Source organism: Lolium rigidum, chromosome 7 (genome assembly GCF_022539505.1).
Source record: "Lolium rigidum isolate FL_2022 chromosome 7, APGP_CSIRO_Lrig_0.1, whole genome shotgun sequence".
Taxonomy (NCBI): domain Eukaryota; kingdom Viridiplantae; phylum Streptophyta; class Magnoliopsida; order Poales; family Poaceae; genus Lolium; species Lolium rigidum.
The window spans coordinates 58977722-59049554 of NC_061514.1; the positions used below are offsets into that span (position 1 = coordinate 58977722).

The 71833-nt window shown below is 40.9% G+C and overlaps 5 protein-coding genes across 6 annotated transcripts in view; 2 read left to right on the forward strand and 3 right to left on the reverse strand.

Moving 5' to 3' along the window:
• The window catches only part of LOC124678068 (E3 ubiquitin-protein ligase RNF14-like), a 5131-nt gene extending 4929 nt beyond the window's left edge, over positions 1-202 (forward strand). The window contains exon 7 of the mRNA XM_047214004.1: positions 1-202. This exon is cut by the window's left edge and continues 53 nt beyond it. Coding sequence (XP_047069960.1) covers positions 1-133 — 133 coding nt within the window. The 3' untranslated portion in view covers positions 134-202.
• Positions 203-19453: 19251 nt separating this feature from the next.
• On the forward strand, positions 19454-23759 carry LOC124679386 (E3 ubiquitin-protein ligase RNF14-like). Its single transcript, XM_047215154.1, has 7 exons — positions 19454-19609; positions 20230-20304; positions 20449-20950; positions 21651-22033; positions 22709-22929; positions 23039-23177; positions 23280-23759. Exons 1-7 carry the CDS (start codon positions 19454-19456, stop codon positions 23418-23420), a joined length of 1617 nt encoding a protein of 538 aa, XP_047071110.1. The 3' UTR covers positions 23421-23759.
• A 1454-nt stretch (positions 23760-25213) lies between these two features.
• LOC124679250 (E3 ubiquitin-protein ligase RNF14-like) lies at positions 25214-27183 on the reverse strand. Its single transcript, XM_047215047.1, has 5 exons — positions 26706-27183; positions 26239-26624; positions 25732-25934; positions 25475-25628; positions 25214-25393 (listed from the first exon to the last, which is right to left on the reverse strand). The coding sequence occupies exons 1-5, from the start codon at positions 27013-27015 to the stop codon at positions 25262-25264; spliced, it is 1185 nt and encodes a 394-aa protein (XP_047071003.1). The 5' UTR covers positions 27016-27183; the 3' UTR covers positions 25214-25261.
• Positions 27184-33633: 6450 nt separating this feature from the next.
• On the reverse strand, positions 33634-36941 carry LOC124677619 (E3 ubiquitin-protein ligase RNF14-like). The gene is made up of 7 exons (XM_047213590.1): positions 36633-36941; positions 36232-36306; positions 35594-36146; positions 34824-35209; positions 34328-34530; positions 34072-34225; positions 33634-33971 (listed from the first exon to the last, which is right to left on the reverse strand). Exons 1-7 carry the CDS (start codon positions 36939-36941, stop codon positions 33840-33842), a joined length of 1812 nt encoding a protein of 603 aa, XP_047069546.1. The 3' UTR covers positions 33634-33839.
• Positions 36942-41818: 4877 nt separating this feature from the next.
• Positions 41819-45302, reverse strand: LOC124677620 (E3 ubiquitin-protein ligase RNF14-like). 2 transcript variants are annotated; one of them, XM_047213591.1, is made up of 7 exons: positions 44914-45302; positions 44358-44432; positions 43723-44275; positions 43015-43400; positions 42478-42677; positions 42239-42377; positions 41819-42121 (listed from the first exon to the last, which is right to left on the reverse strand). In XM_047213591.1, the coding sequence occupies exons 1-7, from the start codon at positions 45226-45228 to the stop codon at positions 41990-41992; spliced, it is 1800 nt and encodes a 599-aa protein (XP_047069547.1). In that variant the 5' UTR covers positions 45229-45302; the 3' UTR covers positions 41819-41989. The 2 variants fall into 2 exon arrangements, with proteins under 2 accessions (XP_047069547.1, XP_047069549.1); XM_047213593.1 differs by lacking the exon at positions 44358-44432 and having other exon boundaries at positions 44914-45027.
• Positions 45303-71833: the final 26531 nt, after the last annotated feature.

Sequence of the window (71833 nt, forward strand, 5' to 3'; positions counted from 1 at the left end):
TCAGTGCCGGAAGGTGGTGCGGAAGAGCTCAGAGCACTATGGCCCTCGAGGGTGCAAGCAGCACACTGTCAACCCCGACATTGCCAAGACTAGACCAAAGAAGAAGGATGACTCTCAATTAGCATCCTTGTGAGGATATCTAAGGGTGAGCAATTCGTTTCAGCTACGGTGAAGCTGTTCCTCGTTGAGAAGATCAGTTATATTCCCGTGCCTGTACACAGTTTCAATTTTCAAATAGCAATAGTTGCACTTGCACCTACAATTTCATTTTTACCGTGAATGTTAGTATCGATGATTAGTGAAATCTGTCAACCCAGAAAATCATTTTGTTTTTATGTTGAGGAACATCAGTTATGCACAAGACCTTTATAACTGCAAAGTTTTCTGGATTCAGGGTAACATAACGTTGGCAATAAGCCCGTACAATTTTTTCTTCGAAACAAAAAAGGCATGCGTTGCTTCCTTTGCTGCTCTCACATACCTTTTAAGTACTTGATCGCTGGACATTAAAGTTCTTCTTGGTGTCGTGCTATCACAGTATCACTGCCCATCTGTAGCGAAATGTTTTCGTCCCTTTGCCTGACCCCTAGCACCCCTGGAACTCCTTCTGAATGAGAACGTATTTACACACCTAAACTGGAAAGTGCTGTCCCGTTTTAGGATGACACTGGGGTCTAGGTCCACATGTCCAAGAAACATCGTATGATATTTTCCAAATCGGTGACATTTGCAACGGTTCCAAGCAATATGCCATCAGTATACGAAGAATGTATTGCTACTGTGTTTCACCATGTTTCATTGCAGGTCAATCCGTGTAGTTCTCGTGCTTGCATCTAAAACGTGACGAACTTGATGAAACATTTCAACACGTATCGCAAAGCACCAAATAGACGGATAAAACATGCATGGTAGAAAAGCCGTTTTCATCACTAGCACTAGTAGAAAACAGGCATATAGTCGTGGTGTGTTTGGGTCTTTAGTCCCGGTTTTGCAACCGGGACTGGACCTTCGGGACTAAAGGCCCTCTCCTTTAGTCCCGGTTGTAATACAAATTGAGACTAAAGACCCTGCCACGTGGGCGGCTAGTGTGCGTCGGGACGACGGACATTTAGTCCCGATATGTAACACGAATCGGGACTAAAGGCTATTTCATTAAAAAAAATATCCATTTCGTTTTCTAATTATTTTTCACTCTCTATTTTTTTCTATTTTTTCAGAATTTCTAGTATTCCAGTTATTGGCCAAGTTTAATCTCTAACTACACTTAATCTCTAGTTAAATTACTTACCCGTGGTCAAACTTCCTGCTCGATCATTCATCCTCCCACTACTCCAACACTAGCACGTTTAACTTCTGAGTTCCTTCCGATCCAGCTTCCAAGTGCTTCGCACACATGTTGTTGATACTAGTATCATATCAGTCATATTAACATGTTGGTCGATGTCACACTTCTATATTGTTTGAATTCCAAATAATTGGTTTAATAAACAAAATAATGATGTAATAATAATCTTGAATAAATAAATAAATATTAACTTTTAAATTTGTATTATAATTATTTTTTTATTTTTATTTTTTCAATAATTTTTTTTGCCAAACCTAAAACCTGAAAATTTGAAAATCTAAAAATTGGCTAACTTTATGGTTAAGTAATAGTAATCTTTATGGAGGATGCAATTATAAATTAAAATTTTAGAAAATATAAAATATTGAATTTCTAGCAAAAACTAAAATCTTCCTACTTTCATATTTTCATTTGGAATTTTGAGAATCTAAAAATTGGCTAATCGGGTAATTCCCGGTGAATTCGGATTTAACTTTTTCCCACGATCATTTTGATATATTATACATTTTTTTTCCGACATCGTATGCAAAAGTTAATGCCGTTTCACCTTTGGCTAAACTTTTCTTGCAAAAAAAGTTGAAATTCAAATTTATTAATTCCCGTAACAGTAGGTTGCGTAATATACAGGAATCTCACAAGATTTTTTTTTGAATTTTCTATAATTTTCTTTTGTATTTTACAAAGCTAAAAAAGGCGATCTGCAGGGGGGTTTGGAGGTGCGTAGGGAGGCAAAAAAAAAACCTAGAAATGCATTAGTCCCGGTTTGTAATACCAATCGAGACTAAAGGCTTTTGCCCCGAAGGCAGCCCACCGCCATGTGGTGACCCAGCGTACCACTGCATGGTGTAGTACACAAGTCGTTGACATAACACAAGTGAAACACCGTTCCACTCATATTACATCCCTCAGAGTGGTACAACAGAAACATATGCGAGTCCAAGGTATGTCTATAGAAGTACACACGAACCGTTTACATAAGATCAACACTGCCTCCTACTTTACAGTGAGGTAAAATTTCAAATAAATCTCCAAAAGAACAACTCGTTGTCTATCTTATTGCTAACTCAAGTTTAAGAGCTACTGGGCTTGCTATAGAAATCTAGCTACTTAGGTGCTAGGATTAGGGAAAGGTTCCCTTTTATTACTAGTCTAGGTTTCCATTATAGCTGATGCAGAAGTTGACTCTATTGACTTCTTTGACTGGATTCTTCATCTTGTTGCAGTTGACTCCTTTGTCTTCGAGTTCCACGGTAGTTTCTCCTTCGGTGCCTTGATCTAAGAAGGGGGTTCAAATGGGAGGGAATGAGTACGAGCGTACTCAGCAAGTTCATATTAGGAAATAGGTGTATCATGCACTAGCTACAGCCATAGACCAGGAAAGTCATAGGCAAATGCAAGTTTTCATAAACATTTCTTCAAAAGGTTTATTTTATTCTGAAAACTATGCCTGTCAGTCTTCACAGGTTGACCAGAACTTTGTGGAGTTCCTTTCCTGCCGCGTTCGTAGTTCCCTTCCCGGAACAGGGAGTGACAGCCACAATTTGATACACTCTGCAGAGGTGCGTTACTTTTCCCATAAGAGAGCTTATCCTTGATACCAACTGGGTGTACTTTCCCGTCCACACTTCCTGGGTGTGGGGCCAGGTGTAAGATCCAAGCCAATCACTGCCTTCTCCGCGACCCTGCAAACACACCCTTTTGTCCAACCGCACACCCCCAGTAGACATCTTCCGATAATACGGCTTTACTCACGGTGTACCTTGGACAATCCATCATAGACCGTAGAGCCCGTCATCACACACGGATGGAGATTTAAAAGGCCATCTCAACCTACGGCAGTGCCTCCAACACCCCGCAGCTCTACCAGTCCGTTGGCGTGCAGGAGGGAAAAGATACAGCTGACTTCCCCAGAGCCATTATAGATCTTATGGTTAACGCGATATGTACGGCGCTAGAATCCCTGGACGGCATTGGTACTTAGTCCTAGATGAATAGTACACGTGCAATGGAACCTCCACCAATCAACACATACCATGGTTCCATTGCCCACCACATAGTCATATTCATAATTGTAAAATAATATTTGCTTTTCAATGCAAGAGTGATAAGTATAGTACTTTTCATATAATTTGATAAAAATAATCAAATGACATGAGCAAGCGATGAACTTGCCTTTCTTGACTGCAAGATTATGCAGACAAAAGCTTCGATACGTGAGAACTCCAAATGCTGAAATACCATCATCGTCCGGTAAGGACAATGTTTAAAGAACTGGCAAAGATGCTATAATGCATAGTATGAGATGCAATCATCCCGAGCGTAACCTAACCTCGATGATTTAGGATGGATGAGTTGTAAAGATTTCTTTAGGGTGTGTTGCACTTTTAGGATGGTTCTCAAACAAGTTTCTTATTAGGGTTTGGTTATATTAGCATTATAACCAAGTGATATAAGACATCATAACAATCATACACACAAGGGATTAGTGGTTGCATAACAATACAAGAATAGTTGTCAGTTTTAAGTTCTACAGGACATGGTTGATGATTACTTATCCTATACTTCAAAAGAATAACTTTTGAAGAACATGTTGATTAAGAAATAATAAGTATTTCAAATATGAACTATGGGTTTTGATGGTTTCATTGACATCTGTACTTCAAAAGAATAACTTTTGAAGAACAGGTTCTATTAGAACAAGAACAACTATACATAGGAGCTATGGGCTTCTAGAGTTTACTATTGGATTCATTTAGTTCTTAATAGGAACTAGTTGGGTTCTTAAATAGAATTGGTCTATATGTAGCAAGTATTAGCAGGTTTATTACTATGGTTGATTATGGGTATCATACTAAAGAATGATGGTCAGGGTGTTGCTATGAGTTAAGATTTACTATGACTTCACATCTGCTTAACTAAGTAATCTCTAATGGTTGCCAAGCTAAGTGGTTTATTACTTTCTAAGTAGGGTTTAGTGGGATAGGAGCATGTTATGTGCATTACTATACAAAATTGGTGTTAGGGTTCATCACTAGGATTCTACTAGGGTTTGATGGTTGAGGTTGAAGCTTATATGATCACATGGGCTAAACCCCTAGGGTTTTTAGAACTGAAACAGTTTATGATGAACACATAAAATAATGGGTTCAAGGTCTTACTTATATTAGAACTAGGGTTTCTAATTATGGTACGACTCTTGAAATGATAGTTGGTAATAGAGGTGTGGTTACTAATTACTTTGAAACAAAATTAGTAATGGTTTGCATTTTATTAATTTTCACAAGACTTAATAATTAGGGTAAATCCTATTTAGGTTTAATTAAAAACTAGGGTTTAACAATTGTTATTAGGTTTTAGAATAATTAACTTGTTAACTAAAGATGTTTACGTAAACAAGTTTTGAATTACCAAAATAATACTAGCCTTTAGTATTTTCTTGATTTATTATCATTTAAAGAAAAATAGAAAATAGCAATTTGCAAATTATGGTTTATGAATTATTACTCATATTTAAGTTAATGAAATATGATAAATAAAACTAATCTTAATAATTTATTTAGTTAATGAATAATTAATGTTTAATTTTGAACTTAACTAATTTATTGAATTCAAATTGTGTTTTAAATAAATAGAAAGGCATAATTAATCAAGGTAAAAATAACTCAATTTTTATTTTGACACACATTTTTATTTTATATTTTATTTGAATAGAGTTTATTTTTGTGAGCATTGTGATATATTATTTATATTTTTCTGAGTTAAAATGAATTTTATATGATTTTGCAAAGTTTTAGCTATTTACTGGTTTTTGAAATAAATGGAAAACACTAAATGTACCGGTTTGTTTCTACCCACAGAGACAGACATGTGGGGTCGTTGACTGGGTCAGCTGCCACGATGGCAACGACCAGTCAACAGCGACCAGTGGCCCCCACACGCCACGTCGACTTCACCGGAGACGCGCCGGTGAGCGACGACGACGGCGTTCTGGCCACCCCGCGAGTACGCGGAGTATACCAAACGAATCGCCTCGCCATACTGAGCATGATAGTGGTGACGCCGCTGATGACGCGTAAAGCACACGCCCGTTGGGAACCCCAAGTGGAAGGTGTGATGCGTACAGCAGCAAGTTTCCCTCAGTAAGAAACCAAGGTTTATCGAACTAGTAGGAGTCAAGAAGCACGTTGAAGGTTGATGGCGGAGGAGTGTAGTGCGGCGCAACACCAGAGATTCCGGCGCCAACGTGGAACCTGCACAACACAATCACGAGAACTTTGCCCCAACGTAACGGCGAGGTTGTCAATCTCACCGGCTTGCTGTAAACAAAGGATTAGATGTATAGTGTGGATGATGATGGTTGTTTGCGAAGAACGAGTAAAGAACAATTGCGGCAGTTTGTATTTCGGATGTAAAGAATAGGACCGGGGTCCACAGTTCACTAGCGGTGTCTCTCCCATAAGATAGCGGATGTTGGGTGAACAAATTACGGTTGGGCAATTGACAAATAAAGAAGGCATAACAATGCACATACATACATCATGATGAGTACTATGAGATTTAATCGGGGCATTACGACAAAGTACATAGACCGCTATCCAAGCATGCATCTATGCCTAAAAAGTCCACCTTCGAGGTTATCATCCGAAGCCCCTCCGGTATTAAGTTGTAAACAACGGACAATTGCATTAAGTATGGTGCGTAATGTAATCAACACAAATATACTTAGACAAAGCATCGATGTTTTATCCCTAGTGGCAACGAGCACATCCACAACCTTAGAACTTTCACGTCATCGTCCTGCATTTAATGGAGGCATGAATCCACTATCGAGCATAAATACTCCCTCTTGGAGTCACAAGTATCAACTTGGCCAGAGCCTCTACTAGCAACGGAGAGCATGCAAAAACATAAATAACATATATGATAGATTGATAATCAACTTGACATAGTATTCAATATTCATCGGATCCCAACAAACACAACATGTAGGATTACAGATAGATGATCTTGATCATGATAGGCAGCTCACAAGATCTAACATGATAGCACAATGGGGAGAAGACAACCATCTAGCTACTGCTATGGACCCATAGTCCAGGGGTGAACTACTCACACATCGATCCGGAGGCGATCATGGCGATGAAGAGACCTCCGGGAGATGATTCCCCTCTCCGGCAGGGTGCCGGAGGCGATCTCCTGAATCCCCGGAGATGGGATTGGCGGCGGTGGCGTCTCTGGAAGGTTTTCCGTATCGTGGCTCTCGGTACTGGGGGTTTCGCGACGGACTCTTTAAGTAGGCGGAAGGGCGGAGTCGGGAGAGTCACGGGGGCCCCACACGCTAGGGCCGCGCGGGCCCCCCTTAGGCCGCGCCGCCCTAGTGTGGCGGCGCCCCGTGGCCCCACTTCGTCTCCCCTCCGGTCTTCTGGAAGCTTCGTGGAAAAATAGGCCCCTGGGCGTTGATTTCGTCCAATTCCGAGAATATTTCCTTACTAGGATTTCTGAAACCAAAAACAGCGAGAAAACAACAAGCTGGCTCTTCGGCATCTCGTCAATAGGTTAGTGCTCGGAAAATGCATAATAATGACATATAATGTGTATAAAACATGTGAGTATCATCATAAAAGTAGCATGGAACATAAGAAATTATAGATACGTTTGGGACATATCAAGCATCCCCAAGCTTAGTTCCTACTCGCCCTCGAGTAGGTAAATGATAACAAAGATAATTTCTGAAGTGACATGCTATCATAATCTTGATCATACTATTGTAAAGCATATGAGATGAATGCAGCGATTCGAAGCAATGATGAAGATAATGAGTAAACTAATGAATCATATAACAAAGATTTTTCATGAATAATACTTTCAAGACAAGCATCAATAATACTTGCATAAGAGTTACTCATAAAGCAATAAATTCGAAGTAAAAGCATTGAAGCAACACAAAGGAAGATAAAGTTTCAGCGGTTGCTTTCAACTTCAACATGTATATCTCATGGATAATTGTCAACACAAAGCAATATAACAAGTGCAATAAGTAAACATGTAAGAATCAATGCACACGAGTTGATACAAGTGTTTGCTTCTGAGATAGAAAGAATAGGCAAACTGACTCAACAATAAAGTAAAAGATAGGCCCTTCGCAGAGGGAAGCATTGATTACTATATTTGTGCTAGAGCTTTTCATTTTGAAAACATATAAACAATTTTATCAACGGTAGTAATAAAGCATATGAGTTATGTATAAGACATCTTATAAGTTGCAAGCCTCATGCATAGTATACTAATAGTGCTCGCACCTTATCCTAATTAGCTTGGGTTAACACTGATTATCATTGCATAGCATATGTTTCAACCAAGTGTCACAAAGGGGTACCTCTATGCCGCCTCGTACAAAGGTCTAAGGAGAAAGCTCGCATTGGATTTCTCGCTTTTGATTATTCTCAACTTAGACATCCATATCGGGACAACATAGACAACGGATAATGGACTCCTCTTTAATGCATAAGCATTCAACGACGATTATTATTCTCATAAGAGATTGAGGATTAGTCTGTCCACACTGAAACTTCCACCATGAATCATGGCTTTAGTTAGCGGCCCAATGTTCTTCTCTAACGGTATGCATACTCAAACCATTTGATTGTGAAAACCGCCCTTACTTCGAGACAAGACGAACATGCATAGCAACTCACATGATATTCAACAAAGGTAAAAGAGTTGATGGCGTCCCCAGAAACATGGTTACCGCTCAACAAGCAACTTACTAAGAAATAAGACACATAAGTACATATTCTTCACCACGATAGTTTTTAAGCTATTTTATCCCATGAGCTATATATTGCAAAGGTAAAGAATAGAAATTTTAAAGGTAGCACTCAAGTAATTTACTTTGGAATGGCAGAGAAATACCATGTAGTAGGTAGGTATGGTGGACACAAATGGCATGGTTATTGGCTCAAGGATTTGGATGCACGAGAAGAATTCCTCTCAATACAAGGCTAGGCTAGCAAGGTTGTTTGAAGCAAACTCAAGTATAAAAGGTGCAGCAAAGCTCACATATGAACATATTGTAACTATTATAAGACTTTACATTGTCTCCTTGTTGTTCAAACACCTTAACCAGAAAACATCTAGACTCTAGAGATCAATCATGCAAACCAAATTTTAACAAGCTCTATGTAGTTATTCATTAATGAGTACAAGGTACATGATGCAAGAGCTTAAACAAGATCTATATGAGCACAACAATTGCCAAGTATCACATTATTCAAGACATTAAACCATTTACCACATGCGGCATTTTCCGTTTCCAACCATATAGCAATGAATGAAATAGTCCAACTTTCGCAATGAACATTAAGATAAAGCTAAGAACACATGTGTTCATACGAAACAGCGGAGCGTGTCTCTCTCCCAAACAAAGGATGCTAGGATCCGATTTATTCAAACAAAAACAAAAATAAAAACAAACAGACGCTCCAAGTAAAGCACATAAGATGTGACGGAATAAAAATATAGTTTCACTAGAGGAACTCGATAAGTTGTCGATGAAGAAGGGATGCCTTGGGCATCCCCAAGCTTAGACGCTTGAGTCTTCTTAAAATATGCAGGGATGAACCACGGGGGCATCCCCAAGCTTTGACTTTTCAATCTTCTTGATCATATTGTATCATCCTCCTCTCTTCACCCTTGAAAACTTCCTCCACACCAAAATCGAAACAAACTCATTAGAGGGTCAGTGCATAATTCATATATTTAGAGGTGACATAATCATTGTTAACACTTCTGGACATTGCACAAAGCTACTGAAAGTTAATGGAACAAAGAAATCCATCTAACATAGCAAAACAGGCAATGCGAAATAAAAGGCAGAATCTGTCAAAACAGAACAGTTCGTAAAGACGAATTTTAAAGTGGCACCATACTTGCTCAGATGAAAATGCCCAAATTGAAAGAAAGTTGCGTACATATCTGAGGATCACGCACGTAAATTGGCAGATTTTTTTTATTTTTCTACATGGACTACTGCCCAAATTCGTGACAGCAAGAAATCTGTTCCAGCGCAGTAATCCAAATCTAGTATTGGCTTTACTATCAAAGACTTTACTTGGCACAACAATGCAATAAAATAAAGATAAGGAGAGGTTTCTACAGTAGTAAACAACTTCCAAGACTCAAATATAAAATAAAGTGTAGAAGTAAAATAATGGGTTGTCTCCCATAAGCGCTTTTCTTTAACGCCTTTCAGCTAGGCGCAGAAAGTGTGAATCAAGTGTTGTCAAGAGATGAAGCATCAACATCATAAGCTCCCCCATCCGTAGTGGTACTAAGGGCTTTGTCAATTTTAGGCCTATAATAATATTTTTTTGGTTTAGGCACTTTAGAGACATACATAAACTTTTGCTCCTTACCCACATAAGCTTTCTCCTTAAACTTAAGAGAAGAAAAAGTTGAACCCAAGGTTCCCATAGCTTCTTCAAGTTCACTAATCCTATGGGTTCGATTATCATGAGTAACACAAGTTTCTAAAACAACAATTCTTTCATTAATTCCACCTAGAGATTTATCAAGTTTATCAGTGCTATTAAGTAATATTCCCAATTTAGTCTCAATACTTGGAAGTTCTTTTTCTATGGCTTCCAACTTTTTCATGACATCTTCAAGAGAGATTTCAATTTTAGCTTCATTAACAGGTGGTATTCCAACTAGACTCTCAATAATGCAACTAGCCTCTAAAGCCGGAGTGCCTAGGAAATTACCTCCCGCAAGAGTATCAAGAACATCTTTAAAACTTTCTCCACCTTGTTGCTTAAACGAACGAACTTCAACTTCCGGATTACTCATTTTTAGTAGTAGTAAATAAAGCAAACTAGATAAAGTAAATGCAAGTAACTAATTTTTTTGTGTTTTTGATATAGAGAACAAGACAGTAAATAAAGTAAAACTAGCAACTAATTTTTTTTGTGTTTTTGATATAATGCAGCAAACAAAGTAGTAAATAAAGTAAAGTAAAGCAAGACAAAAACAAAGTAAAGAGATTGGAAGTGGAGACTCCCCTTGCAGCGTGTCTTGATCTCCCCGGCAACGGCGCCAGAAATTTAGCTTGATGACGCGTAAAGCACACGCCCGTTGGGAACCCCAAGTGGAAGGTGTGATGCGTACGGCGAGCAAGTTTCCCTCGATAAGAAACCAAGGTTTATCGAACCGAGTAGGAGTCAAGAAGCACGTTGAAAGTTGATGGCGGAGGAGTGTAGTGCGGCGCAACACCGGGGATTCCGGCGCCAACGTGGAACCTGCACAACACAATCACGAGAACTTTGCCCTAACGTAACGAGCGAGGTTGTCAATCTCACCGGCTTGCCGTAAACAAAGGATTAGATGTATAGTGTGGATGATGATGGTTGTTTGCGAAGAACAGTAAAGAACAATTGCAGCAGTTTGTATTTCAGATGTAAAGAATAGGACCGGGGTCCACAGTTCACTAGCGGTGTCTCTCCCATAAGATAGAAGATGCTGGGTGAACAAATTACAGTTGGGCAATTGACAAATAAAGAAGGCATAACAATGCACATACATACATCATGATGAGTACTATGAGATTTAATCAGGGCATTACGACAAAGTACATAGACCGCTATCCGACATGCATCTATGCCTAAAAAGTCCACCTTCAAGGTTATCATCCGAACCCCTCCGGTATTAAGTTGTAAACAACGGACAATTGCATTAAGTATGGTGCGTAATGTAATCAACACAAATATCCTTAGACAAAGCATCGATGTTTTATCCCTAGTGGCAACGAGCACATCCATAACCTTAGAACTTTTCGTCATCTGTCCCGGATTTAATGGAGGCATGAACCCACTATCGAGCATAAATACTCCCTCTTGGAGTCACAAGTATCAACTTGGCCAGCAGCCTCTACTAGCAACGGAGAGCATGCAAGAACATAAATAACATATATGATAGATTGATAATCAACTTGACATAGTATTCAATATTCATCGGATCCCAACAAACACAACATGTAGGATTACAGATAGATGATCTTGATCATGATAGGCAGCTCACAAGATCTAACATGATAGCACAATGGGGAGAAGACAACCATCTAGCTACTGCTATGGACCCATAGTCCAGGGGTGAACTACTCACACATTGATCCGGAGGCGATCATGGCGATGAAGAGACCTCCGGGAGATGATTCCCCTCCCCGGCAGGGTGCCGGAGGCGATCTCCTGAATCCCCCGTGATGGGATTGGCGGCGGCGGCGTCTGCGGAAGGTTTTCCGTATCGTGGCTCTCGATGCGGGGGTTTCACGACGGAGGCTTTAAGTAGGCGGAAGGGCGGAGTCGGGAGAGTCACGGGGGCCCCACACGCTAGGGCCGCGCGGGCCCCCTCAGGCCGCGCCGCCCTAGTGTGGCGGCGCCCGTGGCCCCACTTCGTCTCCCCTCCGGTCTTCCGGAAGCTTCGTGGAAAAATAGGCCCCGGGCGTTGATTTCGTCCAATTCCGAGAATATTTCCTTACTAGGATTTCCGAAACCAAAAACAGCAGAAAACAACAGAATCGGCTCTTCGGCATCTCGTCAATAGGTTAGTGCCGGAAAATGCATAATAATGACATATAATGTGTATAAAACATGTGAGTATCATCATAAAAGTAGCATGGAACATAAGAAATTATAGATACGTTTGGGACGTATCAGCCGCCACGAAAAGGTCACCGGAGCTAGCTCCGGCGAGTGTCTCCGCGGCGGTGCACGCCGGTATGATCTCGAAATCAAGCTACAAGCGATGCCGAGAAGGATTGGAGGGTGCTAGAGGTGTGCAATCTCACCAGGAAGCGATTGGAGTGGTCGATGGTGTCGATGGTGGACTAGAGCTGTCCCTATTTCGCCATTCCCGGCGACGGCCGGAGAAAGGGAACACAGAAATTAGCGTCGCTCCGAGCTCCCTTCTCGATTCCTTCCGCCGGGAGGATCTACGGCGTCAGGCGCATCCAACGAGCTACTGCACGGAGCTTGGGGTGGTCTCCTTCGTCGAATTCGTTCTCGACTCCGGCGGCAGTGCTGAGATGATGCTGAGAGTTTGGGAGAACTAGAGATGGATTGGAAGGGCGGCGAAGAACAAGGACTACACGGCGATGCCACATGGGTATTTATAGAGCTAGGGAAGCTCTCTAGCGGCAGCATGGCGACGGAGACGGCCAGGATGTGGCGGTGTGTGTGGTGCACGATTTGGGCACGAATCGGAACGCACTGAAGATAAGACGGACGCGAGATCGACAGGGTGCGGTTCTGGAGGGTTTGGCGACGTCCGGGCCGAGGTTATCCGCGACGAGGACGTGGCCAGGGCTCTTCTCTGCGCTGTCGTCCCCGGAGAGGAAGACGACGACGCCTCCCTTCTTTCCTTAACGTGAAGCGTTACGGCGGGTTGGGATGGCTTCCTTCGTGGGCTGGGCTGGCAACGTGGGCTGCGGTGGCCTGCTTCGGCTGCTAAGCAAGGTAAGGCTTTCCCTCTCTTTTCTTTTTTAAATTTTTGTTTTGAATTTTCTATTTGAATTCCAATTGACTTCTGTTTTGTTTTTGCAGGTTCTAAATATTTGAGTATCAAAACAATTTGATAATGCTACATACTGTATTGTTTTGTTTATAAACAACCATTTTATAATTGATTAATTTTGGGTTCTTATGAGGCACAAGTTAAAATTCAAATTGATAAAATTTTAGGGTTCATCTCAACTCCTATTTAATTTAGGAATCAAATCTGTCTAAATAGTTTGAATTATATAACAAGTGCATAATGAACACATGATTAGGTTTTGATAGTACTTATCATTTGGATTATTCACACATATTTTCATTATGGCTAAAGTTTAAAATGGATGGTAATGAGAATGGGATTGGCTCATGATTTTATGTGGAGAATTGTTTCTAAGGGTTTAAGCAAAGTGGTTGGATATCAAAGTGGAATTGATTATTGGTTTCACTCTACTCACCAAATGGAATTTAATCTTTAGGTATATAGTGCTTGGTTTTATACTTGTGATCCATGATACACAAGTTAGGACATGTTATTTTATGTGGGATGGATCCCATGTGAAAAGGTTTAGGGTTTTGGTAATGCTCACTAGTTGAAGTATAAATAGACATGAGGCATGGCACGGTTCTACTTATAATCCAAAGGGATATTTGGATTGGTATTTAAATGTGGTCTAGGGTTTTAGTAGTTATCACCAATGTGATACACCACTAGGTTTAGGGTGTGAGCAATAGTTAGGTTATGTTTAATTGACTAGGATTATTCCTCTACACAAGGCATGAGGATTGGTCTGGGGTTAACTACTAGTGATATACTTAATATTTTATGTGATAGATGAGATCTAGTGATCATATGATTTAACTTATCATCTTTATCCACAAGTTATGATCATGCATTAGACAAGATCCACTCATTCCTCACTAATCCCTCTTTAATATTCCTCTCATCACACTCATCCTAGATTCTTAGGGTTTATAATTAATATCAAGTTGTGATGATTATGGAATTGGTTTCCTAAGGTATTGCTATAGGAATAGGGTTCTCACCTTCAAGATCAAATATTGACTTGAACAACTAGGATTGGTACTTCCCTAATATTCTTGTATGAACATGACTATGGTTAGTATTATAACTTCTCTCACTTCTCAATATCTTGGAATATCCTAAGATCCTACTCAAGAGATGATGATATGATCCTCTAAATATATGGTTTGCCTAGGAATACTACCTTGGTATCTTCTGTAGCTTGTTCTTCAGGAAATCTGATAAACCTGCATCTTGTGGTATGCCTCCACCTCCTAGCTTCTTCATCTTGATCCTAGCTAATGTATGGAGTGGCTCTATATGTTTATTCCCATGTATCATGGTACTTGATGAGCAAATGGATGAAGGGTGTGGCTCTATTTATAGGCTTGGGCAAGCTCTAGTATCATGACACATAGGTGGTGACTCTTGTGTTGGTTAGATAAGTAAGGTGCTTGGTTGTCATGCCCTCATCCATAGCAATCCTTTGAGCATGAGGTGGCAAAGCTTGGGATGCAAGTCATGTAGATATTTTCATCCCATGTGACAAGATCATTATCCTCTCATATGATTTATTTTTGGATAGCCAAGTGGCATTTGTTACTAAATATCGTGTGGATGGTTTTATTATTGTTGATGAGTCACTATATCACATTTGATTGGATTTATATTATAATATTGGTCAAAAGGTGAAAGTTTAAGGTTATTCCTCAAATTTGGATAGTTGTTGTTTGATTTCACCAAGGCATGATTATATGAGTTTCAAAATACTCATAGTTAGTTTTATTCAAATAGTTTGAACTATAATTCGTAATGTAAATGGATTTAGTTTTATGATATTCCATATACTTAATAAGTTATGATTTAAATAAGAATGTGTGGCTTTTATGCACTTTAGACCCTGTGTTTTACCTTATTTGGTAATAAGTTTAGAAGTGAATTAAATTACACACAAAGGTAGTTGCTAACTTGTAAGTGTTAATAAGTTAGGGTTTGATTCTTAAAGAATGTGTTGTTGTAAATATAATTCCATTTGATCTAATCCATAGATCAAATCATCTCTACCCAAAATAAAGTTTTAGCAAAGATCACGAGTGAAATTTATAGCGCTTGGCTTGATGATCTACTTCAATTCCAGCGAGGTCAAGTGAAACTTCGATTCATCGTGGTAAGTTTTATTTGAAAGCGCGAAAATTCCCCGGATTTTCTATGCATGAATGCAATGTACACTTTGGTGTTCCCTCATTTTGTTGCCTCTAAAACTGGGATATTACACGCCAGGCCTTTAGTCCCGGTTCGTAATACCAACCGGGACTAAAGGTTCCAAACAAACCGGGACTAAAGGCTTTCTAGGATGAACCGGGACCAATGCCTCCCATTAGTTCCGGATCATTTTTAAACCGGAACTAAAGCTCCCAGGGGTGCTGGACGAAAGCCTCGTTTTCTACTAGTGTAGACCGATTGCTAGATGTGGTAGGAATTTAACTAATGTGGTAAACTACGCGCCTGGTTTTTTGCCGACGAACGCACTGAACGTTCCAGGTTCAGTTTCAAACATGGTGATTTGTGCAATTTCTACTCCTTAGGTTCCAGAGGAGAACGAAGATACAAGTGTCAGAAAATGAAGCATAAATGATTGATCTCGAGCGGCAGAGATTCAGAATAATTGGAAACTAGGCTACCAACCTGTCAAGCACGTTGGCCTGCAACTCGTGGTTTTTGGCCACCAAATGTCTTGTGACGAGTGAGGGTGGTGACGGCGAGCATCACGATAGCGAGCGGTGTATTTTTTGTGTAGCATATTGTTTGTATTTTTCAATCCAAAGAATACATATGTAACATTGTAGCAAAAGCCCCAAACAAATACCAAAAATCTTCGAAGCAAAATAATTTTATATTTGTAGCATACTTTTTTATTTTATTAATAAGTCTGTATGTAACATTGTAGCAAATCTCAAAACAAAAAACAAAGTTGTTGAAGCAAAATATTTGTATGTTTGTAGCATAATTTGTGTACTTTCACAATAGAATAAAAACACTAATGTAGCACTATAGAAACTCAAAAGAAAATCGAAAATGATTAAATCAAAATTGATGTATGTCTGTAGCATAATCTGCGCACATTCACAACAAAAAAAGCATGTATGTACCATTGTAGCAAAAGATCACAACATACTCGAAAATGATTGAATCAAACTATGTGTATGTTTCTAGCATAATTTGTGTACTTTCACAATAAAAGAAAATCATGTATTATCATTGCATCAAAAGGTCTTAATGTTATATAGAAACTGATAAACCAAATTGTTGTTTGTATGTAGCATAATTTATGTACCTTTACAACGACCAAAAAGTACGCATGTACCATTACACCAAAAATATCACAACAAAATACTTAAATCAATCGAGCATCGGTTACAACCTTTCGAAACAAAGGGTGGCCTTTAGAGAACAAGCGTAAAATACAATTGAAATACCTAATAACAATAAAATCCAAATAACCTTGTGTGGACATAACAGATCAACGCCCACATGCATATTAGTACATTATGGTCTAGTGGTGCATGCCAAGGAGTAGGAAAAAGAGCTCAGTTCTATGGGTGGTACAGAGCATGTGAAGGCATAGTGTTGCACTGCTACATGCATACGAGTATAAAAAAATAAACTGCAAATAGCTATAGAAAAAATAAACCGTAAACAGCTATAGGGTCCACCATGTGTGAATGGGAGAAGCAATAGTCAACGGATCGAAAATCACCGCGTGGTAAAGAAAATTGTGCACGCGGCTCGGGGGATGCATGGTGGGCCCAACAACGAGACAGAACAACTACGCGCATTCGGTATGAACCTAGAATTTTCCAATATACAAAGCCTGCCAAGGCCCCTTGTCAAACTGGCCAATTTTTTTGTATTTGTTTAAATAAACGAGTTGTCGTCCATATCGGGAGTTTAAATTTTGTAGGTTGATCGTGTTCGATGCCTCTTACTGCAACACTAAAACATGAAAACAGTTTGATGTGTGCAGTAGTAACAACTTATTAGGAGTCAGTTGTAACATGCTTTGAGCGGACAGTACAGAGTAAGTAACAACTATTTTCGGCTTTGTTGAAGACGAGGCGATTGTAATTTCATCAAGGGTTGTTAATTTATCGGCCATACAATTTCTCCATGATTCGAGCACAATGATTCAGAGACAGGGGTGGCGTTAGAGGAACCTAGACCATGCTGGAGATGACGAAAACATGAAAGTGGTGTGGATGCGATGATTGGGACAAGAAGGAATTCGAGCTTACCAATTTGTGTGGGGTAACAGCAAATCCTGGATTTAGAGGTATAAGAGCAAGTGAGCAACAATGATATAAGGTGTGGTACAACACAACATTTTTCCAAGAAGGGGGCTTAGCCCCTGCCTCTACATCAGTTGATCACACTACCATGATATGAGTTGTCATGAAGTAGCTTGTAGTGGTGAAAGAGGGGACGGCGAGTAGTTAGGGATCCTGACCATGTGGGAAGAATAGCTATGTTCTTCCACAAGGGCAAGGAGATGGTTAACCCAAAGGTTGTTGAGCATAACGCTCAACAAGTTAGATTGGTCCATTATTGTATGGCTATTGTCAAATATAGAAGATGCACACAAAATATTAAAGCATAAGGTAATGTTTTTCATAGAATCTAACCTTCTAAGAAACTAGAGTGCCAAAATCCATCCATACAAAGTTTTGATGTCTCATTCATTTATTCTACATGCTACATAGAAAATAAACGCTGGAAAGTATGATCCAACCTATGAGATTTGAAATTTAGGGGCTTTCAAGATCGACTTATGCATTTTTTAAGAACTTTGAGGTTATTCGTGATTTTTTACATTCCTAGGATATATAATGCTAGTGTCGGTGTACTAATTTATACGACCAAATCATAATTTAGAGAATCTCCAACAGCCCTCGGCATCCCTATCTACTTTCCAAGTAGGAGGCTCCCTAATTTAGAGAGGTTCTTGTTTTGGCGGGTATACTCCAACTGTCTTGTAAAGTCTCACATATTCTTTATTTTCCTTCCTTTTTCATATCTAGCTTACACAAGCTATATGCATAAGAAATATATTGAGTTGTTGACAACCATAATCCAAACATGATTCTACTGCAAAAAAATTCGATAACATTTCAAATTCAAACTTTTGAAAACCAAAATTCAAACTGATTCAAAGTTTTGCACAAATAGTATGCACCAAAAAAAGTAAAAAATGTTCATCAACCAACATAGAAAGTTTCATGATTAAAACATAAACTCTGAAGCAAAGTTCACGACAAAAGTATAAAAACAGATAAATTAAACGCCCATAGTGGTATTGCAAGCCATGAGTCTAGCATTCATGCCATCAACATACTTCTTTGGTTCATCCATAGCACTTGTATCACATAATTTTTTACTTTTTAGCAAATCTATTCAAGCCATGTTTCTTCGACTCTATGTTCACCGTATGCTACTCAAGTGTCAGCTTCTCCGCCTCTATACTCACTTTATGTTTCTCAGTTAGTATTATTCTTCCTTCTTATGTTCCTTCGCTGCATTCTGAATATGATTCTTTCACCACATTTATCCAAAATCACTATTGAATATGGTAGTACGGCTCCTTATTCGCTTTCTCTTTATTTGTACCCACTAGTCCAGTGCTCACCGATGTTCCATCAGAGTGTATGCTTGGACACTTTTATGCTTACGTTCCACTAGAGTCAGTTCTAGGAATAGGATTGGCAGAATTAGAAGAGGTACTTTTTTTGTTGTTTGGCACATTTGTAGGAGCCCAATTTTTTCACATCTTGTGATTCTTAAGAAGTGTCGACAATGGATAAGCACACATAACATTTAATGCCTGCTTTCACTTTTCCTGTATAAGGCCATGAAATCTTTGATCCAGCATAGCCTCACGGGGAAAGGTAAACATGAATGTTAACTTGCATTCTCCTGGAATGTTTTTGCCACTTTCGGGATGCCTCTCAATATGTTCACACACAACACAAAAATTAGCTCACGCTCTCTTGGATGGTGGCCCACCTACGTGGAAGATGATCCTTTTTAGCTCTGTTAGGCCGAATTTGAAGCAACAGTTTTTGGTGTTGTATATATAACACAAATGTATGTTGTCAATTCTTTTGAGAAATTTAACCATATATTTTGTCTTTAAAAAATGATTTCATAGATCGTATGTAAAACACTTCACGGATTATATGGTAATATTTACGGTTCCCCCCAATGCCAATGTGTTGTGCTAGATGGGCGGGATTAGTATTTAGCACCAGCCGGAGTAGATCTAACCCGAGTAACAAATTATGTTGAACTAAATTCATTCATTTTGTAATTTAATAGACAAAAATAAACCCGCCAAACAAGTTCCAGAAAGTTCGTGCGGCACCTCGCTCGGGCAGCCCACCAGGATCAAACCCCTGTACAGTACACAGTACACACGCAGGCGCGCACACCACTTTCCTCACAGCAGCCAGCAAGGCCGACCCCGCCGCCACCCGCAGTCCGCCGCCTATGGACAGCCCTCGCGCCGGCGTCCACGGAGAGGGCGACCACTCGCCGTCGCCGGAGTCGGCGAGGATGCTGCACGAGATGGCGCTCCGGGAGGGAGGAGAGGTCGATCTGACGGACGAGCAGCTGCGCTCCAACGACCAGCTCCAGCGAGACGAGGTACCACACCACCACCACCGCTCCCTCGCTACGGATTCCAGCCCATGTGCCAGTTTCGCGGAACGGCATTGCGAATCCCTCTCGATCGTGACCTCGCCGGCGGTTCTAGTCTCCAAAGTCCCCACCTTTTCTTTTGGGATGAAATTCCTCGCATTTCGCAAACCGGAACGGGCGAGCACCACCCGTTGCGGATCATGTTCGATGTTTGTGGTGGTACTTTATCGTGTGTCCGTGAATCTGCAGGAGGGTTTTCTAGTCCGCCCGCGCTATGTGTAGATTGTGATTTGGGATAACTGCAACTCCATCGTAAGATCGATTTAGTTGGTACGCCGTGAATAGGCTAAATGGGCTTTGGAACACATGAACACATCTCTATTATCAATGGTCTAGCGGAGATATTTGCATAACTAAAGGGTCACTTCTAGGTTCCCTTTAGAATGACTGAACTCATAAAAACATTGATCCGTGAATTTAGATAAGTGTATACTACATATTTTATTCTTCGAGACTAAAGCTGAAGAATTTTTTAGTTTTCTCAAATTTAGATAAGTGGATATACTACAGTATGTTTACAAATTTTCTGCTAATGCAATTTTTTTCTCTGGTATATGATTGCATAGATGCTGGCACTGGAGGCAATTTATGGTGAGAATGTAGAAGTTTTTGGTGAAACGTCTGCACCTCGGTCTTTCCAGGTATATCTCTTTTCCTATATTTATTTATTTCCTTGTGGAAATTATTGTTGTTTTAGTTTATTCCAGACATCCAGGACTTGAAATTTATCCAAAAAATCAACAAAAGTGTGATGCTTTTTTCTTTCCATTTCGAATTCTTTGCAGATCCATGTGCATTGTGAAATTCCAGATGGTATCAGTGTGTCTGCAGAACTTCTCCAGGGTGTTGATGATTACCCAAACAACTGGCTCACATTCAGTGTCGAACACTTGGCTCCAATGTCACTGACATGCCTTATGCCTCCATCATACCCGAGCCATCAACCTCCATACTTTACTCTCGGTATACAATGGTTGGATCGTGCGAAGGTTTCCTCCCTTTGTCACATGCTCGACACCATTTGGGCGCAGCAACCTGGACAGGAAGTTGTTTTTGAGTGGGTGCAATGGTTGCAGAGCTCTATGCTTTCTCATCTTGGTTTTGATGGAAGAATAATCATACGACAGTCTGATAGGATGATGGATCCTGTGGATGTTCGGGCTGTTGGAGATATTCTGTCTGTAGAGGAGATTGTTGAACGTTTGATCAGCTACAATGAAGAGCAATGCCATGAAACATTTCTTCGTGGCATCCATGTCTGCACGGTTTGTTTGCAGGAATACACAGGTAATTTGGATGTTCCATTTGATGCAGGGGTACTCTCCCTGGTGCTCATTCTTGCACCGTGTTATGCATTAGATTATCTTTAACTATTTTGAGGTACTTACGGTACGTAATTCACAACTCCATCTCCATCGTAACTAAAATCAATTGTTTTCAAAGGGCGAGCGCTACTGATATAGTACTGTAGTATATATTGGACACGAAGTGGTATAGTTTTCTGAAATTTTAGTTCTGCGATGAGGAATACACAAACTCTATAGTCTGTTCATTGCCGGTATATAATCTATTTTCACACCATACTGCTTTTACAGAAAAGCAACACATATCTGCAGTCAAACAATCATTTGAAAATGTTCAAAGTTGTTTCAACTAGCTAGTATACACATGTAAACCAGACACAAGAAGCATCAAATTGTTTTGTGCCCCATACCTAGGTGAAATACACACAATTTACAGGTTTTGCAGAAACCAAGGTACAACCCAAACGGCTAAAGAACCTAATCGCTTATTCATTGATAAGCTTATTTCGGATAAATATAAGCTTCTTTACAAAGTTTTTCTAATTTCAACATCAGCACAGGTAATCATGTCCATGTGTTATTCTGCTGAGCTGTACTCATGAAAATTCCAAGTTACATCATGTCTGTAGTCTGGAATATTTATAAGTTAAGCATGAATCTGCTATTCTTTTGATTACCCTCAGGCATTGACTTCATAAAACTTCCATGCCGTCATTACTTCTGCCGGAGGTGCATGGAGACATACTCAAAGATGCATGTCAAGGAAGGATCAATCCTGAAATTGGTTTGTCCTGATGACAAATGCGGAGGCTTTGTTCCTCCTAATCTTTTGAAGAGGTTGCTAGGAGATGCATATTTTGAACGGTGGGAAAGATTGATACTTCAGAAGACTCTAGACTCTATGACTGATCTTTCTTACTGTCCAAGATGTGAAACACCTTGCCTGGAAGAAGACGACACTGCCCAGTGTTCGAACTGCTACTTCAGCTTCTGCACCCGCTGCAGAGATCGCCGTCACATAGGGACAAGGTGCTTTACTAAAGAAGAAAAACTTCTTTCCTTGCAGGTTGAAAATCCATCGAAACACTACACATTCTCTTTTTTCTTTGTATAATTGTTATTACCTACCTTCCCATGCTGTAATCAAAATCCATCTAACAGTACATATTCTCTTATGTTGTTAAGTATTAGCTGTTATATTCACTATGAGAGCTTACTTCGAACATATTAAGAACAGGATTATTGGGATGCCAAAATCAACTAAATTGTTTGTTTCTTACCTAAACTAGCTAAACCTGATCCAAAGTACAAAATTAGTGCGGCTCTACTTGTGCGTTATGTAGTATACAATAGCTGAATATACCTGCTCCAAGATGCAACTAGCAACACAATACCTGGTCAGAGTGCAATTTTCTCAAGGAGAATACATTACAATATAACTCTACCTGCCACATCGTGGCATTCTTAATACGAAGACGTACATCCCTTCTTTGTATTCTAGACAAAGATATAGCTCTACTTGCATATACTATGTATGTATTCTAGATACAGTAACTATTCATAACCTAACTCTGTTTTCTGAACACATTCTTTTACTTTAAGGTTATTGTAAAACATGGTTCCATTTCCAGTAAGAAGGGCATTCCAATTCCATCATTTGTCGTAAGACTCTTAGTGAAGTTCCATGCAATGAGAACATTATTGAGATCACAATGTTAAATGTGCTACTTGTTTTATATAGGGGCGTGGCAATGTACCCAACTTAAGCAAAGGCAATGCTGGACGCAAAATTAGCGCGGATGAGATATTTAGCATCAAGGAAATACTTCGTTCTTGTGTTGCATGTCCGCATTGTGGCTTTGCCATCTCACGCGCGTCAGGCTGCAACCACATTCTTTGCAGGAACTGCGACAAGTCGTTCTGTTATAGCTGTGGCAAGGCGCTAAATGAAGATCATACAAGGTATTCTTCTGATGTCCCCTGGTGAAGTGTGATCTGTCAATTGTGAAGTATTCTGTATCTTAGCTGTTCTTTGGATACAAATTCTGAACCAATGCTCCCTTTTTGAAAGTGAACAATGCAAGATTGATAGAGAGAAGCTGAGAGTGAATGTGGAGGTGAATGATGTCGTCAAAAAGATGCAGAAAGACCTGAGGTTGACACTATCCAGAGCACATCCATGCTCGAACTGCCACCAGCCAAATTTCAAGGTAATGTTTTGGTGGCATTCATGCACCTCATGAATCCGTACTCTGTAGTTTATTTATTTATATTCGGTTCTGGTAAATGAAGACAGTCTCTGATTTGAACAGGTTGGTAACAACAACCATATCTTCTGTGGAACATGCCAAGTTCACTACTGTGCTCTGTGCCAGAAGAGGGTGTATAAGAGCACGGAGCACTATGGCCCCCGAGGGTGCAAGCAGCACACCTCTGATCTTGATTTTGTTTAAACTGGACTAAGAAGAGTGATGCTTGTGAATCAGAATCCTTTTGAGACAGATGATCCAAGGGCAAGCACTGGTCTCGGCTGCGGTGAACAGGATTAGTCCTGCACAGTTACAGCTATATACGCAGTTTCAAATAGCATTAACAGTCACATCTAGCACTCCTTTTGTTTTGCCGAGCATGTTTTTTTCGGATATTGCTGAACAACTGACCCTGGAGATCATTCTAGTTTTAAGGGGTGGAGCATCAGTTACGTGGAAGACCTTTATAACTGCAAAGCTTGCTGGATTCAGTACAACATGGTGTTTCTAAGCATTATGCCTGCGACACATTTTTTTTTATCATGAACAATGAAGAACTAGGCGCTGTTTCCTTTGATGCTGTTAATCACTTGTTATTGGAATCGCTGAACTGTAAGCAAACTCTCTTGGTGTTGCTGATATCAATGGCCCTCCGTAGGCACGGGATCATCCCTTTCCCGAACTCCCAGCACCCCCGGGACTTCTGCTCAACAAAAACGTATTTACACATCATTATCTTCTGGGTATGCGCTATACGAACGTATATCTACGTCTCGTATTCCTATGATGAAATAAGCACAGTAGTATCGCAAAGAGGGGTAAAACATGCAGTGCAATGAGAGGATGACATGTGGGATCTGGGGGCAGACTTTGCTGACAAGTTGTATTTGATACCGATCAATGTGGTAGGATTTTTTTTACTCACTTGATAATTTACGGGCCTGGTTGTTTGTGAGGAACGCACTGAACGTCCCAGGTTCAGTCTCGAACGTGGCGCTCCGTGCAGCATCGACGCTGCAGGTTCGAGAGAAAGCAAGATAGAAGCATCAGAAAACGACTGGGCGGCAGAGATTCAGAAGGGTCAGCGAATGAACCAGGAGACCGACCTGCCGAGCACGGTTGCTAGCAGCTGGTAGTTGTAGTCATCGTCCATGTCATCCAGCATGCGAACTGTGACCTCGAAGAGATGGATCTCCTGGCCTCTCCGTTTCGCCGAGGTGTCGGCTCCCGCAACGGTGACCGTGATGGTGGCGACGGCGAGCACCGTCAGGATGACAAGCGGTGCCACCAGCTGCATTGTGGTTTTCGCCATGGTTTGCGTTACGGCAGCTGAAGAGGTTGGTGTCTGTGTCTGTGTTCGGGGAAAGAACGTGGACTAGCACGGTTTTATAGCATGCGCTTCCTCAGCTGAAGAGCTTTGAGCTGTTACTAAATGAAAATTTTCATTTAAGATGGTTTATTACAACTGACGTTTTCGCTGCCGGTTATGCAACATCAAAACGTGCAAAATTCAATGTGCGCAGTAGTAACTGCTTACAAGCAGTCAGTTATCTTAATCAATAAAACTAGCAGTCAGTTTTTTTTTTTTTTCAGATTCAGTTGGCGGACCAAGAAGTAGCAAGTAGTTTTGTGGTTCTGGACTCTTTTGAACAGAACACAATGCACTTTGTACAGTTGGAATTTGGCGTCTGGGGAGCTGGATCAACAATCTGATAAATCATGATACCAAATGAACATGCAAAATTTTAGACGCAGATGCATAAACTCTGATAATGAATACTTCTCCAATAGATGAAGGACAATACTATGAAGTTTTTTTACCATATTATCATAAATTAGTTGATACACCCATATGCTTATACGCATATCTCAAATGTACCAACATTGTCACTTCTAACTAGTTAACCTTGCTTATAATCAACTCACCAGAAACTCAAGATATAACAATTCTTTTGCCTCCGTTTCATTTTTTTAAAACAAAAATAGAAGTCCTAATCTACAAACTGTAATCTATTCTGCAAAATTGTAAGAACGGTCATTTTGCGCTAGAACTTTATCCCCACGCACTGCGGTGAACCCCAGTGCTCGCTCCGAAACCCACTAAACTGGACCTCCTTTCTGCACAACGTGCAATAGCTGGCTTGGCACGACCAGCAGAAAATATATTTTTCATTAGCCTGGATGCAAGTGGCCATTGGTTAGATGCATTAGAGACAAAAATAATAATAATTGCAGATTGAAAAGATAGGGTTCATTACCTTGTGAATCTTTAGACGGCATTTTGGACATTTTACAGTACTGCCTACCGGTTGACTTTGAGCTCGTCGCCGGTTTCTAGCTTCTAGCTGGTCCAATTTCTTTCGCCAATCTGTTGTGTCTTTTTCTTTCTCCTCATAGAGGTCACAGTTCCGTCTGTAGTTTGTCAAAACATCATGTATAAATGTAAGTAAGCCTATATTCCTGACCATTGTTTTCTTTTTATTTAAAAGACCCTAGATAGATAAGACCGCCATACTCGAAATGGGAATAGCCAGCGATGATAGCCTTGCCACAGATGAAGCAGAATGCCTGACCACAGCTGATACACACCACTTTGTTGCATCCTTCAGTTTTGCTGATGGTCATTCTGCATTTGGGACATGATCTAGCATCACTGTATAGCATTTGTAAGCTCAGCATTTCCTCCACCATCCCCCTTGCGGCCATCTTGCCTGATGCCTGCAGACATAAATTGAAAGGCAACAGACAGGAATTATTCTCCAGCAGTAAATATGGTACGTAAACGCAAAAAAAGAGGTGCCAAAAGCGTATGACACTCTCCAAAGATCTATGACAGGTTGCAGATCAAATGCATATTGTATGTTTGAAGGATTTACCAACATACGAAACACAAGACGTTTTGTGGAGGGTACTCCGGCCCCGACTACAAAAATGACTGTAAATACAAGTTTGCAAAATAAATAATCTACAGTCTCAGTCTCCACCAGTCCAAGAACATGAGGGATCTTAGATGCATTTCTACCTGATGTCGCTGGAACTTCTCTTCCAGAGTTAGACACGGCTTCCCTGGATGGCGTGGGTCCTTGCACAGCGAGCAGAATACCAAGAAACATTTTGGGCATTGCGCGTTGCTATATTCATCTGCCACACAACTGATTGCACACCTTGGACAGTGGACCACGTCTGACATCGAGTTCAATGCTTTCTCAAGAGTAAGCTTATCCCAGCGTTCAAATTCTTCCTCGCCGAGAAGCCTCTTCAACAAATACGGTGGAATCGAAGCACTGCACTTAGTGTCAGGGCATACCAACTGGAACAAAGTACCTTCCTTCACATGCATCCTGCATAAGGTCTCCATGCACTTGAAACAAAACATATGCTCACACGGAAGCTTGATGAAGTTTGAACCTAATTGTTTCAAACTTAAAGTTAGTCTACGGGAACAAGGATGAACTGCTATGAGACTAATTCAACTTCCTAAAGCCTTACCTTTACTCTGGTTGAGGCAAATCATGCACATGTGGAGATCCTCAAGAAAAATTTGATTGCACTTGTTACTACTGTAGCTGAGCATTGAAGGGATTACAGACTCCAATGAGAGGCTTCTCGAGATCGCACGTTTATCTCCCATGTGGGTACAAATATCTGGACCTAATGTTATTCTATTATCGAACCCGAGGTGCGGCAACGAAGAACCACGTATCCACTCAACCCATTGATACACCACTTCTTGCCCTGGCAGCTCTGTCCAGATGTTGTCAAGCATTTCACAGAGCTTCAAACAATTAGGCCCATCCATCCATTTAGCGGTGACCCTGAAATACGGGGGCTCTTTGCTAGGATAGGACTGCGGAAGCAAGCATGTCAATATCAAAGGGGGCAGGTGCTCAAGGTTGCATGAGTAGAAGTCATCTTGTTTATCCTCATGTTGCTCTGCACAATCATCGGGACATTCTCTGTCTCCATTGGCTGAAGAAAACTTAGCGCACACTTCAGCACCGTCGGCCAGATCATAACGTATGTAAATCTGCGATCCAGGAAACAGAAAATGGAGAAACCATTAAACCCGGATGATCACCGTCCAATAAGACATGAAGTAGAAATGATGGGCAGCGCAAGAAACCTGAAAATAGCGGAGCCCTGTTTTGCTCTGAAATTCAACAAGGTCGTCTCCATATATTGCTTCCAATGCCAATAGCTGCAGTGAACGACGAGATCATGTGAGCAAACAATTACATGTAATCGTTCTAGCCACTGTCTAAAAAATGAAACAGAAAATTACTTCTAAACTTACTGAATAAGAGCCCAATTTCTTTTTTACATAGCAAATACAACTGATGAACTGAATAGAAACATGTTCCCTGTATAGATACAGAATATAGTACTCCTCCCAAAACCCAAATCCAGCCACACTCGTACTACACAGTTATGGAGGCAATCAATAGTCACTAGGATTACCCACGCACACGCCGTGAAGAGACTACTACCATCTCGAGACTGGAGGGGAACACGGTCCCGTTCCAAGTTCATAGGCCTGGTCAGTGGACATCCGCTGGAACTAAGTTAGCTGCACTCCCGAGGACAGTGCGTTGGGGATTCGTACAGGAGGGAGAGGTCAGCGAGGGGGAGGAGTTGGGCTGCGGGCCTCCGCCCCCTCCGGCGCACACTGCGAAAGGCGGCCGGCGGCGCCCTCATCCGCCTCCAGTACCAGTTCCACCCGCCGTGACCTGGGTCTGTCTCGGTCCGAACAGAGTAGGCGAATTGGAGTGCGGCTGCCACTTCCACTCGTGGCAAATGCATAAAAAACAAGTTTTTTTTGTTGTTGAGAATACATAAAACGCAAGTTAGAAGAAGATACTTGTTTATCCCTAAGATTTAAGGAAAATTTTGCTACAAGACACCTTATTTTCTGGCGTTTGCCGAAACACACCGTTCATTATATTTTACCAGGTATCATACAATTTTGCTGACACATTTATCAAAACACATCGCATGGACAAGAAAAAGGAAAGTTTTACACATTGTTTTAAAAAACAGTCATAGCATGGTCAACCCATACAAAAGTGCCAAACTTTCCGTTTTGGATCATGCGGTGTGTTATAGCAAATATGCAAAAAAAAATTGTAATGATACTTGGCAAAATAAAATCAAACGATGTGTTTGAGCAAACGTAAAAAAAACAACAGTGTCACGTAATAAAAAATTTCAAGATTTGATTATTTTTCATGGTTTTCTACTAGCCCAATACATATAAGAACATTCAAACTTGTTTATAATCCTTTGTTGTATACTACCGTTCTACGTAATTCAATCTTTAATACCCTTTGAAAAAACCAAAAAAAAAAAATAATTACCTTTACTTCTGTTTTATATGCACGTGATTTTTTTGTTATATGCCTCATGTGTGAATGATAAGTGTTATGTTTTGTTGCTCTGAACTTTTCCCTGGTTGATTTGTAATAAGAAGAAGTATCCTGGTACTTCGTCCGTTCATAATTATTTTGGCGTTCTGTTTGGTCAAAGTCAGGCTTTGTAAACTTTAAATTAGTACTAATATCTACAATACAAAATCTATTGTATTAAAATCATCATGATGTATATTTTCATATTATATGTATTTAGTATTGTGTATACTAATATTTCTTTGTATATCCTTAGTTAAACTTTGCAAAGTTTGACCTTAACTAAACCCAGAACGCGAAGTAATAAAAACAAAGCTGAGTACTTGTTAGGATAGTTTTCTAGTGATATTAGATTTTGTTCCATAGTGGATGCTCGAGATAAGCATCGCACATTCGGTTTCCTCTTATTGCTCTAACCTCCCTTCTTATTCTCTTTCCCTTTTCTTTCTAGTATAAAGACAATTGTATTTCCATTTGCTTAAATGGAAAGGGGTGCGAAGCCCGGTTGAAAAAATGTCTTATGAAAAAAATATTTTGTCACAAATTTATAAGCTCCCTCTTATTTGTGGCAGATTTAATAAAAAGCGAAAAGTAATATGAGTTGGAGGGAATGACAATTCTTTTGAACAAAATATACATGTTAAATGCATTTTTTAGAACAAAAGGAGATTACTGAATTTCATAGTATTATAGTATACAAGAGTATATTGGACAAGACTTGCATGTACATGTATATTGGGCGGGCATTTTCATGAACCATAGCCTACTCAGCATCAATTTTCTAGGAGAAGGGTCTTCTATTTTTGAGAAATATTTTGGCAATCATCATGAGCCTAACACAAAATTACATCTAACTCGGCATCACAATCCTAAGAACAACAGACACACACCATTGCCACTAGGAGCGCAGCATGGATCAAGATCATAAAATCAGTATAATAATTTTCCAATTTAGTCAGTTAGATTAGCGTGCACCATACCTCGTCCTCCTGTCGCTTTAGGTTGTCTTGTATCTCATCCTCTCCTGCCTCATCCTCAGCGCGACGGCGAGCTTCCGCCGCCGAAGCGGCCTCCTCCAGCCTCGACTCCGCCTCGGCCACGGCCGCCCACGGGGAGTCCAGGTCGACGACGTCCTCCTCGCCATCCGGATCACGCCACACCGGCCTCGCCTCTGCTGTGAATCCTGTGCTGGGTTCACGGCTGGGTTCCAGTGTCCGCGCCGACGAGGTGCCGAGGGACGTCGACGCTGCTGCAGCCATGGCGGGTGCACACGCAATCGAGAACTCCTCTGTCGGCTAAACAGTTTGTATTTTATTGCCGCTCTATTTTACATCATATCATATGGTATGGGTACCCTAATTAACGTGTCCTGAATCTCAAAAACTGGTGACTAAAACAGTTTCTAGATGCCCTATTTTACACCCTTTGTTGGATATGCTCTAAGCCCTTACAATTGTGTTAACGAAGAACTTTGCTATCTTGTCTTTCTAAACTAGATACTTCATTACTCTTGGTTAACGCGCCAAGTAAGAATACATATATTTTTTGGAAATTCAATTCGGCTTCCAGCGCATATGCTCCATCCACCCAAAAAAAAAAATTCTAATTATCAAAAATATTCAACAAAAAAATTTGTGTACATCTTGACAATTTATGTGCGTTCGCACAGTTTTGTGAAAAAATGATACTTTTTGGTGGTCGATGTAAAAAGTACAAAACATGTCTCACAAAAAGCTTTATTTTTAGCACCAATTTTTTTTTACCTATCCTAAATGACAAGTCGACAATCAATTTTCCACGAAAAAACTTTGTGCCCACGTAGCATGTGAAGACGTAAACATGCAATTTTCGTTTGGCAATTTTTGATATCTTAAAATATATCGAAGATGCATTTTAAAATAAAGGAAGCATATATACCCAAGATGCAAAAAAATCACTCCCACTTTTGGAAATCCTTAAAAATAAGAACTATTACAAACCTAATAGTCCTCGGCGGAAGAAAAGAAATGCAAACTCGGCGACAGAAGAAAATACACATGGTGGCATGTTTCCAAACGCAATACATGCCGTGAAATGATTGTAGCCCGTGATTGGCTTACCACAACAGGAGAGAGAGAACTTTCTTTACGGATCTTTTTGAATGCTCTCAGTAGCTTTATTGGAATGCATGATTAAAAAGCACTCCCACCAGTGCTCCTAAAACAGGTAGTGATAGCGTTCCAAAACTATGTCTAGCGCTCCCATGCTAGACATGACTAATAGGAACCGGCCATGGGACGCCGGCATGCGCGGCCGCATTGGATTGGTCTCAGGGGCCCACCTTGGCAGTGACCCAAAGCATACGTGCTTCCATGCCGGTCAACTTACCTAATTGCACGACATCGATTTTGCCGGTCCTTGGGTGAGAACTGACGCTTTCCCACACGTCGATGATGGCTCTCCACACATGTGACGGCTCTCCTCCCCACGCTAGTGTAAATGATGCCATCGGCATGTTAACCAACATCGCGTCCGCCCTATTACCACACCATCTTCCTTGCGTCGTCTCCCTCCCCATTCCCAATTCCCAATTCCCAGCACTCACCGCGTAGGTTTTCGTGGCGTGCAACGATGGGAAGGACGGGTGTAGCGGCAACCCCACAAATGTAACCTTGCCATTGATGAGGCGTATGTCATCACAGAAAACAAACTTCTTGTGCCACTATACTAGCGCCTCCCATGTGGATGGAATATCAATGACATGTATGTTGTCCTACCGATCCTCTACGGGACCACGCTGGAGGAAAACATCCACCACCGGTTTGAAGCCCTCTGCCAGGAGCAACAGACGTACAAGGATTGGGCCATCAAGAGCGACCGATTGATGCCACTCTTTTAGGTGGAGAGGGTATCCAAGCTCACGGCGCTCTATAGCGGGCCGTTGGACCAACACAACGACCCTAATGGTGTGACGTCGGGATATGGACATCGTCCTCGCCCACTACGGCTACGTGTCAGCATGTCCTGCCCAACGATGCGCACCGGTTGCTGTCCCCATCCCCAAGCCTCCACACTCTGTGTCGAGGTCTTCATCGTTGCGTTCCTCCGCGTCGCGCACTTCATCCACCCCAATGCCTAGCACATCTGGTGTCACCTTTCTGAATGTCGCTAGTCGCCCCGAAGTAGGAGAACGTTCCCTTCTCGTCCCCAAGAAGGAGAAGGAGGCAACGCCTGCCATTGCCGCCAAAGAAGGTGAAGTCGTAGCTGGAGGATAAGTGGCTACAGCATTTCCGGCTGCAAGCAACACTACACGATCTAGACAATCCGACCAACTAGTCGGTGGTTAAGCATGCTCTTAGTGAATCGGTGGATGTTGTTATGTTGGCGACTAAAGAGTTCAACAAATGGTGGTTGACGCGCGGTCATCGACCTAGCCGACAACGACGATGGTAGCAACGAAAATAGTGGCCCGAATAGCCCTAGCAACCTCTCGTCGTCCTTTTGGGATGGCAATGACAACGACGACAATGGCGACAATGCAGACAATAGCGTCCTAGACCGGAGCGTGTCCGCAAGAAGCTCTAGGTTTTAGGCTGTTTCAAATTTTCCGTTTAGATTTTTATAAATTTCTAACTATTTGATTTTTTTGTTGGTTTGTTTGAATTTTGCTTTTAACTTTTTTTGGGTAGACTGTATTGGAGGCGCCGCTTTGGATATACTACCTCCGATTCAAGGAATAAGGCGTCCTTGTTTTACGTGCTTTTCGTTTGACTAAGAATTACTTCAAATATATAAAGATTGTTTGTATGAAATTAACATCATTAGAAAGTGTTTTTCAATACGAATCCAACGATACTAATTACATATAATATAACCAACATTCAGTTGCTCAATTTTTATGGTCAAAGTTCGCCTTGGAATACGTGTACGCCTTATTCCTTGTGACGGAGGTAGTATGTCTACAATAGAGTGACAGTGTGTTGGTGCCCCCAAAACGGCTTGTTACATGCTGTTTTGGGCTCCTATTTGGGGTTGTCGGTGGAGATGATGTAACCTTGCACTTCATGTTATTGTTGCTTGTAGTTTTCTGATGGGTACTTAGGGCTTCTCTGGTTGAGGGCATGCTTGGTTTGCAGAATTCTACAAACATAATAAATAAATAAAACAGAAGAATATGATAGAAATGCACTTCAAAACATACACACACGAATTCAAAATATAGCATCCAGGTGTTGCAATCGCATGCATCTCCGTTCTAACAAATAAAGGTAACATACCATGCATGACCATACTCCCGTCGGTCGGGTATATTAGTATTCCTATAAATTATCAATTTACTTATTACGAAAAGTCTCTTTGCCTCATGAGCACTAGTGAGCCCGTTGTTATAAAGAGTATAAAAAAATATTTACAAGTTTAATTTTTTTTGAAAAGAAATCCTACCATAGCCAATGAAGTGAACTACAAGTATGCAAAATCGCAATGCGAAATTGTTTGTATTGCGTGCTACACAAAAATGAAAATTTCTGATAAAATTTAAATATTTTTAAATATGCATACTCAAATCCACATGTTTGTCATTGTTGTGTAACTTTGAATACAAAGTATTTAAAATTAATATTTTGCACGTTTGTGGATACATGATTGGGTACATCCAGATTTTTTTCAAATTATTTTGAAATTTGTAAATATGATTTCAGGATTTATTAAAATAATAGGATCCTGGTGCCCTGGAGCCAAAAAAATTCCACTCATATATATTACAAAAAATATATCACTATAAACTTGAGATGTGATTTATAATATATAGGTGAAGTTGATTCTTAGGGATAATGCAGAACTAATAAACCCAACCGAGGGAGTAAGTAATCACCCTTTGTTGTTATACACGCATGTCATGTTTAATTGATTGCATGCGGCTAGTACTTGCTCGACCTAGAACTAGATAAATTCTATGACATCACTAAGTTTTGTGTGCAATTCATGTGCGGCTGAGAAAAATATGTGTAATTGCACACATATGTGCAATTCTCATGTGCATGAATCACGATACAAATTTAACGGTACTAGAGTCGACTTAGAACTAACTTAATTGTGATCGACTAGAACTAGCAAAAGGGATATGATTAGTCAGAATAGAAGAAAAGTGTCCCAATAAAACATACATCAAATGTGAAAGCCCTAACCTGCAATACTGCAACCTAATCTGAAAGAATGTAACAGTGGGAGTAGGGATATGACACTAGAACTTTATCTTCACACAATCTTGTGAGCCCCAGTGCTCGCTTTGTTCCCCGGCAAACTGGACCTGCTTCTTGCACAGTGTGCAATAGCTGGCTTGGCACGACCAGCAGAAAATATATTTATCATCATCCTGAATGCATATGGCCACTGGTTAGATGCAATAGAGGCAAACTGGTGATCTGTATAGTGGAACAGAATGTTCCAGTCTGAAAAATGATGTGGTTCATTACCTTATAAATTTTTTGACGGCATTTTGGACATTTTATGGTACTGCCTACAGGTTGTTTTTCAGTACGTACGCGATTTCTTGTTTCTAACTGTTCCAGCAGCTTGCCCCAGTCTGTTGTGTCTTTTTCTTTATGATGAAAGAGGTCACATCTCCCGCTGCAGTTTGTTAAAACATGCATGCATAAAGATAAGTAAGCCTAGATTATGAACCTTTGTCTTTATTTATATAAAAGACCCTGCATAGTTCAGACTGCCAACCTGAAATGGGCATAGCCAGCGATGATAGCCTTGCCACAGCGAAAGCAGAATGTCTGACCACAGCTGCTACACACAACTTTGTTGCATCCGTCAGTTTTGCTGATGGTCATTTGACATTTTGGACATGATCTAGCATTGCTGTAAAGCAGTTTTACACTAATCATGTCCTCCACCATCCCCCGTGTGGCCATCTTGCCTGATGCCTGCAAAGATAAAATTGAAGACGACAGATGTTCAGTAGTCAATATATTTCAGCAGTCAATATGACATGTAATGCCCCTAAGGAGGTGCCAAAAGCGTATGACATTCTACGAAGATCTATGAGAGATTTGCAGATCAAATGCATATTGGATATTTGAAAGATTTGGAAAGAAAACAACAGATATTTTATGAAGGTACACCGGCCCTGACTACGAAAGTGAGGACCAATTGCGCGGTATAACAACAGATGCAAGTTTCAAACATATAACATTAAAGATTTTAGATGTATTTCTACCTGCTGCCGCTGGAGCTTTTGTTCCAGAGTTAGACACAACTTTCCTGGATGGCGCGGGTCCTTGCACACCGAACAGAAAACAAAACAACATTTTGGGCATTGCGCGTTGCTATCCTCGTCCTCCAAGCAACTGATTGCACACCTTGGACACTGGACCACGTCTGACATTGAGTCCAATGCCTTCTCAAGAGTAAGCTTATCCCAACGCTCAAATTCTTCCTTGCCCAGAAGCCTCTTTAGCAAATACGGCGGAATAGAAACATTGCACTTAGTATCAGGGCATACCAACTGAAAGAAAGTACCATCCTTCACATGCATCCTGCATAAGGTCTCCATGCACTTGACACAGAACAAGTGCTCGCACGGAAGCTTGATGAAGTTTGAACCTGATTTTTCCAAATGAAAGTTAGTCTACAAGGAGGATAAAATTCCATGGGCCCAATTGAATTTCCTAATATGCTTAATTAGAAGCCAGACGGTTCTTATACTATCTACTGTGAGCTATGAAAATTTTAACCGCAGATTGGTACCACCGTGGGACAGTTCAAGAAGAGCTAGCACAGCGTGGAATAGATGCCATAGAACAAGTGGTATTCTTCCAAGGAAGACCCAATAAAAGAAAATAATAACTTTTTTAAACATAAGGCATTACGCCCAGCTTTAAATTAATAAAGCCACCAACGGCCAGAAAATAATAACTAGGCATGCTCATTATTTGGCACTACTGCAGAACAGAAAAGAAGTCAAAAAAGAAAAAAGAAAAAACTTACCTTTGCTCTGGTTAAGGCAAATCATGCACATGTGGAGATCCTCAAGAAAAACTTGATGACACTTCCTACTACTGTAACTGAGCATCAAAGGGATCACAGACTCCAATGAGAGACTTCTAGAGATTGCACGGCTATCTCCTGTGTGCTTAGGAATATCTGGACCTAATGTTATTTTGTGATCGAACCCGAGGTGTGGCAAAGAAGAGGTGTTTATCCACTCAACCCATCGGTATACAACTTCTTCCCCCGGCAGCTCTGCCCAAATGGTGTCAAGCATCTCACAGAGCTGAGAAACACTAGGCCCGTCCATCCATTTAGCGGTGACTGTAAAATATGGGGGTTCTTTGCTTGGATAGGACTGCGGGAGCAAGCATGTCAATATTAGAGGGGGTAGGTGCTCAAAGCTGCAAGAATAGGAGAAGTCATCCCCTTTATCCTCCTCATGTTGTTCTATACAATCGTCAGGACATCCTCTGTCTTCTCCAATTCTATTGACTGGAGAAAACCTAGCGCACACTTCAGCGGCATTTTGCAATTCGTACCGTATGTAAATCTGAAATTAAAGAAATTTTTTAAAAAAATCATCAAAACAAAGTTTTTATCACCCAAACAAAACACTGATGGACAGTATAAGTAACCTGAAAATGGCGGAGCGCTCCTTTGTTTTCTAGTACAGCGAGATCGTCCCCGTATATTGCCTCCAGTGCCATCAGCTGTAGTGAAGATCAAACGAGGAAGCAAAAATTAGCCATGCTAGTATCGTGAAGTATCAAATGGTACAATGAAGCAACGCTGTTCGCAAACCCTGAAGCAACGCAGTTCGCAATTCCAAAAGCAACGCGATCACAACCTCACACAGTCAAATTTTCCTTTTTTTTTGCAAGTACATGTGCAACTTATCAGGAAAATTAGCTATGAACCTTCCTATATAACAATCAGACGCAGCGGCACGACCGTACGAATTGATGCATTGCAACTTTTCGCCATAGCTCAGAATAAGATTAATGAAAAATTTCAATTTGATTTTCAGCAGACCGACCTCGTCGTCCTGTCGCTGCAGGTTATCCCGTATCTCATCCGCCTCGGCCTCATTCTCGGCGCAAAGGCGGAGTCCCGCGGCCATGGCGGCCTCCTCCAGCCTCGACTCCGCCTCAGCCGCCGCGACCCACGGGGAGTCCAGGTGGAGCACGTCCTCCTCGGCGCCGCCATCATGCGACACCGGTCCCGCCTCTGCCTCTGCGGCGCGCGATGAGGACGAGGAGGGCGCCTGGGATGAAGGTTCCGGGGAGGGGTTGCGGTGGGGTTCGACCGCTCGCGAGGTCGCGGCGGCGACGGAAGCTGCTGCCATGGCGGGAGCTTGGAGCTGCCGTTGAAGTCTGGATCAGTCCCTGATTCGGGGGGTATTAATATATACTTTAGGTTTGTACCGAGTTGAAAACAAATTCAGTTTGAAAAACTTTATAAAAAACTGTAAAAATATTCATCACATAAAAATAACATATCTTGGGATGTAGTTTATATACAAATTTTTTGTGACGGTAACGTCAGCTGCTCTGCTTTTTCATTATAGAAGAGGAAAAAACAATCCAATTACAAAAGACCCCAAAGAGAAAAACACTGAGGCAACTGTGTCCTGAAATAACAACACTGAACCACGAACACTCCTAAATAAACCAGGAGCACTCCTAAATAACATTTGCCCACGCCAACCTTAGCAACTCTAGCTCAGCCCTAATGAGCTTAGCCACTCTGTTCTGAAAAATACGGCGTCCTCACTCCTTTCAGATGTTCGAGAACACATACACCACCATGGATGTGTCGTTACAATGGTGGTTCCCTGCGTGTGACGTCGAAGCTTATTCCACCAGGTATCGTTGTCGAAGTATCAGCGAACTGCACGACCCTGTCGTGGGTGATCCGGAAGCACTTCCTTAATGCATTATCTATGCCACTCATATATGAACTTCTTACTCCATTACACATCTATCTATTTTGCTTTTTTGGATCATTGCAGGATCTGATCTTGTATCATACACCATATCGTGGTGGTTGTTTTATAGGATTGGAAGCCAATACCTGGAAAGAACGGAGCAAGACCTATCATCATTATCCATGCTTAAACGATCCATGTGCTGAGGCCTGCCGCAAGGAGGGCTTTACTGAGGGGGGTGTGTCCTGCTTAAATTATATCCAATTATTCAGCGGTGTTTCTGCAAAAAAGAATGTTGAATAAAAACATGTTACAACTGCTGTAGGATTTATGATGTAATAAATAATGTGGCTCAGTAGTATACTGAGTTGACCATCACCACTAGCATAAGTTGAGGCTTTACCAAATACTAGATCATCATGGCACGCTCAGCTGCGCCAGTTTTTTTTCGATAGAATGATCGGAAATTTCATAAATATATGAGAGTACAAAAATATGTAACTTCACATAATCTAACCCATACATGTAATGAAAACAATATAAATAAAAGAGTTGTTTTTAAGAAAATAGGCAATGCAAATACTTCAGAAAAATGGGAAATATTAACAATATCAATGCATTAATGAGATTGGTTAGAGGAGTGACCCGCAACAAAATACTACATTTAGGTCTGTTAGACAGATTCTGCACCCCAAGTCGTAGGATTACATCAATACAATACAACTTGTCACAGTTTACTAAGAGCGTTGACGAGCCCCCATGAATTGTTGAGGCCATACCTAATCGAAAAAGGATATTATCCAAACGCATTTACGGTATTTGTAATAAAACTTGGCATGTTGACCTTTTTTTTTGCTTTTCCAGCGATATGTACATATCTAAGTAATCGTTGTTCAACATATTTTCGATTTTTCTTGAAGACGAATAAGATATTACTCCTTTTCCCCAGAATGGAATTTCTTTCTGACATTACTTCCGAATTTAGGTGTTTTTCTAGTGAGTCCTGGTAAAGCTCCCAAGCGACATATTTTCTTTTAAACGAGGTCCCCGATAAAAGGACATGAAGACTGCTTTTTTATTTTATTGTAATTTTTCCAAATAGAAAAACTTCAATCATTTCGATTTGTTCGAGGGGATAAAAATAGATACGATCTATCCCTAAATAGTACTCTAAATTATCCATGAATCTCAATGACCAAGAAAATAATTCATAATTGATGTGGAAAAGTCCAGTGCACTAGATCTGGTAACACTTAGCAACAACGCCCTATCCATTAGTATCTCACATAAGAAATCCATTAAAAATACAATTAGATTATATATCTCTTCATAGATAAACTTGGGGTTTGCGAGCCAAGGTAAGATCGGCTCGGGATCATGGGACCCTTTTTTATCAGATATGAGGGGATTTTGTACAAAATAGAGTAATTATGTTGTGTTGTTAGTGGAATTCCTTCTAAATTTGAGAAAGAAGGGCTTTATACATCTAATAAACACGTATAGATACTGGCATAGAAAAAGATTAATCATGGAACCAATATTATAATATAGGTTCTATTCTTTTTCGAATGCAATTTTAAACAGAAATGATTATGAAATAAAAAAATTCAGATTTTTTTGGAATTATTTTATTGTGAATCCATTCCAATTGAATAATTTGTAATCAAATCCTTCAATTCAGAGATTTTTTGTGTGTAGTTAGAAAAGTTCATTGTACAAAAATTTCAGATTTTCTTGATTTTTTTACTATTTGTTTTGACTTTTTTATTGAACTGGCCAGGAGCATATGAGCTCGGGTTCAGAATGGCCTTGTCCACTAACATGACCCTTTTTTTCTGGGGTGGTTGCCTCGAAACTTTCTAATAACTTCTATCCACTTTTCTTCAACCTCCTCTAAAGAATCATCTATATCCCTATCCCTGTCACCACAAGAACATAGCAGTGAGCAGTCCAATAGTCACGGTCCATGAACAAGGGGCAGCAGGCAGCTGTAAGATCAATCGACAGAGTTCCTATTTTAGTTTAGCCTGTTTCAATTATTTTCCTTCCTTTCTTAGAGAGATAAAATTAGAAAAGTAGCCACTATTTAATACATAGAAATGAAAAAGTATGAACTGAACAGACTATTTGCTGGAATTATACACATTTACAAATTCATGTGCCTAATTAGAATTGTTAACATTTTAGACAAAAAAATTTAAAATATCAAAAAATATATGTTAAAGTATTACTTTTACGTAATAGTTACGAAGTTATGAAAAATGTCGTGAGGTTTAGAAAATGATAGTGAGGTTCAGAAAATGTTCATAAGGTTTATAAGAATGTTCAGATAGTTTTTTATAAAATGTTAATGTGAAAAGAAATGTTGGCTCAGTTTAAATAATGATACAAAATGATTTAACAAAATCGTGAAGTTAAAAAAAACGGCAAGGCTTACAAAATATCCGTATTAGTTTTCAATAAAAAATTATGTGAAAAGAAAAAATGTTTGCCCGGTTCTGAATCATAATTCTTGTGAGAACTTCATTTGCTCCAAGTATACTTATATTTTGTGGCATGGAAGTAAAAAAGACTATTAAACACTTCTTCCAGTGTAAGTTTGCTAGGTCTATATGGTCAGCTGTCCAAATAGGGTCTACCTTATACCCACCGCATAGTGTTGCCAATATATTTGGTAATTGGCTCAATGGTGTGGCTGTTAGGTTTAAGCGTCTTATTAGGATGGGAACGATTGCCATTATTTGGTCGCTCTGGCTATGTAGAAATGACAAGATTTTCAATAATATTTCTTCCTCTCTTATGCAGGTCATATACCGATGCACAGCTACGCTTCGCTCATGGGTGCCTCTTCAGCGGATGGAGCATCGAGACCTCTTTATGGAGGTGTCTTCACAGTTGGAGGATACGGCGAGGGATATTTTTCCCAACATGGGTGGCAGCGTGATATTCGCCTGGATCCACCTAGCTAGTTTTTTTTTATCGAGAACTTTGGATTTTTATCGTCGGATGGTTTCGTGTTTTGTAACAGATATTTGTACGGCTATGTGCATCCTAGCTATGCAGAGGCCGGGTCTATTGCTTAAAGTAATAAAGTGCCAATTTTCGAAAAAAATACTTATATTTTGTGTATGAATTTTTTTTTGCCTTGCAGTGCGCCCAGGCTTCGATAAATTTCTAGGTCCACCTCTGCTCTGGTCAAAAAATCAATAAAGATAAATCCTCAATTTTGTTTACTAAGGGATGCCCACAGGTTATTCGTAATGAGGTCAAACAGATACTCGAGGTGAATGTGGAGGCCCTTAATGAAAGGTACCTTGGTATGCCAACAGATGTTGGGAGATCACGTTATGGAACTTTCAAATTCTTGAAGGACCGGGTTTGGGGTAAAGTAAAAGGATGGGTTGAGAAATTTTATTTTATCTTTAGGTGGGAAGGCGGTTTTAATAAAGTCCATTGCCCAAGCTATACCGGTGTATTCGATGGCCCTGTTTCAGGTTACCCCGTAAGCTATGCTAGCATATAAACTCCCTCATTAGACAGTTTTGGTGGGGCTGCAAACAAGGGAAGAGGAAGCCATGCTGGGTGTCTTGGTAGGTTATGTCTAGATCAAAGCACTTGGGAGGTTTAGGTTTCAGAGATCTTGAAAATTTTAACTTATGCTTGTTAGCTCGCCAATCTTGGAGGCTACTACAGGAACCTAATACCTTGGCTGCAAGAATTCTAAAGGCCATATATTTTCCCAACTATTCTATACTTGATGCAACTCTGGGAGCTCACCCATCGCACATTTGGAGATCCATTTTGGATGGCCGAAGGATTCTTATGCAAGGGCTGATTCGCAGAATATAAGCATTGGCGCTTGCGGAGGATCTTTGTTTAACAAAGATAGTGGTTGCATCGGATTGCAAAAATGTTGTTTCGGAGATTGCTGAAGGTACTTGAATAACTGAACATTACAGACATACATCAAAATTTCAGTGTCCATTCACCCTTGATGTCAAAAAAGAGGCATAGCCTTGATAATGAAATCATACATTTTCATCTATGAACTTCAGTACTACTCCCTCTCTCCCATAAAAGATGTCTTCAATTTGTCTAAATTTGAATTTTAGTGTCTAGTTACATCCAAATTTACACAAGGGAGTAGTATTCTTCATTTTATCGAGAATGAAATACCCCGGCCTCGCGTCTGCGTGAAAACCAGCAAATCTTCCATGTACACACTGTTGGCAAAAAATGCTTAGCCGCAAATGTATAAGCTTTCTACGCAGAAATAGAAGAGCAAGACTTTTCCAGAAGATGAAAGAGAGTAATAATACCATAAAAGTAATTTACCATGCATGGTCAATATATAATTCCCCTTGCTTGTAATATATATCATGTTCAAGTGATTTGTCAGGATTGTGAAAGTCGCAAAACTACAACCTAACCTACAAACGTGTAACAATGGGAGCAGGGAATTGACGCTAGAACTTTGTCCCGATGCATTCCGGTGAACCCCAGTGCTCTCCCTGTACCCCTGTAAACTGGACCGGCTTTTTGCACATTGTGCAATAGCTGGCTTGGCAAGCCCAGCAGAAAATATATTTATCATCATCCTGAATGCATGTGGCAATTTGTTAGATGCAATAGAGGAAGACTAGGGATCAGTAATGTGGATCAAAATGTTACTACATTCACGCCATGTTGCAGATTGAAAAAATAAAGTTCCTTACCTTATAAATTTTTTGACGGCATTTTGGACATTTTACAGTACTGCCTACGGGCTGTCTTTCAACTTGTCGGCTTAGCTGTTTCATTAGCTTCTCCCAATCCCTTGTGTCCTTTTCTTCCTCAAAGAGGCCACAATTCCCTCTGTAGTTCGTCAAAACATCCATGCATAAAGATTAGTAAACCTAGATTATGGACCCATGTTTTTCATTTAAAACAACCTGGATAGCTCAGGCTGGGATACCTAAAATGGGCATAGCCACCGATTGCAGCCTCGCCGCAGAGGAAGCAGAATGCCTGACCACAGCTGATACACACCACTTTATTGCATCCTTTAGTTTTGCTGATGGTCATTCTGCATTTTGGGCATGATTTAACATCGCTGTAAAGCACTTTTATGCTCAGCATTTCAACCATCCCTCTTGTGGCCACCTTGCCTGATGCCTGTAGACATAAAATTGAAGTCAACAGATGGGAGAATATTCATTAAAATGAAATTATTCTCCAGCGGTTAACATGTAATGGCGCAACAAGGAGGTGCCAAAAGCCTCTTACACTCTTCTAATATTCATGATAGACTGCAGTCAAATGCATATTGTATGTTTGAAGGATTTATCAACAAAACGCAACATGTTTGTCGTTGTATAGGTACTCTGGCCCCGACTACTCAAAATAGTATGAATTGCACAGTATACCTATAAATGCAAGACGGTAACATAAATAATATAAAGTCTCAGTCTGTCAAGTCATATCGCATACGAGATTTTAGATGCATTTCTACCTGCTGTCTCTGAAGTTTTTCTTCCAGAGTGAGACACAGCTTCCCTGGATGACGTGGATCCTTGCACACCGAGCAGAATACAAAGCAACATTTTGGGCATTGTGCATTGTTATCTTCATCTTCCACGCAACCGATTGCACACCTTGGACAGTGGACCACGTCTGACATCGAGTTCAACGCTTTCTCAAGAGTAAGCTTATCCCAACGTTCAAATTCTTCCTCGCCGAGAAGCCTCTTTAACAAATAAGGTGGAATCGAAGCGCTGCACTTAGTATCAGGGCATACTAACTGAAACAAAGTACCTTCCTTCACATGCATCCTGCATAAGGTTTCCATGCACTTCACACAAAACATGTGCTGGCACGGCAGCTTGATGAAGTTTGAACCTAATTTTTTCAAATTAAAGTTAGTCTACACAAGGATGAACTGCTATGAGACTAACTCAATTTCCTAAGTAGCCGAATGAGCAGCCCAGCCAGTCCATATAGTATCTAATATGAGCTATGGAAATTTAGTCGCATATTGGTATGCTACCACTGTGGGATTGTTGAACTAGAATACAGAGTGGAACGGATGCTCCAGAATAGGTGGTATTCTTCCGAGGAAGAACCAAGAAAAGTAAATAACAAGAGAGCATGCTCAATTGGTACGACTTCGGTATGACTGCACAACAGAAAATAAGTCAAAGAAAAGGAAAAAAACTCTTACCTTTACTCTCATTAAGGCAAATCATGCACACATGTAGATCCTCAAGAAAAACTTGATAGCACTTCTTACTACTGTAACTGAGCATCAGTGGGATTACAGACTCCAATGAGAGACTTCTCGAGATTGCCCGGTTATCTACTTTGTGCATAGGAACATCTAGACCTAATGTTATTTTTGTATCGAAACCGAGGTGTAGTAAAGAAGAAGCTCGTACCCACTCAACCCATCGGTATACTACTTCTTCCCCCGGCAGCTCCGCCCAAATGGTGTCAAGCATCTCACACAGCTGAGAAACATTAGGCCCGTCCATCCATTTAGCGGTGATTGCAAAATATGGCGGCTCTTTGCCAGGATAGGACTGCGGAAGTAAGCATGTCAATATCAGAGGGGGTAGGTGCTCAAAGTTGCAAGAGTAGGAGAAGTCATTTGGTTCATCCTCCTCATGTTGTTCTGTACAATCATCAGGACATCGCCCATCTTCTCCATTCCTATTGACTGAATGAAACCTAGCGCACACTTCAGCGCCATCGTGCAATTCGTAACGTATGCAAATCTGGAAAAGAGAAGTAAAAAAAAAACCATCAAAACAAAGCTTTTATTTATTACCCAACATACTGATGGAAAATAAAAGAAACCTGAAAATAGCGGAGCGCTCCTTTGTTTTCTAGCTCAGTAAGATCATCCCCATATATTGCTTCCAATGCCATCAGCTGTAGTGAAGATCAAACGAGGAAACAGATGAGGCATGTTATAATCGTAAAGCATCAATTGTACAAATGAGCAAACCCTGAAGCAACGCAATAGCAGCACCAACACAACCTCACAAAGTCTATCCGAACAAAGCTTCCTTTCCTTCGTTTTTTTATGTATGTATGCAACTCATCAGAAAAAAAATTCTATACTTCGTTATTAGAAATTAAAAATATTCCCTCCGGTCCAACTTAATCGGCGCAGCCTGCGTCAATTGATTTGGACCGGAGGCAGTACAAGAACATAATATTCCAAGTTCACCCTAAACAGAGTAAGTACAGTACTAGTTGGTCGAGAGAAAATTAATCGCTACCCTATTTCAGCAAAACAATCACAGAACGTACGAATTGAGAAGAAGAATTGCAACTTTTCTCCATAGCTCAGATCAAGCTCATAGATAAGATTAATGAAAATTTTCAATTTGGTTTTCAGCAGACCGACCTCGTCGTCCTGTCGCTGCAGGTTATCCCGTATCTCATCTGCTTCTGCCTCGTTCTCGGCGCAAAGACGGAGTCCCGCCGCAGCGGCGGCCATGGCGGCCTCCTCCAGCCTCGAGTCCGCCTCAGCCGCCGCGACCCACGGGGAGTCCAGGTGGAGCACGTCCACGTCCTCCTCGGCGCCGCCATCACACGACACCGGCCTCGCCTCTGCCTCTGCGGCGCGCAATGAGGATGCCTGGGATGACAGTTCCGGGGAGGGGATGCGGTGCGATTCGACCGCTCGCAAGGTCGCGCCGCCGACGGAAGTTGCTGCCATGACGGGAGCTCGGAGTTATCGTTGAGTCGGGATCAGTCCCTGATTCGGCGGAGTGGTGTCGATTCTGCTCGTCCCCGGTTGCGTTTGTCTAGTCGGTTTCCTAGGAGAGGACTGTACTCCCCGTCCACAAAGAAGTAATTTTAGGTTTTGTTGTACTGAGTTAAATTAAAAAAAATCGATCAATTTTATAAAAGTTTGTAGCAATATTTATGATATAAAATTAGTATCACTATATGCACCTTAGGATTTAGTTTATATACTAGTTTGTTTTATGTTATATATAGCTTCAATGCTTTGGGTGAGAGAGAGATGAGTCCCTCTCCGACTCACTGAACAGCATCGGAATACCTTTTCACAAGAGGTGTGCACCATAATTTGTAGACAAGTTTTTATGCAATATCATACTTGATTCACGACATTAAAGCTTGGCATGCGTCTCGGCTACTACTAGGTTTCAGTTCAATCAAACAATTTCTATCATGAGTGATATCAAATCAATTCATCGAGATATGTAATTGAGCACTACCAAGATTAAACCTTAAGACAATCATATGTCACCAAAGTCATCCAGAGATGCTTGTTCTTGTTGTAAAAAAGATTGGAGTTGGATTCAATTGCGTTTGTTTTTCATACCTCATTCAATGATTGTGAAGCAAAACCAAAGTAGTGACACTAGCATGGGAATGAACTTTATATAATAACGAGCTAAATGGGGAGCGAGACTAGAGTGCAACCAAGAAAATAATGATATGATCACGAATGGAATTACAACGAGAGTCCTCCTTCCTTCCATTCCTATCACGAGGCCACTGGAAGTGAATAAGTCAAAGAAATTTCAAAGAAAATATAAAGAGAGCTTCACAAAAATAAAAACCGAGGAAATTTTACTAATTTTTTTTGTTTTCAATTATAAATGCAAAACGAGAAGTAAACATGCAAACAACAAGAAAATAAAATAAACGAAAAGAATAAACTGAAATATTAATGCATAGGTTGAGGGTTTAAACCTCCCCAAGCTTAGGTGTTTAGCCTAACTTGGATCATTGCCCACCATCACCACCGTGCGGCGGCGGGTAGTAGGTCTGGAAGCTCGTGGTGAACTTGCTAAATCTCGGGGCGAGAGACAGCACATTGGCATTCACGTCCTGTAACGTGCTCCACGTCACCGACGCGACCCACCAAGATGTCGTACTCCTCCCTCGGGACTTAGTCATATCCCGGCTGTGGCTGCATGTAGGGCTGCTATGAAGGTTGCTGGTACTGCTGAAATTGGTGGGCTTGACTGTAGTCATCCCACCCCTAGTCTCCCCACCACTCGTCATCATCTCCAGCTTGATCATTTTGATGCTCCCAAGCAGCATTTCCTACGGGGGCTTGTACTCGTCCAGCCGCCACCCTCAAAGCGTGGTATTTCTCCGGTGAAAGCATCCAAGTGTTCTTTCCTAGAAGCCCAAAAGCACCAGGAAAAGGCAACAACTCTTAGAACAATTCACCGTTAGTCTCAAAGTAATAGTAATAGACACGTAGTTGATCGTTCTGCCTATACATGTTGGAGATATGCCCAAGAGGCAATAATAAATGGTTATTATAATATATCTTTGTGTTTATGATAATGTTTACATACCATGCTATAATTGTATTAACAGAAACATTGATACATGTGTGTTATGTGAACAACAAGGAGTCCCTAGTAAGCCTCTTGTATAACTAGCTTGTTGATTAATAGATGATCATGGTTTCGTGATCACGAACATTGGATGTTATTAATAACAAGGTTATGTCATTATATGAATGATGTAATGGACACACCCAATTAAGCGTAGCATAAGATCACGTCATTAAGTTATTTGCTATAAGCTTTCGATACATAGTTACCTAGTCCTTTCGACCATGAGATCATGTAAATCACTTATACCGGAAAGGTACTTTGATCACATCAAACGTCACTGCGTAAATGGGTGGTTATAAAGGTGGGATTAAGTATCCAGAAAGTATGAGTTGAGGCATATGGATCAACAGTGGGATTTGTCCATCCCGATGACGGATAGATATACTCTGGGCCCTCTCGGTGGAATGTCGTCTAATAGCTTGCAAGCATATGAATGGTTCATAAGAGACCACATACCACGGTACGAGTAAAGAGTACTTGTCGGGAGACGAGGTTGAACAAGGTATAGAGTGATACCGATGATCAAACCTCGGACAAGTAAAATATCGCGTGACAAAGGGAATTGGTATCGTATGTGAATGGTTCATTCGATCACTAAGTCATCGTTGAATATGTGGGAGCCATTATGGATCTCCAGATCCCGCTATTGGTTATTGGTCGGAGAGAGTTCTCACCCATGTCCACATAGTTCGCGAACCGTAGGGTGACACACTTAAGGTTTGATGTTGTAATAGTAGAACTTGAATATGGAATGGAGTTCGAAGTTTTGTTCGGAGTCTCGGATGGGATCCCGGACATCACGAGGAGTTCCGGAATGGTCCGGAGAATAAGATTCATATATAGGAAGTTATATTCCAAGTTTGGAAATGATCCGGTGCATTTATGGAAGGTTCTAGAAGGTTCTAGAAAAGTTCGGAAGAAATCACTAAGGAAGGAAGAGTCCCGGAGGGACTCCACCTCCCCATGGCCGGCCAACCCTATAGGGGGGAGTCCAAGGTGGACTCCACCAAGGGGGCCGGCCACCCCCCTTCATGGAAGTGTGGGAATCCCACTTGGGTGGGAGTCCCACCTTGGGTAGGTTTCCCTACTACAAGGAAGGTTTTGGGTTGGGGTCTTATTCGAAGACTTGTAGTCCAACACTTGGGGTTCCACCTATATAATGAGGGGCATAGGGGAGGGGGCCGGCCACCACAAGCCACCAAGCTGGCCGCACCCCTTGAAGCCGGCCACCCCCTCTCCCAAACCCTAGCCGCCCCCTCTCTCCTCCACCTCTCCCGCACGCTTAGCGAAGCTCCGGCGGAGTTCTCCATCGCCACCGTCACCACGCCGTCGTGCTGCCGGAGTCAAGGAGGAGCTACTACCTCCGCTGCCCGCTGGAACGGGGAGAAGGACGTCATCTTCATCAACACCGAACGTGTGACCGAGTACGGAGGTGCTGCCCGATTGTAGCACCGTCAAGATCTTCTACGCGCTTTTAAAAGCGGCAAGTGATCGTCTACCGCAGCAACAAGAGCCTCATCTTGTAGGCTTTGGAAATCTTCAAGGGTGAGTCTCGTCCATCTCCTCGTTGCTCCCATCTTCTAGATTGCATCTTGGCTTGGATTGCGTTCTCGCGGTAGGAATTTTTTTGTTTTCTATGCAACGAATCCCTACAGTGGTATCAGAGCCGTGTCTATGCATAGATGGTTGCACGAGTAGAACACAATGTTTTTGTGGGCGTTGATGCTTATGTTGTCTTTAGTTTGAGTACTTTGCATCTTTGTGGCATAGTGGGATGAAGCGGCTCGGGCTAACTTTACATGACCGCGTTCATGAGACTTGCTCCACGTTCGACATGCAACTTGTATTGCATAAGTGGCTTTGCGGGTGTCTGTCTCTCCCACCATAGTGAAGATTCAATTTACTCTTTCTATTGACAACACTAGTATCACCGTTGTGGTTCATGTTCGTAGGTAGATTAGATCTTACTCGAAAACCCTAAACCACGTAAAATATGCAAACCAAATTAGAGACGTCTAACTTGTTTTTGCAGGGTTTGGTGATGTGATATGGCCATGATGTGATGATGAATATGTATGAGATGATCATTACTGTATTGTGGCAACCGGCAGGAGCCTTATGGTTGTCTTTAAAAATTTCATGTTGAGTAGTATTTCAAAGTAGTTGTAATAGTTGCTACATGAAGTGAACAACCATGAAGACGGCGCCATGGACCTTGACGCTACGCCAACGATGATGGAGATCATGCCCGTTGATGATGGAGATCATGTCCGTGCTTTGGAGATGAAGATCGAAGGCGCAAATACTAAAGGGCCATATCATATCACATATGAATTGCATGTGATGTTAATCCTTTATGCATCTTATTTTGCTTATATCGCGACGGTAGCATTATAAGATGATCCCTCACATTAATATCAAGATAATAAAGTGTTCTCCCCTCGTATGCACCGTTGCACAGTTCGTCGTTTCGAAGCATCTCGTGATGATCGGATGTGATAGACTCAACGTTCACATACAACGGGTGTAAGCCATGTTGCACACGCGGAATACTAGGGTTTGCTTGACGAGCCTATGATGCGTGTAGTTGACACGTCCGTTGGGAACCCCAAGAGGAAGGTGTGATGCGCACAGTAGCAAGTTTCCCTCAGTAAGAAACCAAGGTTTAATCGAACCAGTAGGAGTCAAGAAGCACGTTGAAGGTTGATGGCGGCGGGATGTTGTGCGGCGCAACACCAGGGATTCCTGCGCCAACGTGGAACCTGCACAACACAACCAAAGTACTTTGCCCCAACGAAACGAGTGAGGTTGTCAATCTCACCGGCTTGTTGTAACAAAGGATTAGATGTATAGTGTGGATGATGATTGTTTGCGAGAAAACGAGTAGAACAAGTATTGCGAGTAAATTGTATTCAATGTAAAAGAATAGGACCGGGGTCCACAGTTCACTAGAGGTGTCTCTCCCATAAGATAAATAGCATGTTGGGTGAACAAATTACAGTCGGGCAATTGACAAATAGAGAGCGCATGACCATGCACATACATGTCATGATGAGTATAGTGAGATTTAATTGGGCATTACGACAAAGTACATAGACCGCCATCCAACTGCATCTATGCCTAAAAAGTCCACCTTCAGGTTATCATCCGAACCCCTTCCAGTATTAAGTTGCAAACAACAGACAATTGCATTAAGTATGGTGCGTAATGTAATCAATAACTACATCCTCGGACATAGCATCAATGTTTTATCCCTAGTGGCAACGAGCACATCCACAACCTTAGAACTTTTCGTCACCTGTCCCGGATTTAATGGAGGCATGAACCCACTATCGAGCATAAATACTCCCTCTTGGAGTTAAGAGCAAAAACTTGGCCGAGCCTCTACTAATAACGGAGAGCATGCAAGATCATAAACAACACATAGGTAATAGATTGATAATCAACATACCATAATATTCTCTATCCATCGGATCCCGACAAACACAACATATATCATTACAGATAGATGATCTTGATCATGTTAGGCAGCTCACAAGATCCGACAATGAAGCACATAAGGAGAAGACGACCATCTAGCTACTGCTATGGACCCATAGTCCAGGGGTGAACTACTCACTCATCACTCCGGAGGCGATCATGGCGGTGAAGAGTCCTCCGGGAGATGATTCCCCTCTCCGACAGGGTGCCGGAGGCAATCTCCTGAATCCCCCGAGATGGGATTGGCGGCGGCGGCGTCTCTGGAAGGTTTTCCGTATCGTGGCTCTCGGTACTGGGTGTTTCGCGACGGAGGCTTTAAGTAGGCGGAAGGGCGGGTCAGGGGGCCACACGAGGGCCCCACACACCAGGGCCGCGCGGCCAAGGCCTAGGCCGCGCCGCCCTGTTGTGGCGGCGCCTCGTGGCCCCACTTCATCTCCCTTCCGGTCTTCTGGAAGCTTCGTGTAAAAATAGGCCCCTGGGCGTTGATTTCGTCCAATTCCGAGAATATTTCCTTACTAGGATTTCTGAAACCAAAAACAGCAGAAAACAGCAACGGCTCTTCGGCATCTCGTTAATAGGTTAGTGCCGGAAAATGCATAAATATGACATAAAGTATGCATAAAACATGTAGATATCATCAATAATGTGGCATGAAACATAAGAAATTATCGATACGTCGGAGACGTATCAGCCTAGCATGTACAGACATGGCCTCGGGACAACGGAAACCGAAAGGTTGAACACGAGTCATATGGATGATATGATCAACATGTTGATGTTCACCATTGAAGCTACATCATCTCACGTGATGATCGGTTGGTGTAGTAGATTTGGATCGTGTACCACTTAACAACTATGAGGGATGTTGTATTAAGTGGGAGTTCATTAGTAATTAGATTAAAACATGAACTAATTATCATAAACATAGTCTGAGTAGTATTTTGAATTAATTTGTAGTATTGGCATCCGTTTTCTACCATGCGCTAGTCTTGTAATTGAGATAGAAATCATTGTTAAAGTACGACAAGAAACTTTACGGACTGGTACCGTATTGTTAAAGAATCAAGAAATGATTAAGTCTTATTGCAAACTTTTAGTAAACCTCACATTGTTGATTCAAAGAGTTGTGGTTTCAATTAGTACCTAAAGTTATCTTGTCTCCGTGAAACTTGAAGTTCAAATCTGTTTGAAAAGTAAGGAGCTGAAAAATTTAGTTTTCAGAAATAATCAAGGTATGAGATATATGTGATATCTAAGACCTTATTGCAAGATGATAGAATATAATTTGGTGAGACTACATAAACTCATAAGTTTTATGGGAATGTACGAAGGTTGAAGACGCAAGGCGTCCCAATCCTCCAACTATTGGGGCACTAACGATATTCGCATATCCATGAAGTGATTGTCCTTAGTATGCACCGTTGCTAAAACTCGTTGTTTCGAAGCATCACGTGATGATCGGGTGTTATAGATTCTACGTGTGCTTACAACGGGTGCAAGCCAGATTTGCACATGCGAATACTAAGGTTAAACTTTACGAGCCTAGCATGTACAGACATGGTCTCAGAAAATTCGTCATGATATGATGGATAAGATTATGAGTGAAATTGTTCATCATATTACAAAGTTACTAATAGTGAAATCTGAAACACTTGTCATATGATGATCAACTTCATAGTAAGAACCTGAAGGTTATTGGTATTTGACCAACAAACCTAGAAGTTATTAAAGATGAAGTATTTTCTGAATAATGAGGAAAGCTAAAAGAGAAACTACAAAAGATATTTTGGCAGAAAGAAAAGAAAAGACTAGAAAGTCTAGCTCAGGTGTATATAAATGATATACATGTTATGGTTGTATTCCTAGTTTGGTCACACAATGAAATTCTTGGGTATTTGTACCACATTGGTTGGTATGAAGTGTCATACAAAACAACGCAATACAAGAATACAATAGCCTAAGTGACTGATAAGGAATATGGTAATAATGCACTTCTGGAACATAATAAAGTGTTATTATGTTTGTCGTTGGTATTCTACCTAGCCCTTAGAATTTATAATAAAGAACTTAATAATTGTTATTTTGCTCTGGTCAAATAAAAACAATGAGTTGTTCAAATTATGACATTACTCCATATACGATGGATAAGTTATTATAAATCTTAATGGTGAAACACACATACATAATACTGATGCTAAAATGCCATAAGGCAAATGATTTGAATTCCACTTATTTGTGGAACCGCCATTTAGGTCATGTTAGAAAGGAACACATGAAGGAACTCCATGTAAATGGATTTTTGGAGTCATTTGATTTTTGAATCGTTTGGCGCTTGCAAAAAAATCTAAAGAGAATGACTAAACTACCGTTCATAGGCCAAGAGTTGAATGGGCAACTAACTTAGTGGAAAAATACATGATGATGTATGTGGTTCACTGGGCATAGTTGTGTGTGGGAGATTCTTCTACTTCATGAAAACTTCCAACAATGAATTGAGTATATATATGTGGATATATTCGATAAGGAAGAAGTTTGAAACTTTTGAATGGATTCAAATAAATTTCAGCATGAAGTGGAAATCATCGTAATAGAAAAATCAAATATCTATGATTGGATCATGGTGGAAATATTTGAATTACGAGTTTTAGCGAACATCTAAGAGAGTTATGAAATTGTTCTACAACTCACATTTCTTGGAGTATCATAGTGATGATGGAGTATCCGAGAGATGTATCCAAACCTTGTAGGATCAATGATGAGATAAAATATTGAATGCCATTATATTTTTGTGGATTATGCTTTAGTGACTACCGCTTTTACCTTTGAATAGAGCATCATCATGATCTGTTGAAATGACACCATACGAGTTATGGCATGGGTATAAACCCTAATAGTCCTTTCTTTAAATTTTGGTCTAAAAGTTTACAACCAAAATCAGATGAATGTCTTTGTTGGTTATCCCAAAGAATTGATTGGGAATTCTTTCCACTATGAAGTAAAAGACAAAAGTGTTTGTTAATGTTACTTGCTTATTTCCAAGAAATTGTTTTCTAGCGAAGTATTTGAGTGGGAGGACAATAGAAGTTGATAAGGTTTATGAACCTGAGCATAATAATCAGAGTAGCGCAGCATCGGAAATGGTTCCGGAAGCGGTCACGACGATCATGGCTCCCATGGCTACAAAATGTTATAGCCATGGAGATCGAAGTACATATTGAAACTTGTAGGTATGGTTTACTTTGTGATCAAATAAATGATTTGTGGACAAAGGATTGATTTTGAACAATGATAAACCAAGTACAAACAAAGAGGTTATGATGGGCCCTAACTCCGTTAAAATGGCTATACGCCATGAAATCCAAGATAGATGAATACTTTTTGAAAGTAAATGGATCTATAAAATTGATGGACTTGGATGGAATATCCTAGAAGAAGCTCGACTTGTCGAAAAGTAGTTTACGACAAAGTTCAAAGAATTGACTACGATAAGATTAGATCTTCCGTAGCGATGCTTATAGTCTATGTGGATTATTCTAGTAATCGCTACATATTTCTTTTATGAGATATGATAGTAGGATGGCAAAATACATTACTTAACAGAAGTGTGTATTAAAGGTGTATACAAGATACAACCAAGAGTTTTGCTAGTCCGTAGAATACTAAATAGGTATACGAACTTCAATTGGATGAAGTAAGTATCGCGGAGTGAAACGTCTCCGACGTATCGGTAATTTCTTATGTTCCATGCCACATTATTGATGATATCTATATGTTTTATGCATACTTTATGTCATTATTATGCGTTTTCCGGAACTAACCTATTGACGAGATGCCGAAGTGCCAGTTCTTGTTTTCTGCTGTTTTTGGTTTCAGAAATCCTAGTAAGGAAATATTCTCGGAATTGGACGAAATCAACGCCCAGGGTCTTAGGATTGCATGAAGCTTCCGGAACACCCAAGAGCCGCCGGAGGAGGGCCACGTGGGCCCAGCACACACTAGGCTGGCGCGGCCCGGGGCGTGGCCGCGCCCGCCCCTAGTGTGTCATCGCCTCGTCGACCCTCCGACTCCGCCTCTTCGCCTATATAAAGGTCCCTGACCTAAAACATCGATACGGAAAAGCCACGGTACGAGAAAACTTCCAGAGCCGCCGCCATCGCGAAGCCAAGATCTGGGGGACAAGAGTCTCTGTTTCGGCACGCCGCCGGGACGGGGAAGTGGCCCCGGAAGGCTTCTCCATCGACACCACCGCCATCTTCATCAACGCTGCTGTCTCCCATGAGGAGGGAGTAGTTCTCCATCGAGGCTCGGGGCTGTACCGGTAGCTATGTGGTTAATCTCTCTCCTATGTACTTCAATACAATGATCTCATGAGCTGCCTTACATGATTGAGATTCATATGAGTTTTGTATCACTATTAGTCTGTGTGCTACTCTTGTGATGTTATTAAAGTAGTTTATTCCTCCTGCACGGTGTAATGGTGACAGTGTGTGCATCGTGTAGTACTTAGCGTAGGCTATGATTGTGATCTCTTGTAGATTATGAAGTTAACTATTGCTATGATAGTATTGATGTGATCTATTCCTCCTTTCGTAGCGTGAAGGTGACAGTGTGCATGATATGTTAGTACTTGATTTGGTTATGTTGATCTGTTATGCACTCTAAGGTTATTTAAATATGAACATTGAATATTGTGGAGCTTGTTAACTCCGGCATTGAGGGTTCGTGTAATCCTACACAGTTAGTGGTGTTCATCATCCAACAAGAGGGTGTAGAGTCTAGCATCTATCTATTTATTCTGTTATGTGATCAATGTTGAGAGTGTCCACTAGTGAAAGTATGATCCCTAGGCCTTGTTCCTAAATACTGCTATCGCTGCTTGTTTACTGTTTTACTGCATCTATACTGCATGCAATATTACCACCATCCACCACACGCCAGTCCTGGACAGCAAAGAACTTTTCTGGTGCCGTTGCTACTGCTCGCATTTATTCATACCACATGTATTTCACTATCTCTTCGCCGAACTAGTGCACCTATTAGGTGTGTTGGGGACACAAGAGACTTCTTGCTTTGTGGTTGCGGGGTTGCTTGAGAGGGATATCTTTGACCTCTTCCTCCCCGAGTTCGATAAACCTTGGGTGATCCACTTAAGGGAAACTTGCTGCTTGTTCTACAAACCTCTGCTCTTGGAGGCCCAACACCTGTCTACAAGAATAGAAGCTCCCGTAGACATCAAGCATTTTTCCGGCGCCGTTGCCGGGAGGAAAGGTAAAAGGCACTCATACTCCGATCCTGAGTAAAGCTACTTTTCTCGGCGCCGTTGTGTGTGTGCTCGAAGCTATTTCCTTTAGATCCTGCAATTGCATCTTTTTGTTTCTTGTTTACACTAGTTTGGCATAATGGACAACAATGAGCTTCTTATTCTATTTCCTGATTTAAGACATGGATGGTTTGATGCGAAAATTAAAAAAACCCATGGAACATATTAGTATGAACACTTTGAATACCATTGTTGCTAATGATATAGAAAGTTCTAAGCTTGGGGAAGCTGGTTCTGATGAGCATTATCTTTTTAGTCCCCCAAGCATTGAGGAGAAAATTTAGTTTGATGATACTTTGCCTCCTATTTATGATGATTATAATGATAGTAGTCTTTTAGTACCGCCTGTTATGGAGGATAAATTTGATTGTGATTACAATATGCCTCCTATATTTGATGATGAGAATAATAATGATAGCTACTTTGTTGAATTTGCTCCCACTACAACTAATAAAATTGATTATGCCTATGTGGAGAGTAATAATTTTATGCATGAGACTCATGATAAGAATGCTTTATGTGATAGTTATATTGTTGAGTTTGCTCATGTTGCTACTGAAAGTTATTATGAGAGAGGAAAATATGGTTGTAGAAATTTTCATGTTACTAAAACACCTCTCTATGTGCTGATATTTTTGAAGCTACACTTGTTCTATCTTCCTATGCTTGTTACTTTTTTCTTCATGAACTTGTTTATTTACAAAACTCCTATGCATAGGAAGCATGTTAGACTTAAATTTGTTTTGAATTTGCCTCTTGATGCTCTCTTTTGCCTCAACTACTATTTCTTGCGAGTGCATCATTAAAACTGCTGAGCCCATCTTAATGGCTATAAAGAAGGAACTTCTTGGGAGATAACCCATGTGTTTATTTTGTTACAGTACTTTTATTTTGTATTTGTGTCTTGGAAGTTGTTACTACTGTAGCAACCTCTCCTTATCTTAATTTTGTTGCATTGTTGTGCCAAGTAAAGTCTTTGATAGTAAGGTTCATACTAGATTTGGATTACTCCGCAGAAACAGATTTCTTGCTGTCACGAATCTGGGCCTAATTCTCTGTAGGTAACTCAGAAAATTATGCCAATTTACGTGAGTGATCCTCAGATATGTACGCAACTTTCATTCAATTTGAGTATTTTCATCTCAGCAAGTCTGGTGCCTCTTTAAAATTCGTCTTTACGGACTGTTCTGTTTTGACAGATTCTGCCTTTTATTTCGCATTGCCTCTTTTGCTGTGTTGGATGGATTTCTTTGTTCCATTAACGTCCAGTAGCTTTGTGCAATGTCCAGAAGTGTTAAAAATGATTGTGTCACCTCTGAACATGTGAATTTTTGATTATGCACTAACCCTCTAATGAGTTTGTTTCGAGTTTGGTGTGGAGGAAGTTTTCAAGGGTCAAGAGAGGAGGATGATATACTATGATCAAGAAGAGTGAAGAGTCTAAGCTTGGGGATGCCCCGTGGTTCATCCCTGCATATTTCAAGAAGACTCAAGCAGCTAAGCTTGGGGATGCCCAAGGCATCCCCTTCTTCATCGATAAATTATCAGGTTCCTTCTCTTGAAACTATATTTTTATTCGGTCACGTCTTATGTACTTTACTTGGAGCGTCTTTTTGTTTTTGTTTTTGTTTTTGTTTGAATAAATGCTTGTGTGGGAGAGAGACACGCTGATACGTCTCCGACGTATCGATAATTTCTTATGTTCCATGCCACATTATTGATGATATCTACATGTTTTATGCATACTTTATGTCATATTTATGCGTTTTCCGGAACTAACCTATTGACGAGATGCCGAAGGGCCGTTCTTGTTTTCTCGCTGTTTTTGGTTCCGAAATCCTAGTAAGGAAATATTCTCGGAATCGGACGAAATCAACGCCCGAGCATCCTATTTTTCCACGAAGCTTCCGAACACCCGAGAGCCGCGAGGGGAGCCCCGGGGCCCCACACAACACCCCGGCGCGGCCGGAGGGGGGCCGCGCCCCTAGTGTGTGGGCCCACCAGGCCCCCTCCGAGGCTGCCCTTCCGCCTACTTAAGGTCTCCGTCGCGAAAACCCTAGGACGTTCGACGAAACCAGAGAAAACCTTCCAGAGCCGCCGCCATCGCGAAGCCAAGATCTGGGGGACAGGAGTCTCTGTTCCGGCACGCCGCCGGGACGGGGAAGTGCCCCCGGAAGGCTCCTCCATCGACACCGCCGCCATCTCCATCAACGTTGATGTCTCCCATGAGGAGGGAGTAGTTCTCCATCAAGGCTCGGGGCTGTACCGGTAGCTATGTGGTTAATCTCTCTCCTATGTGCTTCAATACAATAATCTCATGAGCTGCCTTACATGATTGAGATTCATATGATGATGCTTGTAATCTAGATGTCATTATGCTAGTCAAGTGGATTTTACTTATGTGATCTCCGGAGACTCCTTGTCCCACGTGTGTAAAGGTGACAAGTGTGTGCACCGTGTGGGTCTCTTAGGCTATATTTCACGGAATACTTATTCACCGTTAGGAATGGCATAGTGAAGTGCTTATTTATATCTCTTTATGATTGCAATGTGTTTTGTATCACAATATATCTGTGTGCTACTCTAGTGATGTTATTAAAATAGTTTATTCCTCCCTGCACGGTGTAATGGTGACAAGTGTGTGCATCGTGTAGTACTTGGCGTAGGCTATGATTGTGATCTCTTGTAGATTATGAAGTTAACTATTGCTATGATAGTATTGATGTGATCTATTCCTCCTTTCGTAGTGTGAAGGTGACAGAGTGTGCATGCTATGTTAGTACTTGGTTTGGTTATGTTGATCCGTTATGCACTCTAAGGTTATTTAAATATGAACATTGAATATTGTGGAGTTGTTAACTCCGGCATTGAGGGTTCGTGTAATCCTACACAGCTTAGTGGTGTTCATCATCCAACAAGAGGGTGTAGAGTCTAGCATCTATCTATTTATTCTCGTTATGTGATCAATGTTGAGAGTGTCCACTAGTGAAAGTATGATCCCTAGGCCTTGTTCCTAAATATCGCTATCGCTGTTTGTTTACTTGTTTTACTCGCATCTATACTTCCTGCAATATTACCACTATCAACCACACACCAGTCCCGGACAGCAAAGCACTTTTCTCGGTGCCGTTGCTACTCGCTCGCATTTATTCATACCACCTGTATTTCACTATCTCTTCGCCGAACTAGTGCACCTATTAGGTGTGTTGGGGACACAAGAGACTTCTTGCTTTGTGGTTGCAGTGGTTGCTTGAGAGGGATATCTTTGTCCTCTTCCTCCCTGAGTTCGATAAACCTTGGGTGATCCACTTAAGGGAAACTTGCTGCTGTTCTACAAACCTCTGCTCTTGGAGGCCCAACACTGTCTACAAGAATAGAAGAACCCGTAGACATCAAGCAATTTTCTGGCGCCGTTGCCGGGGAGGAAAGGTAAACGGCACACACACACCGAACCCCGGCAACTAGCCACTTTTCTGGCGCCGTTGCCGGGGAGGAAAGGTAAAAGGCACTCATACTCCGGTCCCAGGTAAAGTACTTTTCTGTTGCCGTTGTGTGTGTGCTCGAAGCTATTTCCTTTAGATCCTGCAATTGCATCTTTTTGTTTCTTGTTTACACTATTTAGGCATAATGGACAACAATGAGCTTCTTATTCTATTTCCTGATTTAAGACATGGATGGTTTGATGCGAAAATTAAAAAACCTATGGAACATATTAGTATGAACGCTTTGAACACCATTGTTGCTAATGCTATGGAAAATTCTAAGCTTGGGGAAGCTGGTTTTGATGAGCATGATATTTTTAGTCCCCCAAGCATTGAGGAGAAAATTTACTTTGATGATACTTTATCTCCTATTTATGATGATTATAATGATAGTAGTCTTTTAGTACCGCCTGTTATGGAGGATAAATTTGATTATGATTACAATATGCCTCCTACACTTGATGAGAATAATAATGATAGCTACTTTGTTGAATTTGCTCCCACTACAACTAATAAAATTGATTATGCTTATGTGGAGAGTAATAATTTTATGCATGAGACTCATGATAAGAATGTTTCCTTTGATAGTTATATTGTTGAGTTTGTTCAAGATGCCACTGGATATTATTATGAGAGAGGAAAATATGGTTGTAGAATTTTTCATGTTACTAAAACACCTCTCTATATGCTGAAATTTTTGAAGTTATACTTGTTTTATCTTTCTATGCCTGTTGCATCATGCTTCATGAATTTGTTTATTTACAAGATTCCTATGCATAGGAAGCATGTTAGACTTAAATTTGTTTTGAATTTGCCTCTTGATGCTCTCTTTTGCTTCAACTACTATTTCTTGCGAGTGCATCATTAAAACTCGCTGAGCCCATCTTAATGGCTATAAAGAAAGAACTTCTTGGGAGATAACCCATGTGTTTATTTTGTTACAGTACTTTTATTTTGTATTTGTGTCTTGGAAGTTGTTACTACTGTAGCAAACTCTCCTTATCTTAATTTTGTTGCATTGTTGTGCCAAGTAAAGTCTTTGATAGTAAGGTTCATACTAGATTTGGATTATCGCGCAGAAATGCATTTCTTGCTCGTCACGAATCTGGGCCTAATTCTCTCGTAGGTAACTCAGCAAATTATGCCAATTTACGTGAGTGATCCTCAGATATGTACGCAACTTTCATTAAATTTGAGCATTTTCATTTGAGCAAGTCTCGGTGCCTCAATAAAATTCTTCTTTACGTGACCGTTCTGTTTTGACAGATTCTGCCTTTTATTTCGCATTGCCTCTTTTGTTATGTGAGATGGATTCCTTTGTTCCATTGACTTCCAGTAGCTTTGGGCAATGTCCAGAAGTGTTAAGAATGATTGTGTCACCTCTGAACATGTGAATTTTTATTATGCACTAACCCTCTAATGAGTTGTTTTGAGTTTGGTGTGGAGGAAATTTTTCAAGGGTCAAGAGAGGAGGATGATATACTATGATCAAGAAGAGTGAAAAGTCTAAGCTTGGGGATGCCCCCGTGGTTCATCCCTGCATATTTTAAGAAGACTCAAGCATCTAAGCTTGGGGATGCCCAAGGCATCCCCTTCTTCATCGACAAATTATCAGGTTTCTTCTCTTGAAACTATATTTTTATTCGGTCACATCTTATGTACTTTACTTGGAGCGTCTTTGTGCTTTTATTCTTGTTTTTGTTTTGTTATTTTCATTCTCTGAATAAATTCATGCTTGTGTGGGAGAGAGACACGCTCCGCTGGTTCATATGAACACATGTGTTCTTAGCTTTTATTTTTCATGGCGAAGGTTGAAACTGCTTCGTTAATTGTTATATGGTTGGAAACGGAAAATGCTACATGTAGTAATTGGTAGAATGTCTTGAATAATTTGATACTTGGCAATTTTTGTGCTCATGTTTAAGCTCTTGCATCATATACTTTGCACCTATTAATGAAGAAATACATAGAGCTTGCTAAAATTTGGTTTGCATAATTGGTCTCTCTAAAGTCTAGATAATTTCTAGTATTGAGTTTGAACAACAAGGAAGACGGTGTAGAGTCTTATAATGTTTACAATATGTCTTTTATGTGAGTTTTGCTGCACCGGTTCATCCTTGTGTTTGTTTCAAATAACTTTGCTAGCCTAAACCTTGTATCGAGAGGGAATACTTCTCATGCATCCAAAACCCTTGAGCCAACCACTATGCCATTTGTGTCCACCATACCTACCCACTACATGGTATTTCTCCGCCATTCCAAAGTAAATTACTTGAGTGTTACCTTTAAAATTTCCATTCTTTGCCTTTGCAATATATAGCTCATTTGACAAAATAGCTTAAAAACTATTGTGGTGAAGAATATGTACTTATGTGTCTTATTTCTTAGTAAGTTGCTTGTTGTGCGATAACCATGTTTTCTGGGGACGCCATCAACTCTTTTACCATTGTTGAATATCATGTGAGTTGCTATGCATGTTCGTCTTGTCTGAAGTAAGGGCGGTTTTCACAATCATATGGTTTGAGTATGCATAATGTTAGAGAAGAACATTGGGCCGCTAACTAAAGCCATGATTCATGGTGGAAGTTTCAGTGTGGACAGCTAATCCTCAATCTCTTATGAGAATAATAACTGTTGTTAAATGCTTATGCATTAAAGAGGAGTCCATTATCTGTTGTCTATGTTGTCCCGGTATGGATGTCTAAGTTGAGAATAATCAAAAGCGAGAAATCCAATGCGAGCTTTCTCCTTAGACCTTTGTACAGGCGGCATAGAGGTACCCCTTTGTGACACTTGGTCGAAACATATGCTATGCAATGATAATCCGTGTTAATCCGAGCTACTTAGGACAAGGTGCGGGCACTATTAGTATACTATGCATGAGGCTTGCAACTTGTAAGATATAATTTACATGATACATATGCTTTATTACTACCGTTGACAAAATTGTTTCTTGTTTTCAAAACCAAAGCTCTAGTACAAATATAGCAATCAATGCTTCCCTCTGCGAAGGGCCTTTCTTTTACCTTTATGTTGAGTCAGTTCACCTATCTCTCTCCACCTCAAGAAGCAAACACTTGTGTGAACTGTGCATTGATTCCTACATACTTGCATATTGCACTTGTTATATTACTTTACATTGACAATATCCATGAGATATACATGTTATAAGTTAAAAGCAACCGCTGAAACTTAATCTTCCTTTGTGTTGCTTCAATACCTTTACTTTGATTTATTGCTTTACGAGTTAACTCTTATGCAAGACTTATTGATGCTTGTCTTGAAAGTACTATTCATGAAAAGTCTTTGCTTTATGATTCATTTGTTTACTCATGTCATTACCATTGTTTTGATCGCTGCATTCATTACATGTGTTTACAATAGTATGATCAAGGTTATGATGGCATGTCACTCCATAAATTATCTTTGTTATCGTTTACCTGCTCGGGACGAGCAGGAACTAAGCTTGGGGATGCTGATACGTCTCCGACGTATCGATAATTTCTTATGTTCCATGCCACATTATTGATGATATCTACATGTTTTATGCATACTTTACGTCATATTTATGCGTTTTCCGGAACTAACCTATTGACGAGATGCCGAAGGGCCGCTTGCTGTTTTCTGCTGTTTTTGGTTCCAGAAATCCTAGTAAGGAAATATTCTCGGAATCGGACGAAATCAACGCCCAGCATCCTATTTTTCCACGAAGCTTCCAGAACACCTGAGAGCCGCCAGAGGGGAGCCCTAGGGGCCCCACACAACACCCTGGCGCGGCCAGAGGGGGGGCCGCGCCCCCCTAGTGTGTGGGCCCACCAGGCCCCCTCCAAGGCTGCCCTTCCGCCTACTTAAGGTCTCCGTCGCGAAAACCCTAGGACGTTCGACGAAACCGGAGAAAACCTTCCGCAGCCGCCGCCATCGCGAAGCCAAGATCTGGGGGACAGGAGTCTCTGTTCCGGCATGCCGCCGGGACGGGGAAGTGCCCCCGGAAGGCTCCTCCATCGACACCACCGCCATCTCCATCAACGCTGCTGTCTCCCATGAGGAGGGAGTAGTTCTCCATCAAGGCTCGGGGCTGTACCGGTAGCTATGTGGTTAATCTCTCTCCTATGTGCTTCAATACAATAATCTCATGAGCTGCCTTACATGATTGAGATTCATATGATGATGCTTGTAATCTAGATATCATTATGCTAGTCAAGTGGATTTTACTTATGTGATCTCCGGAGACTCCTTGTCCCACGTGTGTAAAGGTGACAGTGTGTGCACCGTGTGGGTCTCTTAGGCTATATTTCACAGAATACTTATACACTGTTATGAATGACATAGTGAAGTGCTTATTTATATCTCTTTATGATTGCAATGTGTTTTGTATCACAATATATCTGTGTGCTACTCTAGTGATGTTATTAAAGTAGTTTATTCCTCCCGCACGGTGTAATGGTGACAAGTGTGTGCATCGTGTAGTACTTGGCGTAGGCTATGATTGTGATCTCTTGTAGATTATGAAGTTAACTATTGCTATGATAGTATTGATGTGATCTATTCCTCCTTTCGTAGTGTGAAGGTGACAGTGTGCATGCTATGTTAGTACTTGGTTTGGTTATGTTGATCCGTTATGCACTCTAAGGTTATTTAAATATGAACATTGAATATTGTGGAGCTTGTTAACTCCGGCATTGAGGGTTCGTGTAATCCTACACAGTTAGTGGTGTTCATCATCCAACAAGAGGGTGTAGAGTCTAGCATCTATCTATTTATTCTGTGATGTGATCAATGTTGAGAGTGTCCACTAGTGAAAGTATGATCCCTAGGCCTTGTTCCTAAATATCGCTATCGCTGTTTGTTTACTCGTTTTATCGCATCTATACTTCCTGCAATATTACCACCATCAACCACACACCAGTCCCGGACAGCAAAGCACTTTTCTCGGTGTCGTTGCTACTGCTCGCATTTATTCATACCACCTGTATTTCACTATCTCTTCGCCGAACTAGTGCACCTATTAGGTGTGTTGGGGACACAAGAGACTTCTTGCTTTGTGGTTGCAGTGGTTGCTTGAGAGGGATATCTTTGTCCTCTTCCTCCCTGAGTTCGATAAACCTTGGGTGATCCACTTAAGGGAAACTTGCTGCTGTTCTACAAACCTCTGCTCTTGGAGGCCCAACACTGTCTACAAGAATAGAAGCACCCGTAGACATCACACGCTCCGCTGGTTCATATGAACACATGTGTTCTTAGCTTTTAATGTTCATGGCGAAGGTTGAAACTGCTTCGTTAATTGTTATATGGTTGGAAACGGGAAATGCTACATGTAGTAATTGATAAAATGTCTTGGATAATTTGATACTTGGCAATTGTTGTGCTCATGTTTAAGCTCTTGCATCATATACTTTGCACCCATTAATGAAGAAATACATAGAGCTTGCTAAAATTTGGTTTGCATAATTGGTCTCTCTAAGGTCTAGATAATTTCTAGTAAAGAGTTTGAACAACAAGGAAGACGGTGTAGAGTCTTATAATGTTTACAATATGTCTTTTATGTGAGTTTTGCTGCACCGGTTCATCCTTGTGTTTGTTTCAAATAACCTTGCTAGCCTAAGCCTTGTATCGAGAGGGAATACTTCTCATGCATCCAAAATCCTTGAGCCAACCACTATGCCATTTGTGTCCACCATACCTACCTACTACATGGTATTTCTCGGCCATTCCAAAGTAAATTGCTTGAGTGCTACCTTTAAATAATTCAAAATTTATCACCTCTGATTTGTGTCAATGTTTTATAGCTCATGAGGAAGTATGTGGTGTTTATCTTTCATTCTTGTTGGGAAACTTTCACCAATGGACTAGTGGCTTCATCCGCTTATCCAATAATTTTGCAAAAAGAGTCGGCGCGGGGTTCCCAGCCCCCAATTAATCAACCTTCATTAATAATTCTCTTCACATGTTTTGCTCGATTCATCGGTAAGCAACTTAATTTTGCAAATAGACACTCCTTCATGGTATGTGAATGTTGGAAGGCACCCGAGGATTCGGTTAGCCATGGCTTGTGTAAGCAAAAGGTTGGGAGGAGTGTCATCCATAAATAAAACTAAAATACATGTGTAAACAAAAGAGAAGAGGGATGATCTACCTTGCTGGTAGAGATAACGTCCTTCATGGGAGCCGCTCTTTGAAGGTTTGTCCGGCAAGGGGTTAGAGTGCCCACTACCATTCGTTGACAACAACAAACACCTCTCAAAATTTTACTTTTATGCTCTCTATATGTTTTCAAAACCAAAGCTCTAGCACAAATATAGCAATCAATGCTTCCCTCTGCGAAGGGCCTTTCTTTTACTTTTATGTTGAGTCAGTTCACCTATTTCTGTCCATCTCAAGAAGCAAAAAATTGTGTGAACTGTGCATTGATTCCTACATACTTGCATATTGCACTTGTTATATTACTTTGCATTGACAACTATCCATGAGATATACATGTTACAAGTTGAAAGCAACCGTTGAAACTTAATCTTCCTTTGTGTTGCTTCAATACCTCTACTTTGAATTATTGCTTTACGAGCTAACTCTTATGCAAGACTTATTGATGCTTGTCTTGAAGTACTATTCATGAAAAGTCTTTGCTATATGATTCATTTGTTTACTCATGTCATTTACCATTGTTTTGATCGCTACATTCATTACATGTGTTTACAATAGTATGATCAAGGTTATGATGGCATGTCACTCCGAAATTATCTTTGTTATCGTTTACCTCGCTCGGGACGAGCGAAAACTAAGCTTGGGGATGCTGATACGTCTCCGACGTATCGATAATTTCTTATGTTCCATGCCACATTATTGATGATATCTACATGTTTTATGCATACTTTATGTCATATTTATGCATTTTCCGGAACTAACCTATTGACGAGATGCCGAAGTGCCGCTCTCGTTTTCTCGCTGTTTTTGGTTTCAGAAATCCTAGTAGGAAATATTCTCGGAATTGGACGAAATCAACGCCCAGAGTCTTAGGATTGCATGAAGCTTCCAGAACACCCGAGAGCCACCAGAGGGGGGCCACAGGCCCACCACACACCAGGCTGGCGCGGCCAGGGTGTGGGCCGCGCCGCCCTAGTGTGTCACCGCCTCGTCGACCCTCCGACTCCGCCTCTTCGCCTATATAAAGGTCCCTGACCTAAAACATCGATACGGAAAAGCCACGGTACGAGAAACCTTCCAGAGCCGCCGCCATCGCGAAGCCAAGATCTGGGGGACAGGAGTCTCGTTCCGGCACGCCACCGGGACGGGGAAGTGCCCCGCTCCTCCATCGACACCACCGCCATCTTCATCAACGTTGTTGTCTCCCATGAGGAGGGAGTAGTTCTCCATCGAGGCTCGGGGCTGTACCGGTAGCTATGTGGTTAATCTCTCTCCTATGTACTTCAATACAATGATCTCATGAGCTGCCTTACATGATTGAGATTCATATGAGTTTTGTATCACTATTAGTCTGTGTGCTACTCTTGTGATGTTATTAAAGTAGTTTATTCCTACTGCACGGTGTAATGGTGACAGTGTGTGCATCGTGTAGTACTTGGCGTAGGCTATGATTGTGATCTCTTGTAGATTATGAAGTTAACTATTGCTATGATAGTATTGATGTGATCTATTCCTCCTTTCGTAGCGTGAAGGTGACGAGTGTGCATGCTATGTTAGTACTTGGTTTGGTTATGTTGATCTCGTTATGCACTCTAAGGTTATTTAAATATGAACATTGAATATTGTGGAGCTTGTTAACTCCGGCATTGAGGGTTCGTGTAATCCTACACGATTAGTGGTGTTCATCATCCAACAAGAGGGTGTAGAGTCTAGCATCTATCTATTTATTCTGTTATGTGATCAATGTTGAGAGTGTCCACTAGTGAAAGTATGATCCCTAGGCCTTGTTCCTAAATATCGCTATCGCTGCTTGTTTACTCGTTTTATCGCATTTATACTGCCTGCAATATTACCACCATCAACCACACACCAGTCCTGGACAGCAAAGCACTTTTCTGGTGCCGTTGCTACTGCTCGCATTTATTCATACCACCTGCATTTCACTATCTCTTCGCCGAACAAGTGCACCTATTAGGTGTGTTGGGGACACAAGAGACTTCTTGCTTTGTGGTTGCAGGGTTGCTGGAGAGGGATATCTTTGACCTCTTCCTCCCTGAGTTCGATAAACCATGGGTGATCCACTTAAGGGAAACTTGCTGCTGTTCTACAAACCTCTGCTCTTGGAGGCCCAACACTGTCTACAAGAATAGCAGCTCCCGTAGACATCACATGTCACTTCAGAAATTATCCTTGTTATCGTTTACCTACTCGAGGGCGAGTAGGAACTAAGCTTGGGGATGCTTGATACGTCTCAAACGTATCTATAATTTCTTATGTTCCATGCTACTTTTATGATGATACTCACTGATGACGCGTAAAGCACACGCCCGTTGGGAACCCCAAGTGGAAGGTGTGATGCGTACAGCAGCAAGTTTCCCTCAGTAAGAAACCAAGGTTTATCGAACCAGTAGGAGTCAAGAAGCACGTCGAAGGTTGATGGCGGCGGGATGTAGTGTGGCGCAACACCAGGGATTCCGGCGCCAACGTGGAACCTGCACAACACAACAAAAGTACTTTGCCCCAACGTAATGGTGAGGTTGTCAATCTCACCGGCTTGCTGTAACAAAGGATTAGATGTATAGTGTGGATGATGATTGTTTGCAGAAAACAGTAAAACAAGTATTGCAGTAGATTGTATTCGATGTAAAAGAAATGGACCGGGGTCCACAGTTCACTAGAGGTGTCTCTCCCATAAGATAAATAGCATGTTGGGTGAACAAATTACAGTTGGCCAATTGACAAATAAAGATTCAATACATATCAATGATGATTACTATGAGATTTAATCAGGGCATTACGACAAAGTACATAGACCGCTATCCAGCATGCATCTATGCCTAAATAATCCACCTTCGGGTTAGCATCCGCACCCCTCCAGTATTAAGTTGTAAACAACAGATAATTGCATTAAGTATGGTGCGTAATGTAATCAACACAAATATCCTTAGACAAAGCATCGATGTTTTATCCCTAGTAGCAACAACACATTCACAACCTTAGAACTTTATGTCACTGTCCCAGATTAAATGGAGGCATGAATCCACTATCGAGCATAAATACTCCCTCTTGGAGTTACAAGTATCAACTTGGCCAGAGCCTCTACTAGAAACGGAGAGCATGCAAGAACATAAACAACACATATATGATAGATTGATAATCAACTTGACATAATATTCTAGATTCATCGGATCCCACCAAACACAACATGTAGCATTACAAATAGATGATCTTGATCATGTTAGGCAGCTCACAAGATCTAAACAATGATAGCACAAGCGGAGAAGACAACCATCTACTACTGCTATGGACCCATAGTCCAAGGATGTACTACTCACGCATCAATCCGGAGGCGGGCATGATGATGTAGAGCCCCTCCGGTGATGATTCCCCTCTCCGGCGGGTGCCGGAGGCGATCTCCTGAATCCCCCGAGATGGGATTGGCGGCGGCGGCGTCTCTGGAAGGTTTTCCGTATCGTGGCTCTCGGTACTGGGGGTTTCGTGACGAAGACTATATGTAGGCGGAAGGGCAGCCTCGGAGGGGTCACGGGGACCCCACACGCTAGGGCCGCACGGGCCCCCCCCTGGGCCGCGCCGCCCTAGTGTGGCGGCGCCCCGTGGCCCCACTTCGTCTTCTCTTCGGTCGTGGCAAAACAGGCCCCTGGGCGTTGATTTCGTCCAATTCCGAGAATATTTCCTTACTAGGATTTCTGAAACCAAAAACAGCAGAAAACAGCAACTGGCTCTTCGGCATCTCGTTAGTAGGTTAGTGCCGGAAAATGCATAAATATGACATAAAGTATGCATAAAACATGTAGATATCATCAATAATGTGGCATGGAACATAAGAAATTATCGATACGTCGGAGACGTATCAGCATCCCCAAGCTTAGTTCCTGCTCGTCCCGAGCGAGTAAACCATAACAAAGATAATTTCGGAGTGACATGCCATCATAACCTTGATCATACTATTGTAAGCATATGTAATGAATGCAGCGATCAAAACAATGGTAATGACATGAGTAAACAAATGAATCATAAAGCAAAGACTTTTCATGAATAGTACTTTCAAGACAAGCATCAATAAGTCTTGCATAAGAGTTAACTCATAAAGCAAATAAATCAAAGTAAAGGTATTGAAGCAACACAAAGGAAGATTAAGTTTCAGCGGTTGCTTTCAACTTATAACATGTATATCTCATGGATATTGTCAATGTAAAGTAATATAACAAGTGCAATATGCAAGTATGTAGGAATCAATGCACAGTTCACACAAGTGTTTGCTTCTTGAGGTGGAGAGAGATAGGTGAACTGACTCAACATAAAAGTAAAAGAAAGGCCCTTCGCAGAGGGAAGTATTGATTGCTATATTTGTGCTAGAGCTTTGATTTTGAAAACAAGAAACAATTTTGTCAACGGTAGTAATAAAGCATATGTATCATGTAAATTATATCTTACAAGTTGCAAGCCTCATGCATAGTATACTAATAGTGCCCGCACCTTGTCCTAATTAGCTTGGATTACCGGGATTATCATCGCAATACACATGTTTTAACCAAGTGTCACAAAGGGGTACCTCTATGCCGCCTGTACAAAGGTCTAAGGAGAAAGTTCGCATTTGGATTTCTCGCTTTTGATTATTCTCAACTTAGACATCCATACCGGGACAACATAGACAACGAGATAATGGACTCCTCTTTAATGCATAAGCATGTAGCAACAATTAATGTTCTCATATGAGATTGAGGATATATGTCCAAAACTGAAACTTCCACCATGGATCATGGCTTTAGTTAGCGGCCCAATGTTCTTCTCTAACATTATGCATGCTCTAACCATTAAATGAGTGGTAAATCTCCCTTACTTCAGTACAAGATGGACATGCATAGCAACTCACATGATATTCAACAAAGATTAGTTGATGGCGTCCCCGGGAACATGGTTATCGCACAACAAGCAACTTAATAAGAGATAAAGTGCATAAGTACATATTCAATACCACAATAGTTTTTAAGCTATTTGTCCCATGAGCTATATATTGCAAAGGTAAAGAATGGAAATTTTAAAGGTAGCACTCAAGCAATTTACTTTGGAATGGCGGAGAAATACCATGTAGTAGGTAGGTATGGTGGACACAAGTGGCATAGTGGTTGGCTCAAGGATTTTGGATGCATGAGAAGTATTCCCTCTCGATACAAGGTTTAGGCTAGCAAGGTTATTTGAAACAAACACAAGGATGAACCGGTGCAGCAAAACTCACATAAAAGACATATTATAAACATTATAAGACTCTACACCGTCTTCCTTGTTGTTCAAACTCAATACTAGAAATTATCTAGACTTTAGAGAGACCAATTATGCAAACCAAATTTTAGCAAGCTCTATGTATTTCTTCATTAATAGGTGCAAAGTATATGATGCAAGAGCTTAAACATGAGCACAACAATTGCCAAGTATCAAATTATTCAAGACATTTTAGAATTACTACATGTAGCATTTCCCGATTCCAACCATATAACAATTTAACGAAGAAGATTCAACCTTCGCCATGAATACTATGAGTAAAGCCTAAGGACATATTTGTCCATATGCAACAGCGGAGCGTGTCTCTCTCCCACACAATGAATGCTAGGATCCATTTTATTCAAACAAAAACAAAAACAAAAACAAACCGACGCTCCAAGTAAAGCACATAAGATGTGATGGAATAAAAATATAGTTTCGGGGAGGAACCTGATAATGTTGTCGATGAAGAAGGGGATGCCTTGGGCATCCCCAAGCTTAGACGCTTGAGTCTTCTTAAAATATGCAGGGGTGAACCACCGGGGCATCCCAAGCTTAGAGCTTTCACTCTCCTTGATCATATCGTATCATCTCCCTCTCTTGATCCTTGAAAACTTCCTCCACACCAAACTCAAAACAACTCATTAGAGGGTTAGTGCACAATTAAAAATTCACATGTTCAGAGGTGACATAATCATTCTTAACACTTCTGGACATTTCACAAAGCTACTGAAAGTCAATGGAATAGAAAAATCCATCAAGCATATCAAAACAGGCAATGCGAAATAAAAGGCAGAATCTGTCAAAACAGAACAGTTCGTAAGACAAATTTTATTGAGGCACCAGACTTGATCAGATGAAAATGCTCAAATTGAATGAAAGTTGCGTACATATCTGAGGATCACTCACGTAAATTGGCATAATTTTCTGAGTTACCTACAGAAAATTAGGCCCAGATTCGTGACAGCAAAGAAATCTGTTTCTGCGCAGTAATCCAAATCTAGTATGAACCTTACTATCAACGACTTTACTTGGCACAACAATGCACAAAACTAAGATAAGGAGAGGTTGCTACAGTAGTAACAACTTCCAAGACTCAAATATAAAATAAAAGTACTGTAGTAAAAACATGGGTTGTCTCCCATAAGCGCTTTTCTTAAATGCCTTTCAGCTAGGCGCAGAAAGTGTATATCAAGTGTTATCAAGAGACGAAGTATCAACATCATAATTTGTTCT

Excerpts from the sequence above, each read along its gene's own strand:
- LOC124677620 (XM_047213591.1), bottom strand. The coding sequence starts at position 45,228 with ATGGCAGCAACTTCCGTCGGCGGCGCGACCTTGCGAGCGGTCGAATCG. Across the intron at positions 44,433-44,913 it reads TGCAGCGACAGGACGACGAG|CTGATGGCATTGGAAGCAAT; the intron begins GTCGGTCTGCTG and ends TCTTCACTACAG. Across the intron at positions 42,378-42,477 it reads GGTGGCTATGCCCATTTTAG|AGGGAATTGTGGCCTCTTTG; the intron begins GTATCCCAGCCT and ends GACGAACTACAG.
- LOC124679386 (XM_047215154.1), top strand. The coding sequence starts at position 19,454 with ATGGACAGCCCTCGCGCCGGCGTCCACGGAGAGGGCGACCACTCGCCG. Across the intron at positions 20,951-21,650 it reads TTGTTTGCAGGAATACACAG|GCATTGACTTCATAAAACTT; the intron begins GTAATTTGGATG and ends GATTACCCTCAG. Across the intron at positions 22,034-22,708 it reads AAAAACTTCTTTCCTTGCAG|GGGCGTGGCAATGTACCCAA; the intron begins GTTGAAAATCCA and ends TGTTTTATATAG.
- LOC124679250 (XM_047215047.1), bottom strand. The coding sequence starts at position 27,015 with ATGGATGGGCCTAATTGTTTGAAGCTCTGTGAAATGCTTGACAACATC. Across the intron at positions 25,629-25,731 it reads GCTGGCTATTCCCATTTCGA|ACGGAACTGTGACCTCTATG; the intron begins GTATGGCGGTCT and ends GACAAACTACAG. Across the intron at positions 25,394-25,474 it reads GCCGTCTAAAGATTCACAAG|GCTAATGAAAAATATATTTT; the intron begins GTAATGAACCCT and ends ACTTGCATCCAG.
- LOC124677619 (XM_047213590.1), bottom strand. The coding sequence starts at position 36,941 with ATGGCAGCAGCTTCCGTCGCCGCCGCGACCTCGCGAGCGGTCGAACCC. Across the intron at positions 36,307-36,632 it reads TGCAGCGACAGGACGACGAG|CTGATGGCACTGGAGGCAAT; the intron begins GTCGGTCTGCTG and ends TCTTCACTACAG. Across the intron at positions 36,147-36,231 it reads GAGCGCTCCGCCATTTTCAG|ATTTACATACGGTACGAATT; the intron begins GTTACTTATACT and ends CTTTAATTTCAG.